General features: G+C 33.3%; 3 protein-coding genes across 4 annotated transcripts; 2 read left to right on the top strand and 1 right to left on the bottom strand.

The window, feature by feature from the left end:
* Positions 1-13488: 13488 nt before the first annotated feature.
* LOC105793893 (DNA repair RAD52-like protein 1, mitochondrial) lies at positions 13489-17656 on the bottom strand. Its single transcript, XM_012622790.2, has 4 exons — positions 17236-17656; positions 16386-16423; positions 16192-16286; positions 13489-13883 (listed from the first exon to the last, which is right to left on the bottom strand). The coding sequence occupies exons 1-4, from the start codon at positions 17484-17486 to the stop codon at positions 13740-13742; spliced, it is 528 nt and encodes a 175-aa protein (XP_012478244.1). The 5' UTR covers positions 17487-17656; the 3' UTR covers positions 13489-13739.
* Positions 17657-24467: 6811 nt separating this feature from the next.
* Positions 24468-27393, top strand: LOC105793892 (GDSL esterase/lipase At1g71250). The gene is made up of 5 exons (XM_012622787.2): positions 24468-24753; positions 25146-25273; positions 25376-25618; positions 26259-26511; positions 26957-27393. The coding sequence occupies exons 1-5, from the start codon at positions 24513-24515 to the stop codon at positions 27178-27180; spliced, it is 1089 nt and encodes a 362-aa protein (XP_012478241.1). The 5' UTR covers positions 24468-24512; the 3' UTR covers positions 27181-27393.
* Positions 27394-30763: 3370 nt separating this feature from the next.
* LOC105793890 (uncharacterized) lies at positions 30764-45629 on the top strand. 2 transcript variants are annotated; one of them, XM_052627782.1, is made up of 4 exons: positions 30764-31510; positions 32251-32332; positions 32420-32496; positions 45483-45629. In XM_052627782.1, the coding sequence occupies exons 1-4, from the start codon at positions 31505-31507 to the stop codon at positions 45579-45581; spliced, it is 264 nt and encodes an 87-aa protein (XP_052483742.1). In that variant the 5' UTR covers positions 30764-31504; the 3' UTR covers positions 45582-45629. The 2 variants fall into 2 exon arrangements, with proteins under 2 accessions (XP_052483742.1, XP_052483741.1); XM_052627781.1 differs by having other exon boundaries at positions 32251-32496.
* The last annotated feature ends 26460 nt before the right edge of the window (positions 45630-72089 follow it).

Genomic DNA, 72089 nt, shown 5'->3' with positions numbered 1-72089 from the left:
TTTTTTTATTCATTCAAAAGATTACAAATGTCAAAGTTATTTCATACAAAAGTTTTCAAGATAATGCGATACTCGGGATTTGGAATCTTCGAGAAGATTGAACCCTAATGTATTGGGTTCCAATTTTCTTCGTCGAGCCTAAATAATCGATAATATTCGCTAATTAAAGCATAAACAAAAAGCTCATTATTGGGAATTCGACACGCTGTGTCCTAACGCATTGGATGTGACACGTTGTTTCCTCGAGACGAGGATTTTTCTAAAAATAAAGGCAATATTCGATATTTAGGAATTTTTGTGAAATCGAACCCTAACTTACTAGGTTTTGATTTTTTTCATTTGACCCAAATAATCGGATATCTTTCTCAAATGCATAGGTTTTAAAAGTCAAACTTAATTTTGAGGATTTGAAATGTTGCACTCTAACTTACTGAGTGTGACAATTTATTTCTTTGGAATAAGTGAACCTTATCATCCAATTCATTTTATTCAAAATAAAAGGATCGAATTTTAAAATCTTTTCAAAATTTCGACATTAAGACATTAAACAATCAATTCGGTACCAATTTTGGGTGTCACGAGGGTGCTAACCCTTCCTCGTACGTAACCGACTCCCGATCCTGTTTTCTCAAAATTCGCAGACCTAAAATTATTTTCAAGGTGATCCGATCACACCACAATAAAAGATCGGTGGCGACTCCCATTTTATTTTCAAAGTCGATCCCCGTTTTTTTCTTCTTTTCAAAAAAGTGGTTTCGACAGCTTGGCGACTCCACTGGGGACCTTTAGAGAGTCAAGCCGTAAAATTAATTGTTTTTTGTCTTATTGTTGAAAATTAAAAATTAGATTTGAAAAATTACGATCTTCCTTTTGCATTTATTTGCATGATTATTGTAAATTGAGCTCTATATTTTGCCATCATATTGCATAAAGACTATTTAGTCTTACCATTTTAAGTGGGAGTGAGAAGCTACTCCTTCGTGAGGTTTTCACCTCCGTGCAGGATAGTGAATCACTTTCGGGATACATCCATACCTATGTCTTCGTGAGATTTTCATCTCCGTGCAGCCATAGGGAAATGTATTCCCCTGAACCGAACTTGGTCTGTATGAGCCTATAATGGGTGAAGATCGAGGAATCTGCTAGTTCGGGTACCTCGACTTTAGAGCCAAACCGCATATTGAAGACCTTAGGAACCCATCCTAGGTAGAGCCACTCCAAATCCTTAGTGGTTACCTGACTAGGTACTTTAGTTTTCCTTACTTGCTTATGTTTTGTACTAACCCCTCTTGTTTTGTTTTGATTAAGATTGCATTGCATTTGCATCTTAGGAAAGAGATATTGATTCAAGTTCGATTACTAAATTAGAAAGCTTGTCTTGGAATACAAATTCCTTGATAAAGTGGAAAACAATACGAATGCCTGAATATATTCTGAGAAACACAATAAGGGCGATGGAAGATTTCGTGACCTTGCTTCGTGGCCCGAGGATTCAGGATGATTGTCTAAGAGCCGTCAATGTTTCAAAGAAGTTGACGACCCTCATGAAGATGGGCAGATGATGGATCGCGACCAAGATCAATAAAAGAGCTAGCAGTGACATCTATTGGAAATTGGCAAGATTATCACAAACATGCGGATGAAGAAAAAGATCGATGTCGTCTCTTAGAATATAAGGGCAAGGTCGTACATGCATTTGCTTTATGTAAAGGAATTTGCTTACTAGAAAAGTTTCCTAAATGTAATTGAATCAGAATCAACGTCTCTTTAGGCATTCATTTCATGCATTTGCATTACATGACATCGCATGCATAAATTCATTGAATGAGTCTAATTGAATAAATTTATTTCAGCTAACCTGGAAACCAAGCAACCCAACACCCTTACAGTATCCAAGAAAAGGTTAGAGAAAAGGAAGAAAGGTTGGAGAAATTAGAGCGAATGCAAATACAGATGCAAGAGAAACAGGCCAAATTTCAACAGGAAATGAGAGACCAAATGCTAGAATTGCAGAGAACTATGATAAGCCAGTTCAACAGATTGCTAGCTGGAAAGTCAAAAGAAGTGAAAGACCCGGTGGTTTACTTTGGGGTTGATAATGAGGATCTTGCCTATTCCTTAGATTGTACTCCGAAAAGTGTCCATGTCCAGCCAGATGGGCACCCACAAGGGGCACTCTTTACTATCGGATCCCAATATTATCAGACTGGTACATCGACACCAGTGAATTGCCTGATAGGCCTAGGATCTAATTTGAGGAACAATTTAGCTAATCCTGTTGCTAATCTAGCAGAAATAAAGCAGATAAGGGTAGAGTACCCAGATACTATAAAGGCCTCAAGGAAGAAAGGGAATAAAAGGGGTAATGCAGGCGGATATAACAAGGGCCACTCAAAACCAATCACTGTGGGTAGGCCAAAGACGGAAACCACCAGCCATCAGAACCCTTTAAAGCAAGAATCTGGAGTGAAACCAGGTACTGAGAAGCTCCAGTTCACACCAATTCTGATGTCATATAAGGAACTGTATCAAAGCTTGTTCGATGCGTATGTTGTTGCTCCTCATTACTTGACCCCTTTACAACCTCCTTATCCTAAACGGTACGATATGAACACACAATGCGACTAAGGAATTACAGGGCATTTGACAGAAAACTGCATTGCCTTCAAAAAGATAGTTGAAAGACTCATTAAAATAGGCATTGTCAAATTCGATGAGGCCTCCAGTGCAGAAAATCTGCTACCCAATTATATTGATGACGAGGTGAATGTGATGCATGAAGAAGAGTGGGAAATGTTCACATCGACGAAAAGTGACTGAAGGAGGGACCTTGTTAGATATCCACCCTTATAAATCTGGGAGTGCTCTAAGCAAGTAGACTACGGAAGAAAGCCCTTTAGTTTTTAGAACTTATTTAGAGTAATGTTCAGAACATTTTTGTTGTTTTTACCCTAAAAATGATAGAAATTTCCTTTGTGAAATAGACTCATATCTGAACATTATTATTTTAATGAAATACATCTTTGCAATCATTACTGAGCCAATATTTTCATTCTTTACAAACAATTCCAGATTCTTTTATTCTTTTGGATTTTCTTATTATTCATTCATTCATAATCATATGGTACAAATAACTATTCATGAATTTATACATTCTTTTGTATATTCTTCGGTACTTATTATGGGTCCCCAGATATCAATTACGTGAATGACTTTGCTACGGACCCAGATTCTCCTTTTGAGCGAGGCATATGTTTAGAGGGATCTCACGAATTTGGAAATGACATAGATCTTAGCTTATCTCCAGACTTTTTGAGGATGGTTGAACAAGAGGATGGACAGATCCTATCCCACAAGGAATCATTATAAATTGTGTGCTTGGTGAAGATTAGAATTGACCTGATTTCAAAAACGAAGCAAGACCTTGTTGAGTTACCTCTAGAGTTCAAGATGTCTTTGTATGATCATACTAGGATATGCTCGGGTTAAACACTGATAAAGAAATCTACGCAACAGCATGATGTCAAAATTTGTAATATGCATAATGCAGTTCTTTGTCGGGGCAATGCCTTTCTCGTTGAGTCAACATAGATTTGCCCATTTGAAGTCAAGTTTCCATCCCTTCAAGATGTTGTGGGATTTTATCCTGATCCAAAGTTTTTTGTCATAGTTGCACCCCCAAGAGGTTCTATGAAAGAAATCTAATATCAAAGGAGATTCTTCGAAAGGGGTAACAAGGACTTGCCTAATCCCAAGAGTTCAGATCCAAAAATAAAAAATAAAAAATAAAAAATAAACAAAAACAAGAAAAATCAAAATCAAAATCAAAATCAAGGTCAAGGTCAAGATGAAAATGAGAGAAAAAGAAAGAAGAATGAAAAAGAAAAATCTAGATCAAAATAAAAAATGACAAAAAATAAAATGAGAGGCCAAAGCGAAAACCCGCAAAGGGCGCTTTGTGACCAAAGGTGTTTTTGAGTTGAAAACCCGAAGAGGGCGACTCAAGTTTTGAACAAAATGGGGCATGGACATCACCATTATCGAAGACTTCTAATGGGCATTGCTTCATTTTTTAGATCATTAGAGGCCGCCTCATACGCCAATGTCATCATATGCTTATGTAGAATTCCAGAGAAGATGGTATTGAACTTGGACAATAGCACGATAGCTGGGGTCTAAAATCAATTCAGAAGCAGACACCACGACTCGTTAGTGAATTGCTTAGAGGTGAACATCAAGAAAATTAAAGAAAAATGACTGAGACTTACAAGGACTGGCATGAGAAATCACCATTTTCCCTCCTTGCTTACCGAACATCTATCAAGATTTCTATCAAAGCAAAGTTGTTCTCTTTGGGTTACGAGATTGAGGTAGTTTTACCTATTGAAATCCCCTCTCTCCGGGTATTAGAGTTGGAAGGATCCAATCGCGATGTGATCAGTTCGACCTAGGAAAAGGGTTAAAAGCTATTCATCAGAGTCGGATGTACCAGAAACAAATTATATGAGCCCATAATGAACAGGGTCATCTCAGAGAATTCCACAAGAGGGCTAGATGTTGAAAAAGATCCTTCGAAGAGATTCTAGAGGGAAGTGAATGCCAAACCGGGAATGTCCCTAGGTTGTAAAGAAGACCTTTTTCGGAGGAGCACTGATCCTGAGTGAGATTGCTAGTCTTACAAACTCAGATCCAGTCAAGAAATACTTCGTTTAAAGAAGAAGAAAGGACCAAGGTGAAAGCCCGCAAAGGGCACTTTGAGTTAAAAAAATTAAAAATGAAAATGAAAAATGAAAAAATGAAAAAGTAAAAATGGAGAGGCTAAGAGGAAAACCCGCAAAGGGCTCCTTAGGCCAAAGGGGATTTGAGTTGAAAACTCGAAAAGGGCAGCTCAAATACTAATCAGAATGGGGCATGAAGCGATCAGAGCAACTCGAATCTTCGGGCATGTGGTAATCTTGCTATACCTGAATCAACAGGAAAGGGTAGGCGACATCTTGGGGCATCGACAAAGCACTGTAGATCTCCTAAACACATGTCAAACTCAAAATGGTCTTCAGAAAGTTTGTACAGAGAAGTTCAAGCTGCGATATCTGGGGCACCCAACTCTCATATTATTTATATTGAATTTTCTGTTCTTGGAATACTTCATTCTCTTCCAGAACACACATTCCCCATCAATTTCTTCATTATTCTTCTTTACTATTTCTGATAATTTGTTTCTTCGAGCTATGCTCAAAACCAACTTTATTCTTATTCATTGTTATGATCCCTTTTGGAAGCATGTTGCATTGGAATAATGATTAATGGACTAATAAAACTTTCACAAATGAGGTTTTGCATATTACTCTAAAAAGTTTCTAAATAATATAGGAACCTAAAGCAGGACCTTTGTTTAGAGCACACCAAATTTAAAGGTTGGAAATTTGAGAAGGAAGAGTCTAAATTTAGTTTTTTCTCTTTGGATTTTGTTGTCAAATGCATTGATTGACAAGATGTCATGTTGGTGACAAAGATTAAATAAACAAGCAAGCAACGATCACCAGGCAAGAGGAAGAGGTTACCTCGGAGAAGAGAGCCTTCATCTGCGCATAAGTCTTTGGTACGACACCTGGGGAATGGTGTAAGGGACCAGACAGACTTAGATCTCATATCCTTGAATTGTGATAGGAAAGGACTGAGGAAAAGTCATATATTTCTACCATTGGGTTGCAGTGGGAGAAAAATGGTACAAGTTGTGTGTCCTAGTGGATTGAACTTTGAAGTTCATGGTGGGGGCAATATGATTAAGTGTTTCTTTGGAGATGTCAGCCGAGCAAGAAGGCGTTGTAGCACCTTAGTGATAAAGCCTTAATAAACTTCGAACAATGATAACTTAAGCGATAAAGAAAGATCGTTGTCAAAAATGACATTCTGCATTCATGCAAACATCATTTATACATACCTAGTTAGGAGCATTTGAATCATTCTGATCATGACGTCCTAATCACTAGGCATAATTAACTTCATAAACGAATTATACAAGTCATGTTCCCCAGAGAATAGATCGGTCAAATCACAAGTCCTATATCCCTGGCCAGCAGTGGAATAGGTTGAGAAACTACAAATCTTGTCTCCCTAGGAAATAGTGAAGCAGATCGAAGATGGCGAATCTTATCTTCCCCAGGAGTAGGGAAACAGATTTAAGCCACAAGTCCTATATCCCTGGCCAGTAGTGGAATAGGTTGGGAAACTACAGATCTTATCTCCCTAGGCAATAGTGGAGTAGATCGAAGACGGCGAATCTTTTCTTCCCCAGGAGTAGGGAAACAGATTTAAGCCACAAGTCCTATGTCCCTGGCCAGCAGTGGAATAGGTTGGAAATTACAGATCTTATCTCCCTAAGCAATAGTGGAGTAGATCGAAGACGGCGAATCTTATCTTCCCCAGGAGTAGGGAAATAGATTTAAGCCACAAGTCCTATGTCCCTGGTCAGTAGTGGGATAGGTTGAAGATTATGGATCTTATCTTCCCCAGGATTAGGGAAACATATCTAAGCGGTAAATCTTATCTTCCCCAGGAGTAGGGAAACAGATTTAAGCCACAAGTCCTATGTCCCTGGTCAGCAGTGGGATAGGTTGAAGATTACGGATCTTATCTTCCCCAGGAGTAGGGAAACAGATTTAAGCCACAAGTCCTATGTCCCTGGTCAGCAGTGGGATAGGTTGAAGATTACGGATCTTATCTTCCCCAGGAGTAGGGAAACAGATCTAAGCGGTGAATCTTATCTTCCCCAAGGGTAGGGAAACAGATTTAAGCCACTAGTCCTATCTCCATGGTCAGCAGTGGGATAGGTTGAAGATTACGGATCTTATCTTCCCCAGGAGTGGGGAAGCAGATCTAAGCGGCGAATATTATCTTCCCCAGGAGTAGGGAAACAGATTGAAGCCGATAATCCTATCTCCTTTAAGTTACAATGGAGCGGATTAAAATAAAGGATCTTATCTCTCTGAAATTACAGTAGAGTAGATCGCATCAGGTCTTATCTCCCTGAGATTACAGTGGAATAGACCAAAGAATTCCTAATCGAAAATGGTGAATCTTATCTCCCTGAGGTTACAATGGAGCAGATTGGAGCCAGAAATCTTATCTCCCTGAGGTTACAGTAGAGCAGATTGAAGCCAGAAATCTTATCTCCTTGAGATTACAGTGGAGTAGATTGAAGCCGATAATCCTATCTCCTTGAAGTTACAATGGAGCGGATTAAAATAAAGGATCTTATCTCTCTGAAATTACAGTAGAGTAGATTGCATCAGGTCTTATCTCTCTGAGATTACAGTGGAATAGACCAAAGAATTCCTAATCGAAAATGGTGAATCTTATCTCTCTGAGGTTACAGTGGAGCAGATTGAAGCCAGAAATCTTATCTCCCTGAGGTTACAGTGGAGCAGATTGAAGCCAGAAATCTTATCTCCCTGAGGTTACAGTGGAGCAGATTGAAGCCGATAATCCTATCTCCTTGAAGTTACAATAGAGCGGATTAAAATAAAGGATCTTATCTCTCTGAAATTACAGTAGAGTAGATCGCATCAGGTCTTATCTCCCTGAGATTACAGTGGAATAGACCGAAGAACTCCTAATCGAAAATGGTGAATCTTATCTCCCTGAGGTTACAGTGGAACAGATTGAAACCAGAAATCTTATCTCCCTGCGGTACAGTGGAGCAGGTCAAAGCCACATCGGTGAATTTTGCTTCCCCGACATTGCAGTTAAAAAGATTAAAGCCACATCGGCGAATCCTACTTCCCTGGCGGTGCAGTAGAGCAGATTAAAGCCACATCGGTGAATCTCGCTTCCCCGACATTGCGGTTAAAAAGATTAAAGCTACAATAGTGAATCTTACTTCCCTGGCGGTGCAGTGGAACAGATTAAAGCCACAATGGCGAATCTTGCTTCTCCGACATCACAGTTAAGTAGATTTACGAGTTACGAATCCTATCTCCCTGACGTCGCGGTGGAGTGGGTCGAAGCACCAATTCCTATACCTCTGAAGATACAGTAGGATGTAATGAGGCAACTCGAAGAAGAGGAGCACCAAGGTCCAGCACGACCGGGCAAAATTGGCCATGTTTTGAGTCTTTGCTCCGTTCCTGTTACACGACAATGAGTAAAGAGGGGCTGCTGTAATACCCAATTTATCCCCGGCCCATATGCATATAAAAAAATAAGTAAATAAAAATAAAAAGCCAAATAAATAAAATTAAAATCAAAAGTCCAATAAAAATAGTCCAATACAAGTTATTAACCCACTAAAATTTAACCCCACTTTACCTAGACCCTGGCCCAAACTAAACACGACCCAACTAAAATCAAACCCGAATACCCCTAGCCCAAAACCCCAAACAAAAAACCTAGGGTTTCTGAGATCCCAGTCGCCGCAACAGTGGCCTCCACACACTACCACGCGCGCCTCCGTACATACAATGTCCGCGCCTCCATACACGCCACGCCCACTTCCTCCGTACACACCACGTCCCCTCCACCTCCACACGCCAGCTAGCCTCCATACCTGCAACAAATAAAAACAAACAATAGCACACAAAGAAGAGAAAAAAAAAAAGAAAAAATGAGAAAACAAAAGAGAAGGACAGATTTTGTATTTTCTTTTTTGATTCTGTATCTTTCCGGTATATAAACCGATTGCAAAGAGAACAGAAAAGACACACACGAATATTGTATTGAAAAACCTCTTGAAAGGAAAGAATAGAAAAACAGTTTCTAAAGGTGATTTGCTTTGGAATTTTCGTTTGATTTCTTTTTTTCTTCTTTTTTTCTCTTTTGTTTTTTTCGCATTGGCTCTCATCTCTTTCAGTGAGAAAAGTGAAAGCGAAAGGAAAAGGGCCTAGAACTCATACCTGGGGTTGGTGTGTCGCCGAATCCCTCCTCCATTCGATCGAAGTTGAATGGATGGGGGACTTTCATTTCTTTTAGGCGGCGCAGAGAGGATGGTTTTAGGGTCACTTAGGTTTAGTTTTTCTTAGTTTAATACGGATTATTGAAACGGCACCGTTTGGGCCCTGTTTCAATGGCTCTAAAACGGTGATGTATTGAGCTTACCCGATGAGCCGACCTAGATGCGGCTAGATCCGCGTGTTCTGGCGTGGGGAGGGATATTTACGCGCTTAGTCCCTCGCTTTTAAAGCGCATCCAAATCAATCTTTTTATTTTTTAAATTCTACCTGACATGTCACTATTGTTTTATTTTGGTCCCATGCATCCTTTCATTATTTATTATTTGCACCCCCTATGTTTTGTGTAGTTTCAATCCGACCCTTAACCTTTATTTAAATCGTTTTAATATTTTCTGCATTTTAAACTATTTTATTTTACAGTACTTTATTTAGTTATTTTAAACTTTTGTATATAGTTCATATTTTAAAATATATATATACATTATTTAGTCTAAATTTTTCTTTATATATGATATTTTAAAATTTAGTTATCTTTAAATTAGTTATTTTAAAATTCCTCTTTTATATATTATATTAAACTTATTGTGTGTGTTTTTTTACTTATTTTGTAAATCATTTATTTTAAATTATTCTATATGTTATTTTATCATTAATTTGTTATATATATTAATCATTCTAAAATTATTTTAAATTCTCTGCTTTAAAGTAATTTATATCGATTATTTAAAACCCGTGTTCATATAATATTCATTTAAGTTTTATCATTTATTTAAATTATTTTACATATCTTATTTTAATTTCTATTCCATTATATTTTTATTCACCGCAACTTGGTATACACATTATACATATATTTTTGTATGAAGTTCTCCATTTTATATATATTACTTTTTCTATATACTTATATAGATTAATATATAGTATTAATATATTAGTTATTTTGATTTTTGGTATATATTTATTTTAAGATCTTTTTGTATATTCTTGATTATTATTATTTTAAAACCCTAGTTTTTATCTATGTCAAACTTCTTATACATGCTATTCTTTTTATATTTTTATACTGAATAATCCATTAATATATAATTTCCTTCTTTCATGTTGCCTTTTTTTGTGTTATTTAAAAACTTGTTACATTTTATTTAATTAAGCTTGTTACTTTTTAATATTAACTTTTAATTCATTTTGCTTGCTAATATGGATGTTAGTATTTGCATAATGTAGGATATAAAATTGTCGCTCTCATGTATATGATATTGTTTATTCGTATATATTAAATTCTTTGCTACTCATTAGTGCATGCTTTAGTTTATGAATTATTACTTCACGTTGTACATTATTATTCAAGAGTTTTTTTATTCATTCAAAAGATTACAAATGTCAAAGTTATTTCATACAAAAGTTTTCAAGATAATGCGATACTCGGGATTTTGAATCTTCGAGAAGATTTTGAACCCTAACGTATTGGGTTCCAATTTTCTTCGTCGAGCCTAAATAATCGAGAATATTCGCTAATTAAAGCATAAATAAAAAAGCTCATTATCAGGAATTCGACACGTTGTGTCCTAACGCATTGGATGTGACATGTTGTTTCCTCGAGACGAGGATTTTTCTAAAAATAAAGGCAATATTCGATATTTAGGAATTTTTGTGAAATCGAACCCTAACTTACTGGGTTTTGATTTTTTCCGTTTGACCCAAATAATCGGATATCCTTCTCAAATGCATAGGTTTTAAAATTCAAACTTAATTTTGAGGATTTGAAATGTTGCACTCTAACTAACTGAGTGTGATAATTTATTTCTTTGGAATAAGTGAACCTTATCATCCAATTCATTTTATTCAAAATAAAAGGATCGAATTTTAAAATCTTTTCAAAATTTCGACATTAAGACATTAAACAATCAATTCGGTACCAATTTTGGGCGTCACGAGGGTGCTAACCCTTCCTCGTACGTAACCGACTCTCGAACCAGTTTTCTCAAAATTCGCAGACTTAAAATTATTTTCAAGGTGATCCGATCACACCATAATAAAATATCAGTGGCGACTCTCATTTTATTTTCAAAGTCGATCCCCGTTTTTTTCTTCTTTTCCAAAAAGTGGTTTCGACACTTGGGTTTAAACAAAGTATGTAAGATTTATAGTGGAAAAACCTAATGAATTTTGATTGAGTTATATGTTCAATTATATAATGCTAAAGGTTGAAAATAGGCATATTAGAATACTATACTGGGTAAATTGGTTGAAATGTGGTAGATGAGCATTGTTTAGGGTGTTAAGAATTGAAGCATAGAAATTTCATGAAAACAGAATGCACGTTGCAATGACAAACTTCTCACATCGCGGCAAGATCAAGTTAGTCAGTAACATCGCGACGTAGAGCTCCTGACATTGCGACATCAATTTGATAGTTTGAAACATTGTAAATTAGTCCTTGATTGACTATAGACTATTAAATGAGCTGTCGTAAGCTCATACAAAATTTAGATATGAATTTAATTTTTTTATAAGTGCAAAATAATTCTAACAACTTAAATTATATGATAAGTTGAATTGTAATTAATTTTCGTTGCTCCGACAACGAATGTGGTATCTCGATGCCTTGACCCGGTGATCAGGTCGGGTATGGAGGTGTTACAAATCACCTCAGTTTAAGTTGCTACATCATGCTACTGCATTCAAGGTCACAACATACATCACTTGGTGTCATGAGAATATTCCTTGTTTTGACTATTTTTACATTTTACTCCCTAGTTCAGCATCAGATTGGTATGAGAGCTTTCGTAAGCCCACTCTTGATGCGGATTTGAATAAATAATGTTCTAAGAAATCTTAACTTTTAATTGTATGTATGATTTTCCCCGTTGAATATTGAAATGAAATCGTAGTTGATTCGGTAACAAATGTGACATCTCACATCTTGGATTCGGCACTCAAGTCGGGAGTGGAGTGTTACAACTACGTCGGCATTCCCTTGGTTAAAATACTATGAGGTTGTTACACTCAGTGATCTTTTGATGGTCCCATCTTTGAAGGTGAGTGTGCACATGCTAAAAGCGGGTGACCAAGAGAATGAGGTGCCTAGGTGATTAGTCACTGAGTGACCAGCCAAGCAATAGAGGGTCATTTGAGCACTTGGGTAGGGAGAATATGCAAGTGTTGTAGGTCGGGAGGTAAACAAAAAATCATCTAAAGAAGTTTTCCTAATGTCTTCTCGTGATGTCACGTGTCGCACCTAGTGGGTGGTATAACATAAATCAATTATATACCAATATAAATATTATGTTGAATTAAAATTTTAATCTGATATCAACCAAGGTTGTAGTGTAATAGAAAAAACCTCTAATGAAATGAAGTACAAAAATTCTGATTTTACGTAGCATAACGAGCAGACATTTTCTAACACAAAATTTCAGATTTGTTCTCTCATAACTACACATATCCATTGGAAGGTTAACTCTCCTAAACATTTACAATTAGATACTCAACTAATTAATCTATTAACTGACTGTTAATCAACATGTTAATATGGTAAAATAGTCAATTAAAAAGTTTACATGTTTTAATGAGGTATTGAGTATCATTTTGCAAAATTTAAGTAATTAATCGAAGTTACTTTATTTAATTTAGTATTTATAATGATTCAACAACTGATAATTAATTATAAGTTAAAAATAGGCAACCTTGCATGTCCTATTAGTTTTGTTTTGGTTTCTAAAATAAATTTAGAAACGAAAGTAAAAAAAAGAACCACTTTTAAAATTAAAGATAAATTAGAAAAGATAATTTTCATAAATTAAGTTTAAAATAAAATAAGAAATTTGAAGAAACAGGCAAAGAGATGCAAGTGATGAAAAGAAAACAAAGCTTAATTGAAAAATTGTACTTTAAACTATATTTTCTCAATTTGATACATAAACCTTTTTTTCGTTAAAACTAATTATAGTAACACATCAGCACTCAATGTTATTTTCTGATTTTATAATTTTAATATTAATATTAATTCAAAATAATTATTATAATATTAAAAAAATTTACCACCCCTAGCCACATCCCTCTCGGCTCCCTCCCCCACCACCGGTCTCCCCTTCCCCCCACCCCGACCTCCTAAGCAACCATTCATCAATAGCTTCACCTCCCACTAGAGCTAACCATGAAGGCCATCCTCTAGAAACTAACCCCCCTTGAATCACAAATTTCTTTGCACTTTTAGCAACTGAAACATCACTCTTGTCGAGGTTGCCGAGAGGGACTAGGGTGGTGGAGATGAGGGAGTGGAAATATATATTTTAATATTACTATAATTATTTTAAATATAAAATTAAAAAATAACACAAGTGCTGATGTGACACGATATAAATGGTCAATGGTTTTTTTTAACGGTCTTAGATTTGAAGGTGATTTGGGTGAGGGATGGTTTAAGTACCATTTCTGATAAAAAAAAAATAGGTACCCAGTTAAGAAAAGAGGTATAATTTAGGGTGCAATTTGTCATTTAAGCCAAAAAAAAAAAAAGAAGAAAAGAAAGAATATTGGATTTAACCACAACCCTCTAATCAATAGGCTTAAATTATATCAAAATTACCTACCAAGCAAAACAATGTTTGTTCATCGCCAAAATATGTTTCACCCTACCTCTCAGACGAGAGACTCACTACTATCCAAACAAAATAATAGCAACATAATGCCATTTGAACCATATCTACCGCCAAAAGACAAATTTACCACAAGAGTCCCTTTACCCTTTCCATTTGATTGGAAAAGAAAAAGCAGCAGCCCCTTAGCTTTCTACAACAAATCCTCATGATAAAGATGAAGCCCGAGCCCAAAGCGAGCACAAGCTCGCCGAAATGCCATCGCTTCAGCCTTTTGTACAGGATCTCCATAACCAGGATCATCAACCGAAGCAGTCCCTGTAGACTCCCGATATATCTTGCACAATGATACAAGAATAAAAACTCGAAGTCATCAGCTACTCTAGTCAGATATAATTATGCTAAAGAAAAGAGAAGAAAATTTCATTATCAAATGCAATACATTTTAACAACTCTTCAATACTAAACGTCAAAGAACTCATGTGCATGAATACGTTCGATACTACACAATACCACATCCAGCAATAATGGAACTAAAAGGAAGTACAATAACAAATTAACAATCACAATGCAGATGTAAGACATTCATATAATCTAGGATAATCTCAAAATAAGTTTACCAAGAGATTCATATTCTTTCTTGTAAAGATGTCCAACTCTGTGAGCTTATTAGAAATACTACAGTCTAAGCATCAAACTTATCAAGTTCATATACTGCTCCCCGATTTTAGGATTTTCAACTCTTAAACAAGCCAGCTGCAAGTTTTTCCCACCTACGACTAGGCAAGCCAACTACAAAATAATGTTCAAGCTAGGAACATAAATAGACTGTTTGCAAAAATAGCATCATACAGATAAAACAATCCAAAGAAACTATTGTTTATGGCTTATGGAATTGAACCTGATCTTGTAAAGCACCAAAGAAAGTAGAATACAGCTATAGAAGTTTCAATGAACATGTCAATATGTCATTTTCAACTTGTACCACAATGAACAGTCACTAAGAGGTTTAACTTCCAGAAATTTATTCCATAACAAACTTGCCTTTGATCTTCTTGTTAAAAAAAGGTTTACAGCTTGTCACCCAAAAAAAACGATAATCCTCTCAATGTGTGAATGAGAACCAACTGTTTCTACCAATTGCATATTAAACCTGTAGTGTAGACCACACTTACCAACTTGGAAACAGGCAACCATGGAGTGATCAATCCACTCTTTTAACTTTTAAACCTATATTGTCTATCGATTGTGAACTTGTATTTTCGAATAAATTAAGAAGAAGAAAATCAAACCTATATCACAAGAGAGAAAAGTTCAGTAAGACTGTGTAGCTCACTCTTGCAATCACAATTCCATCCTTTTTCCACTCATTGAAGAGCAAAAATCTCATCCCTCCTTTATTTATATACTGGTAAGGAAGCCCCATCAATAATATTGTTGATTATTATATCCTCTAACAGGATGCTTTTTTTTTCAATTGTTTTTCTCTATGGCTCAATTTAGAGCTTGGCCGTTGTTAAACTAAAGTATGATATTAGGGCTTAAGTAAAATAATTGAAGAAATGAATGAATGACAGTCTTAAAGCATATTGGAGTGCTTGTGGTTGGTATGGTATTTTGAAGAACTATAAGAGTCAAGCTAAGAACCAGTTTTTTCTTTTCCAGATATCTAGGCATTGTCTCACTGATGGAAGGTATAGTAGAAATTGACTAATAATAATAATAATAATAATAATAATAATAATAATAATAATAATAATAGCAGTCTACAGAATAGTAGAATTATGCATTTTATTGTTTAGAAAAGAATCCCGTTTAGAATTCTTCAAAGGCTTTTTTTCTTTTTTTGCCTCGAAAAACATTTCCCTTTCCTTTTGCTTTTGCTTCTGAAAGCAAAAATGCAAGTGGAAAAGCAACAATCAAATGCAATGCATGCAATGATTGTGTTAGTCTTACCCATAAAAATGATACTGTTCTCGTTTAATTTTAAAATTCCCGTTTTTAACCCTTAACAACTTTCCATTGTAAGCTAATAGAATTCATTAGTTGAAAAGTAACTACTAAGTTTATTGCTGAAAGATCCTAGGTTAGAATTTAAAGGATAATTATTCAAATAATCTATAAATGAGCATTTTTTATTTTCTTTATGGTCAAGATGATACAGTGGTCTTAAAGCAATTAATTAGTAAGCATCCTGTCATTCATTTTTCAATTATTTTACTTCAGTCCAAATGTCAAACTTTAGTTTAACTACAATAACCTACCTCTAAATGGTGATAGAAAAAGAGAAATAAGGCCAAAACTCTATCATAGAGGAAAAGAATAGAAAAAAAAAATAGTAAGCACCCTGTTAGAGGATAAAATAATCAACAATATTATTGATGAGGCTCCATTACTATTGGTCATAAACCAACTTAAAATTAAACGAGTGATCTTTCCATCTTTATCTACCACAAAACCAGGTAAACCATGTTCACTGAATTCAGGCAAAATGAAAAAAAAAACTTAAATAAGAAGATGACAACGTAAGAAGCATTTGGAAAGCAACTTAGTAGCAAGATTAACGAAGAAGCATGCATGTGAACTAACAAACATAAGTTCACAGGATGCATGTCATAGCGTGAATCATAAAATAGATCAGATACCTCAGCATCCGTCCCATAGAGTGTTACACGATAGACAACTGATACAGACTTCCCGTCAGCAGAATAAGTAATATTGCGAACCTCACCAGACCATTCTGCACAATAGGTGGTACACTAAGGAATTTTAGTCAAAATCTCAGTAAGCCATAAGAAATGAAATTCCTCCAGCCAGAATAATTCCATCTTAACCATACCTGGAGCATGCAGGTTCATAATCCGATTTACAATATGCCTGAAAAGAACAAAAAGAAATGATAAGAAACCAAGTAAACAAAAACCATTGTCACTAGAATGCCAAAGGAGACCAAAAATTGACAAGAGAAAACCGATGAAAATGCCGACTTGTGAAGACCTACAATGGTAAGAAAAAAGAAAGAAAAGCTCTTTTCTCAGAGTAGTGCTAGCAGATTCCATGTATCAAATACGAGGCATGGTACAGAAGCAAAAATCATAGCCAGCAGCGGTTCTATGCTTCCAAAATCAAGTGCGTAAAAAGTTAAATCCCACAGCATATGTATGCACTAAACATCTGCATTAAATTAAGCTTACTGATTACAGTTTGTATTATAATGTTCAAGGTTTGCCACTAATTACATCTCGTCTCTAAAATAACAGAGCATATATGGAACAATAATTTTGTTGGTCTCGTTTGAACTCAGCAGTTTGCTCAGTCAACAAGCGAACAAACAATTGCTTCATTTTTGCTGCAAAGTTCTTTATCATTCCTTCTGAAGTACACGCTCCAAGCACTAAACCCTAAACCTAAAACTACCGTAGATAAATTGCAGTAATCGTTTTTATACTCCTCGTCTAGTAGCTAAATTGCAAGTAAAACTTCTCATTTTCATAGGCTTTTTGTTACAAGCACCCATTGGATTTTATTTGTTAATCATAGCCTTTCAATTATGTCTTTCAAACAACATTTAAATCAAAAGCAGGTTTAGTAGCACTCGGTGATTTACAGGCATAAAACTACTAGATACTTAATACACGTGAAAAAAAACACACAAATTTTAGTAAATAAAAGAGAGAAGATGATAGGACCAGGGGATATATTTGATATTGAAGCCATCTTCGGTACGGAGCCTGACGAGGGAATCTGGGACTTTTTTATTGAGTTCTTTGAGAATGTCGGCGAGCGGCCTGCTGATTCCTGCAGTGGGGATGGCGTCGTCGTCGTCGTCCGACTTTGTTGAGAAGGATACTAGTCGCACAAGTGAGGACAAAGATTTTGTCAAAGGAGGACGCGTCAAGGGTGATGCGGCAAGGGTTTTAATCGCCATTGAAGAAGCCATTTGCCTTTCCTTTCCTTCAAACTCCACAAACTCAGAGACAGCGCGGCAAAGTCTGAAGTCTAAAGCCGTTTCCAAATTTTGATTTTCTACTAATTCTGTCTGCAAGAGACAGAAAAAGAAGAATAGGTATGGGTCTTGAATTTTGGCTCAGTGTAATTTACTTGTAGAAACTCTTCGGCTTTTAACGTAAAATTGGAAAGATGAAAATTTAAAGGTAAAAATAAGGACAGATAAAAATTATAATTTTTTCATAATTGTGCTTAATAGGAAAAAAATCATTTCATTATTTGGTAGAATTAAAACACAAAAGGAAATAAAATAAAACATCTAAAAAAATACATACTTTTGAATTAACATACATATATTTTTTATGTCTCTCCTCTTATTATTCCATTTTATGCACTATAATGAAAATAATTATTTCTCTTATTTCATTTTCTCTCACTTTTCTTGATAACCAAATACTATCAAAATTTAGGGTAAGTTTAAATGGACAATATTTTTACGTTCTTTCCACTTTTCTATTCTCACCTTTCTTTTTTTGCTTTTCAATTTTCACTCAATTAAGCACAACCTTAATGTATTCTTATTTTTTGCTAAAATAAAAAATCTCAATTTCATCACTATCATTATAGAAATTGATTATTTTTATTCACTACTCTTTTAGGTATGTAAATAAATGATAATATTGATTGATTTTTTTGTTTGACTTGTAACACCCTCTATACGACTTGATCATCATATCCAAGTACCAAATATCACAATTAACCCAAATAACCTAATAAAATTTCTAACTTTGATTTACTTACGATTTAGACAATACTAATTTATATATATATATCATTGTTATCATTCAACCCTTACGCAAACCCATGGATATTAGATTTTCAATTAGATTATATACCTTATAGGACCAAACTTTTACAATCATTTGTCCTTTTTAAACACAAATGATTATTTACAAATTTCAACTTAGGACTTTACTACGACTAAACTAAATTAATCCCCGAGGCGTGATCTCTAAGAGTACCCCTCTATATGCACGATACAATTATGGCACCGTTCGTGTAAGTATGACAGTGTCTAACTTGGTCTCTCCACACAAACCTTGAGTCAATCTTTAATCCTGCAATACAAGCAACAAAATCGTAAGTAAAATGAACTTAGTGAAATTCTGCACAACGTTAGTCATAAAAGACTTAATTTTTTATTTGATATCAAGAGTAAATGTTCAAAATTAAGACTCCCTGGTTGTCCTAGAGGATTCCGCTGTTTGACTAGCAAGGTTGATACCTATACATCCTTTGTACCGAACGTTGGCGAGCATATCAGCTGACTTCAACATCGGTGTACTCTTTCGAGAAATCCTACGCTGGGACTTAACCTCGTCCGGTTCTATCTCTAACTTCCATTTTACCTTTCCTGGATTTCCCTTTAAGATAACCATATATGCGTGTATACGGTTCAATGACTACTTTCACTAATGGAAGACTTACAATCGTCTTTGCCATATTGGATGATCCCGTGCAACACCTCAAACACGGCCCAATCGTTATGGCTAAATTCGGAAAGTTACATTGACCATTGGAATGACCCAGAGAAATTTTTCTTGATTTCAAATGTACTTTTTTTAAAACCATTTGCGCAATTCGTTCAAAACTAGTAAAATCGAATGTTCAACTTTATTTTCAATCTCATTTCAAAAACCATTTTGTCCATGAAAATAACCGAAATAAACTTTCAAAATTTAAAAAAATATTTTTTTTTAAACTATTGGCTTATCAATTCAAAACAAATTAAATAAAGCGTTTGTTTTAATTTCATAAAACTGTGAAAATTTTAAGAATCAAAATAAATAATATCTCAATTGTAAACATTCAATTATTTATTTAAAACTATTTGATTTTCAATCATACTTCTAAATCATTTGTCTTTTATTCAAAATTGGAGAACTTGGTTATTTGTCATTATTTGGAAATAAAAACATATTAACTGCATAAATCAAATGTCTTTAGAAAACTCATTTGTAAATATTAATAATTTTGAAAACTAAGTCTAATTTTATTAAAACTCATTTTTCGAAATGCAGAGAAAAATGTGTTATTGATAGATTCTATTTTAAAAACTGAGTTTCAAGCAAAATCTTATCAAATACTAATTTATGCAGTTTTTTTTTTTAAAACTTAATGTCATGAAAGCAATTTATGCAAATCAGAATGAAAAATCCCTGAAATAAAGTCCCATGCCATAGTCCATACTCAAACTTATTACAAACCCAAAATATCAAAATAAAATTTAATTACTTTAATTTAAAAAGACTTTCAAGAAACTCCTCAAAATGCCGTCATCGAATCCTAACTTCAGGGTTATATGTAAAATCAAAAAACTAAATGAGATGAGCTATAAAGCTCTGTGTGAGATTAACATAAACACAATTGTATACATATAAACATATACATTATACAATCATAATAATCATATCAATTTCATATAACTCAATATTTCACACTTATACTATGCATGATCATGTCAATGCACATTTTGTAAAACGATGCAGATTTTATGTGAACGATCCTACCTATCTCCGCTACACACCAAAATAGAGTTCTCCAGAACTTGTCCATCCAACACACCAAATTGTGAACTGTGCCACCAAAATCGCAGATAAACTGCCAATAATCAATATCGTAGACAAACCACCAAAATCACAGATATACTGCCACATAATCAAAATCGTTAACAATGTCACATTAATGCAGATAAACTACCACATACTTCCACCTTTCACGTATCCCACCCTATGTATATGATATGGCCAAAATCACTCAAATCATATAGGCATGTTTAACATGCAAATCTCATATGTACACATGGTACCAAAATTTCATAACTTATTTTCATGTAAATATTGCGTATGTCATATAATCACATAACATGAGAATCATATGTACATATTTTTTAAATCAATAATAAGCACCAATACCACACAACATGTTTTTCAGAACATATATGATTTGGGGAAATACTTACTTGAAAAAATCCATATCGATGGTTTATCTCTCTTTATGTATACATCTTTATCAATAATATTATTTAAAGAACAACATTTTTATCTATATAAAACAAAGACTTAATTTAGTTTAGTGTTGAAACTCACACCTAATCATAGATCCAACCTGCAATAAATCTTTAAGAACACCCACACTTGGATCTAACAATTAGATTACCTATTCAATCAACAATAGTGATCTTACGTTAATAACGATCGTCAATAAGGTTGATACAATAGTGGTGTTGATTTTTCCATTATCACTTACCCTTAAAATAATCTCTCAGATAAATGATTTTTCCATTATCTTTGGGCTAGATGGTTGCTTACTAAAAGTCCCATTTAAGAGTGAATTTCTCGCAACTGTTGGAAAGGACACAAATAACCAGATGCTCCCTATTGCATGGGCTATGGTTGAAGTAGAGTGCACTGATTCATGGGTCTAGTTTCTCAATCTTCTATTGGCTGATTTGAGATTGGAAGATGTGTATGAGTACACGATTATTAGTGACTAACAAAAGGTTAGTGAATTAACTAATTTGGGCTTGGTCTTGTCTTTTTATTCTGTTAAGTATAATTAACTGTATTTTTCTAACAATCTATATGGTTTATTATGACACAATTAGGGCCTTAAGATTGTAATTTCTGACATACTACCAAGGGTGGAGCATAGGAATTGTGCAAGGTATGTGTTTGCAAATTGGTCAGTGAGGAAGCTAGGGAAATCTTATGAGTATGATTTCTGGTAGATTGTGAAGTCTATGACTGAGAGGGAGTAGGAGGAACTATGTACAGTATTGGAGAAGAAAGATAAGGATGCTTATGATAATTTGAAGAGAAAGTCTTTAGAAATGTGGAGTATGGATTTTTTTGGGGTTTACTTGTAAATCAAATATAGTTGACAAAAATCTATGTGAAGCTTTTAATTCAAGCATTGTTGAAGCTAGGTTCAAAAGCATTATTAGAATATTTGAAGATATTAGGACCAAGATGATGAGTAGGATAGTACAAAAAAAGAAGTTATGTAATGGACAAAAGCAAAAGTATGGTCCATTGGTGAAAGTTAGGTTTGATGCCAACAAGAAAGACTATGTAGAGTGGCAATTTATATGAAATGGTGAAAAATGGATGTGAGATGAGAAAAGGAAGTTATCAATATACAGTGGACCTAAGTCAAAGGATATGTAGTTGTAGAAATTGGCAGAGTAGTGGGATTCTATGTGCCCATGCATGTGCTGCCATGTATCACCTAGGGCTTCAACCAGATGACTATCTGCATGAATGTTATCACATAAAAACCTACAAGAAAGCTTACTCATTTCCAATGCAGCCCATAAATGGGCCACATGATTGAGAAAAAACTGGTATTGAACCAATGTTACCTCCTATTGAAAGGAAGATTCCTGGGAGTCCCAAAAAGAATAGGAAGATGGCCAAAGATGAATCAAAGAAAATGAAGCCCGACCACTTGAGTAGGAAGGGTCTAATCATGACATGTACTCAATGTGGCCAACATGGCCATAATAAGAGGTCTTGCACACAAGGAAACAAACATGCTAAATAGGTACAATCTTGTTCTTCACTTATTTATATTGAGTAAATTTATTTTGTCTAACCACTTTCATTATGGTCCATGTTTTGCAGCAAGATGCACAACCACCCAAACAAAAAGGGAAATCTCCTATTAAAAAACCAACTACCTAAGATAAATCTAAGGGCAAGCAACCCAAGAATGGAAAAATACATGGAATAGGTTGTATACATACTTGAATACTGGGAATCAAACATTTTATGTGAGTTTTCTTCCTTTTACTATTGATCAAACATTGTATATTGTTTTGATCAACTTGAAACACTCTTGCAGTCTGCTAGAACCACAATGAGCATGGTGGCAAGTTCATGTAATGATTGTAGTGGACAATCTTTTTTGACACCCAAGTCGCCAAAGAACAAGAGAATGGCTCCTCTCGACCATCTAGGAACACAAGATTCAGTTGCAAGAAACATGAGTAAATCATTGAAGAAATAGTTGCCAAGGGTGAATGTTATTTTGTCACATTTTGAGCCTACAACCTTCTAGTTTTGGAATACACCAAGGGTGAATGTTATTTTATTGTATTAATAACCAATATATTGATTTTTTTGGTGATTGATGTAGCTAGGTATAGCTCACTTACAGTAGTATGTTATATCTGGTACATCAAACTTGTTTTTGGTTGGTATAGCATGAATGATGTATAGGCTAAATCATTACCTATGGAAAGATTTTGTAAAGTACATTTATCCTAATTGCAATGGGAAATCATATGATTAAATGAGGGATATATTTCAATCTTATGTTTCTTTTTACTGCATTATTTACTAAGCTAAATTAAATTACATAAACAACAACCAAAATTAGTCATTAGTTCCAAATATAATGTATATCAAGGTTCCAAATTACATAAACAACATAAGATGAAGGTATGTTGGAAAATTTTACATTCAATCAACATTTTCAACTGCTAGCTACATATGCCTCTTACCACTACTGCCAACAAAGAAACCTATGGTGATGCATACAATACATAACATCGAGTAAGAAAATAATATCTTATATATTGACATCTCCTTCTTGATAACTTTCATTTTTTCTTCATGGTCATCATTTTGTTCCTTAATACTAGTTCTCTTTAACACCACAAACTACTCTATCTCCTTCAACCTCAATGTCAACAATACTACTGCCACCATTATGGCTACCATCAAATGCAACCAAATCTATAACCTTCTTTTTAAGTGATGAATTCTCCTTTGAAAGATTTCGTTCACTGTCACGCAATTGACGCAGTAATTCAGTCGCACGGTCACACATTTGCCTATTGTACCATTTGAAGAAATCACAACCACTATCCTACAAACAAACCCTAAATGAGTGACAACAAAAAAATTTAAATCATAAACCCTCAACCTAGGGAAATTTTTGAAATCATCCAAATTGAGCTAAAGTAGCAAATAAAATTCTTCTTCACTTGCCCAAAAATCTGAACAACCATAAAACCTTCTCCTCGGATTTAAATTGCTCCATGAAGTGTTTCTTGGAGCTAACTTTTTGCAGTGACATTTTACTACTTCCGCATCGTACACATACTTCCTCCGCGGTGGAGCAACAATATTTGCATACCTTGATTTCTTCCTCGAATCATTCGAACAATGCAATTACCATTCTCTAAGTTGGCTATTCGAGCTATGTGATTTAGATTTGAGAAAATTTCCTAAATCCATGATTTCAAATGACAAGGAAGAAAAACAACACTTTCCTAGAGTTTATGAGATTTCACGATTTGAGAATAAGGGATTAGAGATTTCATGATTTGGGAATAAGGGATTAAGGATGTAGAAAATTTCCTCAATCCATGATTCAAATTGGAGATTGCTAAAGTTTTTAGGGATTTCGTGATTTGGGGATTTCACGATTTGGGGTTATTTTTTCAGATTATTTTTTTAATTTTATATTTTTTTTCACTTCATCTTGAACCTAGCACGCCACATTGACAACTTTGTTGACCGGCGCTTGACTAACGGTCAACTGACATTTCCCGTTAAAATTGAGTTGAATCGTGAAAAAATTGTTAAGTTGAGGGCCACAATAAAAAAAAGGTCAATGTACAAAACTAAAAATCCTTAAATGTTGAGGGTATTTTTTTACAATTATGCTTAAAAAAGGGAAAAGAAGAAGAAGAAGAAGAAGACAGCAATTAGTAAGACGAAACACGTAAGCATGAAACGGACCTTGAAAGGAGCACCCGAAAACAAGGAAAAATGTAGGAAAAAAAAGGGTATATTTCATGGAGTCTCACACTTTAATTACATTCCATACTTGTCAGTTTCAAAACGGATATATAATCATCTTTCACCGCTACATTCACATGGAAAGCTAAAGCTAGCAAAAGAATAAAACTTCCATTATTCTCTTCCTACATTCATATTTTCAAGTTATGGATATTCTTATCAAACCAACGCTAAAGTTGTTTATTTCATTTGCTATTTTGATGGTTCAGTATGGCAATGCAGAACGAGTTCCTGCGCTTTTTGTGTTTGGAGACTCGCTGGTTGATGTGGGCAACAACAATTTCCTTAACTCAATTGCCAAGTCTAATTATTTCCCTTATGGTATTGATTTCAATATGCAGCCTACTGGAAGATTTTGTAATGGAAAAACCTTTGTTGACATTATCGGTATGTTATTAATCTACTCACGTATTTTCTCCTTTTTTTTAACTGGTGCATATTTCTTGTTTGAAGTTCAGCGGCATGTCTAGGGGTATGGTAGTGCCCGCCCCTAAAATGAAAAATTGTTCATTTAGTTCTTTTAAAAATTTAAAATTTTAAATTAATAAAAGTAAAATTATACTTTAACCTCCCTAAAAATGATAAAGTTTTGATTAATCCTTTAAAAATTATAAATATTTAGGCTATTAAAAATTACAATGTACTTTCGGCCCAAAAAAAAACTTTTTATAATTAAAAGAAACAGTGAAAATTATATTTTGACTTGAATTTTTATCCCAAGTTTCTTAACATAAAAGTTCTAACTTTGCTCCTAAATTATTATACATACGTGGATGTAGGAGAGATGCTGGGCGTCCCTTATCCTTCGCCCTTTGCTGATCCCTACACTGCAGGAGTTAAACTACTAGGAGGAGTGAACTATGCTTCAGCGGCCGCTGGAATCCTTGACGAGAGTGGCCAACATTATGTATGTATTTTGCTAAAAAGAAGAAAAATTTACATTTGCTCTATCATTGTTCCACAAATTTGTTGTTTGCATGGGATGAAAATCAGAAATGTATGGATGCAGGGTGAACGGTATAGCCTAAGACAACAAGTATTGAATTTCGAAACCACGTTGGATCAACTACGAACAATGATGGGGCGTGATAATTTGACGAGTTTCCTTGCCAAATCCATAGCAATTTTGGTGTTTGGGAGCAATGATTACATCAACAATTACCTCATGCCTTCTATCTACGCTTCAAGCTTCAATTACAATCCTACACAATTTAGCAACTTGCTTCTCAACCGCTATGCCCCCCAACTTCTGGTAATACATTTTCTGTACATCAATTTATATACTAACACATTAATTATGTAATGTCATGTGTTACAAGTTTTTTCATGATTTTCTTAATGAGATGTCATTAGGTAAAAGTATCATGGAGGTCCATGCATTAAGAGTCAGATTACATTTTATTCTCTCTACTAAAAAAAAACAAGCAAATTAGTCCATGTATGTCAAATCAAAGAGCAAATTGATCATTTCTATGAAAAAATTATCCATTTGTATTGTTAAAATTGGTATGGCTAACGAAATAATTAGAAAGTGACATGTGACTTATTACATATACTTCATGTTGATGTACAATGACCAATTTTTAATAATAAAATGAATGAAAGTTTTAACAAAATGATCAATTTGCTCTTTAATCTAACAACAGACTAATTTGTCCTATTTTAAAGTAGAAGTCATAAAATTCAATCGACTCTTAATATAAGAGTTTCCATAATACTTTTATCAATGTTGTCATTACATAGTTAATTATTAGTATATTTATACATTGAAAATATATTAAATGTTTGATTGTGAGCCAAAATTAAATTGTAGTGTACACAAAAAGTGATGGTCGCTTTTTCTTTTTCATTTAATTATATTTTTTATATATTAATTTTGGGTATTGGTGTAGACCTTATACAATTTAGGAATAAGGAAAATGTTTATAGCTGGAATTGGACCGCTTGGTTGCATCCCTAACCAAAGAGCCACAGGACAGGCAGCGCCGGGAAGATGCGTAGATTACGTTAATGATATATTGGGCACTTTCAACCAAGGCTTAAAATCATTGGTAGATCAACTAAATAAGCGTCCTGGAGCAATCGTTACATATGGCAATACTTATGGTGCCGTGGGTGACATCCTAAATAATCCTTCCACTTACGGTAACAAACCCCAAAACCTAATCATATATCAAACTTATTTTATATTAGCGAAGATTTAGACTTTTTAAGGAGTTAAAAATAGAATAGTAGGTGTTACAATTATACTAAAAATTAAATTATTTTTAAAATGATTATAAACTTTGGATTTATTAATAAGAATGAGATTCTTAATATTTTGAAGTTTTACAATCAAGTTATAAGTGTGGATTTAATTCAAACTTGTAACTCCACAATTAGGATTAAGAAATTGACACATGTCCTACTTTTTATTTTTATTTTTTAAAATATAACTTAAGGACAAGTGTCAATTTTTCGATCCTGCTCATAAAGTTAAAAAAGTTCACTGTGAACTTACCAAATAATTACGAAATAATTACCCTATTATAAATATATTAAGTATTGAAATTTGAAAGTATAAAAATAAAAACATAAAAAAGCTTTGCAGGATTCAACGTGGTTGACAAGGGATGCTGTGGAATAGGGAGGAACCAAGGGCAAATAACATGTCTACCATTTGCATATCCTTGTACAAACAGAGACCAATACGTGTTTTGGGATGCTTTCCATCCTACACAAGCTGCTAATGTTATTCTAGCTCGTCGTGCTTTCTATGGGCCACCTCTGGATACGTATCCCCTAAACATCCAACAAATGACTCTTATCCATTGATCTTTCTCTATTTTTTTTTCTTTAATAAAACTATTATATATATACTAGAAGAAGATTCTGGCTTTGTCGCGGGTAAACAAATTCTTTCATTGCGACCCGGGTTTAAGGTGATCATGGCATGAATGCTATATAAGATTCTGTAAACAACAATATTTTCTTGATTTTTAGTAGCATGAAGCAATGATAGATTCCCCCAATGATATGTTGAATACATGCAACAGACTATTTGCATATGTTTATGGGTGGTGGCACAAGTATCCTTGTTGAATTAAGATTGTCGCCCACCTTGTTTATTTGGAGCTATATTTTTTAATTTATTAGAAATTTCAAATATATTGGACATTCACTAAGTTCTTTACAAATGTCCAACATTGATGGAAGAGATAAGATAGATGAAAATTGATGAATCAATGAAAACTAAAATACTTTAATGTCAATTCACACATTCATTGAAAAAGAGGCTTCGTTTGGAACCATTTTCTTTATTTTCTTTATGGATTTTCATTTAAGTAATTATGTTTTTCTTTGTTTTCAATGGACTATAGAACTCTTCATGGCCCGACCGAAATGTGGGAGGATTTAGGCAAAAATATAGGCCCGAAAAATGGACTTGGACAAAAAATAAAGCTCTTTTAAAAAATGGGCCGGGCCTCGGGTAAGACATTTTTTGCCCCAAGCCTAGCTCGGCCTGACCCGAATTCACTAAAGAACAAAAAAATCTATTTTTTTATTTTTTAATATTATTTTCTTATTGTTTTCTACCTATTTTGCTACCATTTTACTATTATGGTGCTACTATTTTGTTGTTATTGTTTGGATATTGTATAAAACTTATTTTATTGTTAATTTTGTTATTATTTTAAAGACATCTGTTAATTTTGTTATTATTTTAGAGGCATTTTATTGTTAAGTTGCATCTATCTTAGTGTTATTTAAGTATGCATATATTTTAAAATTTATTTTCAATTTGTTGGGAAATATTTATTTTGGTGTTTTTAGTATTTTTGATGTATTATATATTTTTTAAAATTATATAAAAATTAATATGGGCAGGCCGGCCTAGGCCTAGCAAATAGGCCTAATTTTTTAGTTGAGCCCTGCCCAAACCCGGCCCGGCCCATGCACACCTCTAATGGACTATTAGTCATGCAATTCATGAGTTTGAAAATACTAGAAAAGATCTGACTTGTAGAAAGCAAGGAATAAAATTTTATGGGAATCCAAAACAAATCTAGCAGGATTCCACATGGCTAATTTTGAGTAGGCTTTCATGGACCCTCCAGTAAAATTGTTGGAATTTTGACATTAAGAAAGGAAGAATTTGCAGGGAAGAAACAAGAAATTTAACAACAAATTGTCTGCTAAATTTTGATATATTACACTATTTTTGAACAATGAAATAGGGGTATTTATAATAAAAAAATCTAATTATGGAAAGAAATAACAAAGATTTTATGCTAATAAACATCAAATATATTTTGCTAATAAATACTAAATCTCCTAAAAATCTGGAAAGCATAATCTGAAAACATAACTTGCACACAAGTTCTTCAAATCCAGTTGCTTTGCAGCTGTATGGTTTAGCTTTAGACAGCTCGCATCTTTTCTCAGTTTGCATTTTTCTCGTGACCTCCGCTCCACTACACTAAAATAGGCTTTTAGTGGCATTTTTAGTGGCATTTGGATAAAAAACGCCGCTAAAGATCGAGCATTAGCGGCGAATTAAGGAAAGCGCCGCTAAAAATGAGCATTAACGACGTTTTTTGGATAAACGCTGTAAAAAACCTAAGCACAACGGCATCGTTTTCTGACCTTTCGAGGCTTTAGCGGCGTTTTTGAGAAAGCGCCGCTAATGCTCGGGGCTTTCGCGGCGTTTTTGAAAATGCGCCACTAATGCTTAGGGATTTAGCGGCGTTTTTGAGAAAGCGCCACTAATGCTCGGGGCTTTAGCGGCTTTTTTAAAAAAGTGCCGCTAATGCTTGAGGCTCTAGCAGCGTTTTTTCAAAAGCGCCGCTAATGCTCAGAGCTTTAGCGACGTTTTCCAGGAAGCGCCGCTAATGCTTTGGCTTTAGCGGCGTTTTTAAAAAAGCGCCTCAAAAACATTTTATTTGTCTATTTACTATTTAATTTGTTTATTTATATTAATTAAAATTTAATTTATTTTTAATTGGATAAATTTAAAATAATGACACGTAGAAATAATTTGAAATAAAAAATAGAAAATATTTGTTAAAAATGGAAAAATTAAAATACTATTATTTAAAATAATTTTAAAATTTTTGAGGTACATGACTGATTGATTTTTAATTTATATATTAAATAATTTCATATATAATTGTAAAAGATACGATAGTATTAATTTTAAAATATTTAATTAATTATCATTATAGTTTAGGGTTTAATATATATGGTTTAGGTATATGGTTTAGGGTATATGATTAATTTAGGATTTAAGGCTGATTTAGGAGTTACAATTTTAAGGTTTATAGATTATGGAATTAGGAATTATGGATTAGGGATTCTGGTTTAAGGGTTGTGATTTAGGGGTAGGGGTTAGGGGTTAGGGATTAAGAGTTAAGGATTTAGGGTTTATAGATTCAGTGTCAAGTTAGGGTTTAGGGTTTAGATTAATTAATGTGTTTTAATTTATATTAAATAATGTTTAGGGGTTAGGGGTTAGGGATTCGGGTTAGGGTTTAGATTAATTAATGTTTTTTAATTTATTTATTAAATAAGGTTTATGGGTTAGTAGTTAGGGGTTAAGGGTTTGGGGTTAAGGGTTAGAGGTTAAAGGTTAAGAGTTAGTGATTTAGGGTTTAGAGATTCGAGGTCGAATTAGGGTTTAAGGTTTGGATTAATTAGTATTTTTTTAATTTATATATTAATTAAGTTCTTCTATAATTGTAAATGAGGGGTTAGGGGTTAGGGGTTAGAGGTTAGGGGTTAGGGGTTTAAGGTTTATGTTTTATGATTTACGGTTTATGAGATAGGGGTTAAGGGTTAAGGGTTTAGATTAATTGGTGTTTTTTAATTTATATATTAAATAATTTCTTATATAATTGTAAAAGAGATAATATTAATTTTAATATATTAAAATTATGATTATAGTTTAAATTATTTAAGAGATAATAGATCAATTATATATATATTAAATGGTTTAGGATTTAAGGTTTAATTTAGATTTGTTAAATGATGAAATTTTATACAATTAATTAATGTTTTTATATTTAAAAATATTTAATCTAAATTTGGATTAAATGGTTTAAACCATTTGATATATTTAAATATTATATTTTTGAGTACTTAGTTTTTTTATAAAATTTAATTTATAAAAATAATAAATATTTTATAAAATCACTTAACTAATAATTTTTAAGACAAAATAAAAGATTTTTAGTAGAGCAAAACAACATCGTTTTGTTCAAAATGAAATGATTTTTTATGGCGTTTTTATAAAAAACGCCGCAAAAAGTAAGCAATAGTGGCGTTTTTTATTTTTTTTTATAAAAAAACGCCGCAAAAATCATTTTACTTCACAAATCGCGCCATTTTACCCAAAATTTCCCCTGTGAAATCCCTAATCTTCCCATGGCCGACAATGTTTTGAACTTTGTTTTGATACCCGTTCCCTTCCCATTCACCAAGTCCTTTCTCCTATTACCCTTTCCCCTCTCCCTCTCTCTCTTTCCTCTTCACCTGACCCTATCAAAGGAACCCAGCTTTCCATCTCACTACTAGATGACATCCCTTTTCTTTCTCAGTCTCTTTGTTGTTGGAAAACCCCAAAATCCCATCCCTTGTTCTTCTATTTTAGCTGCTCCTTACATTGAATAAAATATCAGTCTTTTCTCAGTCTTAATTGACATTGTGTTTTTTTTTAATTTTCTCATTGGCTATTTATTTTTGTGTTTTTCTTTAATTTCTAGATCTGCTGTAATTTATTTTCTCTTTTCTTCTGAATTCTAGGTTATGTTGGTTTGGTGTTTAGAAAATTGGGGTTTTCATTGATGTTTTTAGTTCTTCTGAAATTTTTTAATTTTTTTAATTGATACCTTAAGCAATCTTCGGTTTGAAAAAACCAAATAATAATATGTTAATCCACTCTAATCTCCTTCTTTTTTCTTTAATTTCCTTTCATTTTTTGTATTGTCAGTTAATTTCTTTTGCTGTTCAAAGATGTCGTTTATCCGAAGATCTTTGCCAATTATCAGTTGTTCACAAGAGCTCTCCTCCAATCATTCGAGTTTCAAGTGAATACTTTTCATTCTTCCTTTAATTTTTGCCTAACAATAAGCTCATCACTCCCTCAATTTTGTTTGATCGTATGAGGGTAACTTTTCAAATTTACCTCTTCTTTTATGTTTATAATTTGTTTTTTTTTTGTTATGGGCTTTCCCTGTTTGTGTGTAGATTTTTTTTGCTGTATATATGATTTTTGTTTGACCATTGTTTGTGTTTTTGCGTTTTTTCTAGAGATAGGGATATTTGGTAGTATTTTTTAGCTTTGAATTTGAATTTGTGGTATATAGTTACCATATATAATTTACTTGTTGCATGGATGGATGAAATCTGGGTCCCTTGTTTGAGGCTGAATGGTAGGGTCAGTGTTGTCAAGGCATATACCTAGGTACGTCTGTGCCTTTGCAAGATTCAACAAAATGCCTCGACCTTTCAGCGAGGCCCATTTAATGAGGCATAGACGTCTTATCCGCCTTGGTGCTTTTTTTGTAAGGCGAGAGACTTAGATAAACTCGGATGATTGAACTTTTACTAAAAGAAAGGGATAATGTCAAACTTGACTGGCCAATATATTATATATAAGCTTTATACTTCTAAATACTGTTTAGTTGCTGAACTTGGAATGTTAGATCAAATGTTTGCTGTTGATTTCATGTTATGGTAGTTTTAAAATGGTTTGGGTTTCTTTGATAATTGGTTTATAATTGAGTTTTTTGAATGTGTTAACTCTCCTTTATTTTAAATTTGGGTCTATATATTGTTTTTAATGTGAAAATTCTTGTGCTTTAAATAATATAAATTTTGGCTTTATTTAAAGTTTTCTTCTTTCAGGCTAGAGAGTTGAAGAAACACTTGAAGAGGCTCAATGCCCTCAAGCATTGGATGCTCGAAAAGCTTGGTAGTGCATTCATATGTTGTTTTCCCGAGCTTTCTTTTGGCTTCCTTACCAGTTTGATGCTGCTTCATTTTAATTTTGTATTCATTGTATTTGTTAATGCAGGCGCCAAAGCCATCATCTGGACCCCACAGGTCGAGGGAATGTTTGCCACCTATTCTCATTCTGCGAAACAAACTAAAGTATGCTTTGACATACAGAGAAGTGATTTCTATTCATATGCAAAGGCATGTTCACCACACCAAAACAGGCTTTTAGCGGCGCTTTTTTAAGCCTTTAGCGGCGCTTTTTAGCACCGCAAATACTTTTGGCGGCGCTTTTAGAAGCGCCAGGAAAAACACCGCTAAAGAAGGCGTCGCTAACTTTAGCGGCGTTTTTTATTAAAAACGCCGCTAAACACGAGGACTTTTAGCGGCGCTTTTCTCACAAACGCCGCTAAAGAGCAGGACCTTTAGCGGCTCTTTTCCCACAAACGCCGCTAAAGAACCTGATCTTTAGCGGTGCTTTCTCCACAAATGCCGCTAAAGAACCTGATCTTTAGTGACGCTTTCTCCACAAACGCCGCTAAAGAACCTGATCTTTAGCGGCGCTTTTTCCACAAATGCCGCTAAAGAACCTGTGCTTTAGCGGCGCTTTCTCCACAAACGCCGCTAAAGAATCTGGTCTTTAGCGGCGCTTTCTCTACAAACACCGCAAAAGACCCCTATCTTTAGCGGCGCTTTCTCCACAAACGCCGCAAAAGATCCTTATCTTTAGCGGCGTTTTCTACACAAACGCCGCTAAAGACCCTTCTCTTTAGTGGCATTTTTGTCGAAAATGCCGCTAAAGGCCAAGACCTTTAGTGGCGTTGATTTGTAAAATAATTTTTTTATATTTTCAACCCTCCTGTAAAAACAAATCAGAAGAAATCATATCTAAACCAGCCAAAAGTAATAAATCTATATATTAAACAAATAATATAATAAATAACATTAAATAAAGAATAATTCGCATTATTCTTACAAAAATGTTAAAAGTTAAAATGATAATTAAAAGTCAAAATTGAAATATATTTACACGATAGTCTAATACTGGCTATTGCATTGCTGAAACATCTTCAACATACTCGAAGTTGTCTTTGGAGTTCATCGAACTTTTACGCTGCTCGCTTCCCTCATTGCAGCCTCTACTTCCTCGCTTTAGCCTCTGCTTCCCTCGTTGCAGCCTCTCCGCTTCTCTCCGCCAGATCCGCTTTAAGTCTTCTGAGTTCTTCATACTTCGTTGAACCTCGGCTTCTCTCATTCTTGATCCGCTTTAAGTTGTAGCTGGAGTTCTTCATATCTTTTTTGAACCTCAGCTTCTCTCGATGTTGCCTTCGCTTTAAGTTGTGTAATTTGCTCAGTTGTTGTCACTTGCATCTGAGCATCTGGTCTCTTAACCTCTCGAACTTGACTTAATTTCGACTCCCCAAAGGCATATATTGTTGCGAGCTAGATCCAAAATATTGGGATGGGTTAACAAAAGATCCTTGAAATCGAACCCGACCATACCTTTCAGGACCCAAAAATTCAGTGATAATCCGGTTATCAATGTTGTCAATATGAACAGAACTATCATTGGAAGCAATCGCTTCGTACTCCACCTTTTTATCCTTTAATTTTTCCTAAAAAATAAATCACATAGTTAGGGCAATATATATTAAAAAACCCAATGCAACATAACTTAACAATATTTGCATTACAATAAATGAAATAAACCATTAGAAAATAAACACTATAAATAATTAAAACAAGTGAAATTGTATTAAGCAAACGTACCATAATTTCTGCAGCTTTAGGAGTCATAGGGTTTCCATCTTTCTTCCTATGTGTAATGTCAAAAAGTTGAAGGTGTCCAACTTTTTGACTGGACGACAGTTCCTACAATACAATAGTAAAAATATTAATTGATAGAAAGCAATAAATATTTGCCAATATTAAAAAATTCAAAATACCTCTGCATGAGCTACACACGCAAAACTTTTCGACCCAGCTGTGTGAGTGAATTTTTGTTTCTGCCTACTATTTTTTCCAACTCGTTCACGATCCTACATTATGAAATTATTAGTACGTTAATTAGTAAATACTATATACACTAAAATAATTACAAAATTTTATAAGTTACACATACCTCTCCTTTCTTCGAAGTCCAAAATCTAACGACCTCTTCCCACTGGTACCTCAGCATTCCCGGCTGGACATTTTGTAATCTCTCGTCGAGTGTTGTTTTTGTCTTAAAATAGTCTTTCTTTAAAGTTCTCTTATGGTCTCTCCATCTTTTTCCCAATGCCTTCTTTACATAAGCATCGGAGACCTCTAGAGCAAATCTCGCCTACAAAAAACACAACTTAAGAAAGTAAATGTAAACGAAACTTAAACCCAAGTATTATAAATGACATACACGTTTTGTTACCTTAATGTTATCGAGAGCTTGGTTCTTGTTACTCTCAGGCACTTTATGCCATGACTCGAAGTTAATTGGCAACATATTTGCATTTCGTGCTAGAATGCCCATGTATCCTGCTAAAAGGCGAGCTTCTGATCCAACAGGCTGACCAAAGCTATTACTGGATACTTGGACACGCTCGACTGGATCTAGCTCGTAAAAATCGCTCAGTACCGTACGTCTGCGAACTCTTCGCGTCCCATCAGTTTCAGCTGAAAAATAAAAGTATTGTAATATACGAAATTGAAAAAAAATAAACAAGAAGTCAACACATATGTAAATTAAATGTTAAATTACTTTGAACTTCTATAGGTTCCTCAGGTGTAATCGGAACATTCGAAGATCCAATAGTAGTCTGTTGTCCAGTGCTGTTTGTTTCCGCCGAGTTTGGAGTACCTTGAACAATGCAGTGCTCTCGCACTTTTCTTCTAGGCATTTTGTCTGCAATACAAATAAATTAGTTGAAAACTTAGTATACAATTACAAAAATTGGGTCACATATAAAATAGTTGAAATATCTTCATCCGTAAATATAATTAGATAATCGTAAAAGCTTACTACATTTTATAATTCATAAATATCTTCATCCGTATCCTGGCGGACCCATTGAAATTGTGTACTAGTACTAGGGATGTTTTCGTTTAAGTTCTGTTCTGGAAATGGCAAAGTTTGTGTTCTGTCGTCAATGCCATCTCTACTTCCACTGCCCATGTCAAACAAGTCTCTAGGGATGTTACGGAGTACAACGTACCAACCCTCATCAGTTGGATCTTTTGAGTAAAAAACTTGTTTGACTTGAGAAGAAAATACATACGGCTCATCAATCAATTGTTGTCCTGTGTGAATCAATCGAGCGAAGTTTACCATTAGGAAACCAAATTAATCTTGCTTAATTCCACGTGCAGTATTAACATCGGCCCAATCACCTCGAAATAAGACAACTTTCCATTTGCCGTAGTAATCCAACTCAATTTATGTCGGTAAGAAGTCCAAAATATTCCACATTTCCCTCCACAGGATTATTGTCCCTAGCACTAGCATAACTTGTAATTGAGGAATTAACAACTATTCCACAATTTTGCGTTCTCATCAATCTCTCACGATATTTTGTATGAAATCTGAATCCGTGATGAGGAACGCACTAGATCTTTTAACCACCCGATTTGGACATTGGGAAAGCCATTTAACTTCATCGGTGATCCCACTCCAAACCTATTGAATGGAAAGTAAACTGAGTAATTAAAAATGTTTTGAGTAAATATTATTATTTGTCAGTGAAAGCTCCAATTACATATCGTTTGGCTTAACCATTCATGAAAAGATTCTGTAAACAACTTATTGATATCTCGATGTTGTGTTCTTCGGGAGCGCGAACGAGATCTCAATATTTGTTTGTACTCACTATGTGTAAAATATGTTCAGTTTGTTAGACTCTAAACAATTTTAAGTTGATAGAAAACGGGTCAAATTTCTAGAACTTACTTGCGTAAAGGTTCCATTGATTCGTGGTGAAACAGAACATATCGATGTGCTTGTACCCACGATAAATCATCTAATTCTGCAATTTCAACTTTACCGATTGGTTCTCCAAAACTTTGGAACAAATAATTATCGGCCAAGTTATGATCCGTGAGTCCAGCATTTCTATTTGGTCTGTTCAACCTAATTTCAACATCTTCCAAATATCTTGAACAGAAGGTCATACATTCCTCTGCCAAGTAGCCTTCAGCAATCGATCCTTCTGGATAACGCTTGTTGCGACAATAAGACTTTAATTTGGATAGGAACCTAAACACGATATACAACATTATCAAAAGTTGTAAGTAAAGGCATATAGGTGAATGAAGGAAAATTTTAAAAATTGTAATTAACACCTTTCTATGGGATACATCCATCGATAGAAAACGGGTCCGCCAAGAATTGCTTCATGCGGGAGATGGATTATCAAGTGAACCATAATAGTGAAGAAGGAAGGTGGGAAGATTTTCTCCATGTTGCATAAAGTTAAAGTCGCCGATCCTGCATTTTCGAAGTTCTTGAACATCCAAAACTTTGCCACAAATGGCTTTCATTATATTGGATAGTTCAATTATACAAGACGTCATCTTCTTCGAAATACAACATCGTAGAGCAACTGGCAGTAAATCTTGCATCAAGATGTGATAGTCATGTGATTTTAGCGAGTATAGTCTTCGATCTTTAACACTAACACATCGAGATATATTTGATGCATACGCATCTGGAACCTTTATATCCTTCAACACCATGCAGAACACTTCTTTCTCTGTCTTCGACATTGAGAAAATAGAAGGCGGCAACCGATATTTACCATTCGGAAGTGGATTATGATGAAGATCATGTCGAATTCCCATCTGAACTAAATCAAGTCGACTCTGAAGATTGTCCTTTGATTTTCTGTCTACATTCAAAATTGTACAGACAATGTTCTCGCAGACATTTTTCTCAATATGCATAACATCAAGATTGTGTCATAAAAGGTGGTGCTCCCAATAAGGCAACTAAAAAAAAATACTTCTTTTTTTCCACAAGTCCGCCTCTTTAGGATCATCCTCTTCATTGGAGTTATCATCAGCTTCATCATTTGATATTCTATTTCTTTGCGTGTTTGCCGGTTGATTCATCTTTCCATAACTGAAATTCATATCTTCCAACATTAACAAGATTTCAGATCCACTTGTCTGCGAAGGAGCTTCTCTGAACTCTTCAGTACCGTCAAATGTCGAACTTTGAAATCTAAATCTATGATTTTCCGATAACCACCGGCGATGCCCCATGTAAGAGAACTTCTTCCCATTGTATAACCATTGCGAACATGTTTAGTGCAGACAACAAGGGCACGATAGCGACCCTTGGTACTCCAACCGGATAAATTGGCATAAGCGGGGAAGTCATTAATGGTCCACATCAAAGCTGCACGTAAATTAAAGTTCTCTTTTCTCAGCACATCGTATGTCTCGACACCAACCCATAATTGTTTTAACTCTTCAATAAGTGGCTGTAAATAAATGTTGATATCATTCCCGGGCCCTTTCTCTCCAGGGATAATCATAGATAAGATAAGGAAGATTGCTTCATGCAAATCCACGGAGGCGATTGTAAGGAACAAGCACTCATCGCCAAGCAATCGTATGCAGTACTCATGATCTTGTAAGGATTAAATCCATCAGATGCTAGGCCAAGCCTCACACTCCTGGGATCGCTTGCAAAGCTTGGAAATTTATTGTCAAATGATTTCCAAGCTAAAGAATCTACCTGATGCCTTAATAATCCATCATCGGTTCTTCCTTCATGGTGCCACGTCATTGACTCCGCTGTCTTCGATGACATGAAAAGCCTTTGAAGCCTTGGTATCAGCGAAAAATACCGCAAAATCTTGATCGGCTTCTTTCTTGGCTGTGCATCATTTTTATCGTCGTTCCCATCTTCTGTGTTTCTATTTATCCAACGGGATTCGCCGCATACATGACAGCACTGTTGGTTTCTCCGATCGCCCCAATACAACATGCAATCATTCGGGCAACTATGGATTTTGTTGTACCCAAGACCTAAGTCTTTTATCATTTTCTTCATATCTTTGCATGACTGAGGGATTTTTGCAAACGGAAACATTTCTCTCAAAAACTCTAACAGCATTGTCAATGAGTTCCCGGTCCACCCTCCCAAACATTTTAACTGGAAAAGACGAATGCAGAAAGACATTTTTGAAAATTTCGATCCCTCATATAGTTCTTCATTCATCTCATTAATTAGCGCGTAGAACTTCGCCGCTTCTACATTCGGCTCTTCATGAGGTACACTTGTTCCCGGTTCGGTAAAAGCATTTGCACCAACATTGCAATCATCAGATGCCATAAAGTCAGCTGGGAATGACGGCTGAAAACCATGATTGTGCATATTAAATGCATCTCGCAACATACCTTTCATATCATCCCCTCCAACAAACTGATTGTAAGCAGTACCAGGATAAGATACATCCATCGTTGAAGAGGAGGTACTAGGCGGGCATTCTCCATGAAAATGCCATTTTTTATAACGCCGAACAAACCCATCAACAATTAGATGCTCGTATACAACTTCGCGATAATGCCAGTTTATGTTGACACACTTCTTACACAGGCAAAGAATCATGTTCTCTTGGCTTGCATATTGAAATGCAAAATTGAGAAAAGTCTCAACTTCGTTTCGATAACCGTTGCTTACCCTTGACAAATTCATCCAAGATCGGTCCATATCTTAATTCTTGAAGTCTAACGTTGACAATAAATTGCACGGGTAAGTTATGTAAGTTGTGTATTATGTAAGTTATTATTATGTAAGTTATGTAAGTAATGTATTATGTAAGTTGTGTATAATGTTAGTTATCAAAGTTATATTATGTAAGTTATTTAAGTTATGTAAGTTGTGTATTATGTAAGTTATGTAGGTTATGTATAATGTAAGTTATTATGTTATTATGTAAGTTATGCAAGTTTATATATAAGTTTATATTATGTAAGTATTACACTTTTATGTATCTTATTTATAATTATTTTTAAAATTATAAAATTTATTGACAATAAAATTGACATATAGGTTATATATCCATACCATATATGGGGTGATATATTAAAATATAGGTTTTAATATTTAAAAATAACATTTACAATTATTTTTAAAATTATAAAATTTATTGACAATAAAATTGAAATATAGGTTATATATCCATACCATATATATAAATAAAATTGAAATATAGGTTATATATCCATACCATATATATAAATTTTAAAATATATATATATATATATATAAATTTTAAGTAATGTAATATATTTAAGTAATGTAAGTTATAAATTTTTGTAAGTAATGTAATAATTTTAAGTAATGTAATATATTTAAGTAATATATTTTAGTAAGTAATGTAAGTAATGTAATATATACTTTAATTTTAGTAAGGAATGTATTTAAGTAATATATTTAAGTAAATTTTAGTAATTAATATATTTACGTAATGTAAGTTATAAATTTTAAATATATATATATTAATAATTCATTGACAATTCAACGACAATCAATCAATTAATCGATCAACTTATTGAATAATCATAGATTATTAAACATTAACATTCAATCAATTAATCACATCTAACGTCGATAATTTATTCATTGACATAAAATCGAAAATCGATAATTTATTCACATTAAACCGAATAAACTAATCGGCCATAATTTATTCAATTACTCAAATATAAAAAGTGATTTAAGAATCATAATCTGAATTTTAATAATTTGCGAAATTTTTTTTTCTTGGGTAAATGATACGTACAAAAATAACAAGCATAATTTAAAACTAGCATAACTTGTAATAAGCTGTAAAGTTACACGCAAATTGAGCTAGCAACATATAAAGCAAAAATGATCATTAAAACCGATACCCACAACTTTAAAACCAAAAATCTTAATTAAAACTCCGTTTTAAAACTAAAAAAAATAACTAAACGATAAAGCTAAAATATAACCAAATCCAAAATTTAAACATTTGGAGGTGTTTTTAAAGAAAACTATCTAGGAAACATAGAAATAAATACCTCAAATTTCCTCAACTTCAAGCAAACTTCGCAAAAAAAACACACACACACAAGTAAATTAGTACCAACAAAATGAAAAAAATAATGTAAGAAACAAAAGAATATTTAACTAAATTAAGATTCAAATCTAAATTTGAATTTTAATTATCACAACAATCGAACAATACATAAAGACCAATGCAGAACATGACTCTATATTTCTTCAGAATTACCGTATGAAATATTTCCATATCAAATTCACTTCATTATTCATACCAAATATTAATATCAAATATTTAACAACTTTGATTCAGATGAAATATCTAAAATCAAATTCACATCAAAGAACATTTGACAGTAGCCTAAATTTAGGATCTAACCAACCATTCTTTTACAAATTATGAACAGTTGATGAGCTAAGTCATTGCTCACTAATCTCTGATCACAATTTCTAAAAGCAAAGATTGAGTCTCATAACCCACAAGATAAAATTTGTTACATTTAACTAAATATAAACAAGATCTATTATTAAATAATGTATTTTGCTATCGCAAAACTAGACAAATAAATGTAATGTATTTGCAAAATGTAAAAGTAAAATATCGCTAAATGACTAGAAAACAAACTAGAAAACAAAACCCAAGAATTAATACAAGATATTATTCTTCAAATATATGATTTTTTTTAAAAAGGCATACACATTCCATTATCTCCACAATCGTGGATCACTCAAAATCCAAGTAAAATAAACATAGAAATTTAATCTGCAGCAGCATTCTGACACTTGTTGAGTTGAATACATAGAAATTTGAGTTTCAATAAACATAATAATAACTTCATTATTATTTTGAGATTCAATTTAGCTAGATTTTCCCTTTTCTGTCCTACACTTAAAAAAGCCACTAACAAACCCATCATTTTGCAACATATGCTAAGAAACAGTTCTCAATAAACATGAAATGATGATATTTTCTGCTGCAGATTAGATAGAGGAATGGTTTATTTTGAGATTCAATTTAGCTAGATTTTCCTTTTCTCGTCTCCGCACTTAAAAAGCCACTAACAAACCCATCATTTTGCAACATATGCTAAGAAACAGTTCTCAATAAACATGAAATGATGATATTTTCTGCTGCAGATTAGCTAGAGGAATGGTCAAAGACATTCAAACGAATAAAAATAATGGAAACCAAATTGGAAATTTGAGTATACCAAAATAATTAGATACCAAAATAAGAATTATACCAAAATAATTAGATACCAAAATAAGAAAATAGGTATACTTTAGAAGTTAAACCCTGAATTAAACTAATAAACCGTGAAATAGAATCCCCACAAATGGAGTACAAACCCTAACATGCATAACTTTTTCTACAAAATTATCGACCCTAACATGCAAAAAGAAAAAAAAGAAGATTAACCATAGATTAAAAAAATCCCCAAATTGACTGAAAGAAAACCCTAAATGTAGATCTATTATTGAGGGAAAAAGGGTTACCTTTAAAACAAAAATTCCGCAGCTTTGATAACAGAGTGTAGATCGATTCAACTATTACTTTGTTTCTTTTGATTTCTGAGTTCTCCTCTGATTTTTTTCTTTGTATTTTGGTATTTCTATTTTTTTCTTTTCCTTTCGATTCTCTACTCGCCTTACTCGTGTTTTTTCTTTTCCTTCTTTCTCGATACTAAATCGATAGATCAAACCGATGTTTAACAACGTAAAGAAAGCACTGCTTTTAGACAAAGTATACAGATTTGCGGCGTTTTAAGGAAACAACGCTATTGCTTCCATAATTTCCAAAATTAAATTCAAACAAAGACCGCTTTAAGAACCTTAAATATATATTTATGCGTTTTTAGCAAAACGCCACTAAAAATTACCTTCATCAATAGAAACGGTGCCGCTTTAAGAAACTTTAATCCATAGTTCGCATTTTCCAAAAACGCCACTAAAATTTCAAGTCTCAAGAGAAACGGTGACGTTTTGAAAACATTAATACATAATTGCGGCTTTTTAGCATAAACGCCACTAATAGATTACACTCCTCTTCCAAACGGTGCTGCTCGAGAAATTATAATACATATTTACGGCGTTTTCCCAAAAAACGCCACAAATTAAATTAAATTTCTAAATGGGAATGACGTCGTTTTGAAAAAAATGGGTACATAGTTGCGGCGTTTCTATGAAAACGCCACTAATGTTTTTTTTTCCTTATAATGTGGTCCTGCGTAATTGCCCCGTTTTAAGAACCTTAAATGTATATTTGCGGCGTTTTTAGCAAAAACGCCACTAAAAATTACCTTACTGAATAGAAACGGTGCCGTTTTAAGAAACTTTAATCTATAGTTCTGGCGTTTTCCCGAAAAACGCCACTAAAATTTCAAGTCCTAAAGAGAAACGGTAACGTTTTGAAAAACATTAAAACATAATTGCGGCGTTTTTAGCATAAACGCCACTAATAGGTTACACTCTTCTTCTGAAATGGTGCCGTTCTGAGAAATTATAATACATATTTACGGCGTTTTCCCGAAAAATGCCACAAATTAAATTAAATTTCTAAATGCGAACGACGTCGTTTTGAAAAAAATGGGTACATAGTTGCGGCGTTTCTATGCAAACGCCACTAATGTTTTTTTTTTCCTTATAATGTGGTCCTGCGTAATTGCCAAAATTAAATTCAAACAAAGACCGCTTTTAAGAACCTTCAATGTATAGTTCGCGCGTTTTATTAAAACGCCACTAAAAATTAACTTACTGAAAAGAAACGGTGCCGTTTTAAGAAACTTTAATTCATATTTCCGGCGTTTTCCGGAAAAACGCCACTAAAATGTCAAGTCCTGAAGTGAAACGGTGATGTTTTGAAAAATCCTTGCGGCGTTTTTCGCATAAACGCCACTGATAGATTACAGTACTCTTCTGAAACGGGGCCGTTTTGATAAATTATAATACATATTTATGGCGTTTTCCCATAAAATGCCACAAATTAAATTAAATTTCTAAATGGATACGACACCGTTTTGAAAAAAATGGGTACATAGTTGCGGCGTTTCTACCCAAACGCTGCTAATGTTTTTTTATTTCTTATAATGTGGTCCTATATATCCAAAATAAATAATTATACCTAAATATTCGTATATATATCAATCTATTACTTTTATAACTTATTTATTAATTCTATTTAAACTAATATTTAAATATATCAAATGGTTTAGATTAAATTTTTTAAATATAAAAGCATTAATTAATTGTATAAAATTTTATCATTTAATAAATCTTAAGTCCCCAATCAATAATTAACCTTAAATCCTAATTTAACCATTCAATACATGTAAATTACAAAAACTAATTAATCTAAACCTAAAACCCTAAATTGACCCTGAATCTCTAAACCCTAAATCATATAATTCTTAACCCCTAACGTCTAACCCCTAACCCCTAAACCTTAAATCCCAATCCTTAAACCATAATCCCTAGTCCTTAATCCCTAAATCTATACTTCATAAACCTTAAAATATTAACTCCTAAACTGGCCTTAAATATTAAATTAATACCCTAAACCCTAAACCCTAAACAAAGTCGTAAATATCTCTTTTATAATTATATAAGAAAATATTTAAAATATAAATTAAAAAACTAATTAATCTAAACCTAAAACCCTAACCCAACCCCTGAATTCGACCTAAAACCTAAATCATATTCTTAACCCGTAACGTCTATCCCTAAACCCCAAACCTTTAAATCCCAACCCTTAAACCATAATCCCTAAATCCATACCCCCTAAACCTTAAAATAATAACTCCTAACCCGGTCTTAAATCTTAAATTAATCATATACCCTAAACCAAAAACCTTAAACAATTTTATTATTATCCCTTTTACAATTATATAAAAACATATTTAAAATATAAATTAAAAAACTAATTAATCTAAACCTAAAACTCTAACTTGACCCCTGAATCCCTAAACCCTAAATCCTTAACTATTAACGCTTTACGTCTAACTCCTAACCCCTAAACATTAACCTTAAAATAATAACTCCTAAACCGGCCTTAAATCTTAAATTAATAATCATATATATACCCTAAATTAAACCAAAAACCTTAAACTACAGTGATAATTAATTAAATATTTTAATATTAATACTATCTCTTTTATGATTATATAAGAAATTATTTAATATATAAATTAAAAACAATTAGTAATCATGTACCCAAAAACTTTAAAATTATTTTAAATAATAGTATTTTAATTTTTCATTTATTTTATTTCAAATTATTTCCACATGTTATTATTTTTTTGAAGATTTTAAATATTCAATTACAAATAAATTGAATTTTATTTAATTAATATAAATAAACTAGTTAAGATAAAATGTCCTTAGCGGCGCTTTTCCATAAAACGCTGCTAAATACCCCAAAGATTAGCGGCTTTTCGAAACGCCGCTAAAGACCCAAAGATTAGCGCTTTTTCACAAAACGCCGTTAAAGGCCAAAGCATTAGCGGCGCTTTTACAAAAACGCCGCTAAAGCCCATAGAATTAGCGGCGCTTATTCAAAAACGCCGCTAAAGCCTACAGCATTAGCGGCGCTTCTTAATAAAACGCCGCTAAAGACCCGAAAGGTAGGAAACGTCGTCGTTTTGCTTTGGTTTTTTGCGGCGTTTTTCTTAAAACCGCCGCTAATGGTTCTTTTTAGCGGCGTTTTATTTAAAACGCCGCTAATGCTCCTATAACAAAACGCCGCGAATGCTCGATTTTTTTCGACGTTTTTATTAAAACGCCACTAAAAGTGCCGCTAAAAGCCTGTTTTGGTGTAGTGGTTATGGTAGATGCGGGAAGGTTAGGACTGATAAGGAATATACTAATTCTTTGTCTCAAAGTAGGGCATTATTTCAATTGAGATTGCTGCAATTAAAAAAAGGTTGTCATGAGTGATAGATTATGAAACTTTAAATTCATATATTGGGACATGTCAAAGAAGAAACTTGGTTCATTCTTTTGGAAGAATGGGAAATGTAAATCAAGCTGACAAAATCAAACTGCATGCTAATAGTATTTTGTTAATTTTGCTGATAGATCCAGATCTTGTTGAATATCCTACATATAGACTTATGAAACGTTGTTGATTTTGATATTTTAGGGTGCACATGGTTTCATGAGGACACATAAATGGCGTGATTCCATAGGAGCTTTTATAAATGTGGAAGCATCTAGAACAGAAGGTCTTGGTAGGATATAAATCAATGCTATTGTTTTTTGTTTCCTTGGGACGTGAGAACATTATCATATCATTTCTTAAAATGACCTTGATCAGATAAATATTGAAAATTTCGATATAGACATTTGTGAAATTCCATTTTATTTTCCATGCATAAATTACGTATTTGTTGACACTCTGATCTAGTCTGCAAATCTGGACTGGTTCTTGGCCTTCTTCCGTCTATGCTCAATTAGCAATTTATCCCATGGCATATAGTGCAGCCTGTGTTTTACTTCGTTCTTTTATATATTTTACATTCATACAAGAGTAATTTTTGTCTTTTACATTTCAAATAAAACCATTTCTATTTTATTTTATACATGTTGATATTTGAACTCATGACATTAGCATATATAAAATCTCAACTTTACCACTACAAAGAAATGTTTCACCTCACCGAATTAGTGCCAATTGTACATTGAGTCGGTTAGAGAAATAACTTATATTCTTACAAGAATTCTTTTGTCTTTTTCATTTTAAAATATAAATGTTGAGATTTGAAACCATACCATTAACATATATAAAATCTCAATTACTAATATTATTACACAATCAATGCTTCATTTTAAATTTTTGTACATATTAATATTATTAAACAAAAGTTTTCACCTACACATATTACATATTTTATTTTGTTCATATTGCATATGTTATTTTTAAATAAAAATTTATGTTATTTTTGTATGCGTTTTAAAATGCAAATCTAAGTTTTAAAATCGTAATTTTGACATGTAAAAATTTTAATAGTCTTTTAAAACGTAATAAAATAGTTGTCGTGACATCACTATTGAACTATTCTAGATGGCAAAATGAGAGTTTAGTAGAGCCAAGTGGTAAAAGAATTGAATTATTAGTTTCTCTTAAGGGGTTAGAATTAAAAAGAAAATAAACATCAAATTACAAGTAATTGAAGTGTTTAAATGTTGTAAATTGATATGTTAAAGTGCTGCAAATTGAAGTGTTTAAATGTTGTAAATTGATATGTTAAAGTGCTGCAAATTGAAGTGTTTAAATGTTGTAACTTGAAGTGTTAAAGTACTCCACAAATTGAAGTGTTTAAATGCTGTAAATTGAAGTGTTTAAGTGCTGCAAATTGAAGTGTTTAGTTGCTGCAAATTGAGATGTTTTATCGCTGTTATTGAGGTTTATAAATGTTGTTAATTGATATGTTAAAGTGCTGCAAATTGAAGTGTTTAAATGCTGTAAATTGAAGTGTTAAAGTGCTACTTTCCATTGTCACCTCCCCCATTACTTTATGCATCAATAACTATATTAATGAAATCAGGTACTACAATTGTATATTATTACAGATGGGGGTTGGAGAATACGATCAAAGGGCAAACATCAGATATGGTGATTCCCAGCCAAGCAGTGGCTTCTTAGACACCCAACATTTTGCACAACCAAACATGACCAGAACTTCTAAACCTATATGTTGAGGTTGCTACACACAAGTCCCTTCCTTTTTTTAGTTTACGTGTCATGCGATGATTATGTTTTAAAATTTAACTTGTTTTAGTTCCTTATATTCTTATAGGATTCACATTCAAGGAGCAAGAAACATCTCAGCAACTCATTGGGATCGAGTAGTCAAAATTCAAAATCAAGTGACACACAAGAGCTAGATTTGGAGCTTAAACTGTCACTGTAATCAGTATTTTTTTTGCTACTTTAAATGAATGCTCATGGAACTACAATTTATGCTTTCCTAGAATTGTAAGTTCAAATAAGATGTTGATCTGCAATTCATACATACAACTTGAGCAAGTTGATATGAACTAGTTTGAATTTTTTTTTAAAAAAAAATTTAAAAAGAATCTTATGTAATCAAAGGCAATTTGACTTGCTGCATGAGATATAGTGAAAAACATTGATCTTCTTGTTCATGAATTTCCATTTTAATACATCTTCAAATTAAATTATACATTTCTAAATTGGTGGAATCCCACTTTTGCTGCAATCTCTAACCAAACAATGGAGTGATGTATGTACTGATAACATTTCTAAAGGATTTCCTTAAGCAGGTAAAAGGATAGGAATGGATTTGTGGCATTTTTATAATTTTTTATTTTTTTTATTTTTATGACCTTTAGCGGTGTTTATGGGGAAAGCGCCGCTAAAGGTCATGTTCTTTAGCGACGTTTGTGGGGAAAGCGCCGCTAAAGGTCATGTTCTTTAGAGGCGTTTGTGGGAAAAGCGCCGCTAAAGGTCATGTCCTTTAGCGGTGTTTGTGAAAGAAGTGCCGCTAAAAGTCATGATCTATAGCGGCATGTTAGGTAAAAGCGCTGCTAAAAGTCATGATCTATAGCGGCGTTTCTGGGAAAAACATCGCTAAAGGTATTGATCTATAGAAACATTTGTGGTAAAAGCGCCGCTAAAGGTCGTGATCTATAGCGACGTTTGTGGGAGAAGCGCTGCTAAAGGTCATGACCTTTAGCGGCGTTTATTTCTAAAAACGCCGCAAAAGTTAGCGACGTTGTCAATAGTGGCATTTTTTGCGGCACTAGTGAAAGCACCGCAAATACTTTTAGCCGCACTAAAAAGCGCCACGAAAGGCCTAAAAGAACGCCGCTAAAAGCCTGTTTTGGTGTAGTGCTCCCATTCTAGTTTGCCAAAGTAATGAGCTCGCCACTTATTGTTCATTTGAGGTAGCTCGCCATTTACTGTGAGTTCACCAATCTTGAAGGGTTCGCCTAATGTGCATGTTGTATGATTGGTCATCTTGCAAAACTTCTCATTGGCCATCATGTTGCGAACACCAATTTTATTTTTTAGCTTCTCAAACCTCATCTTTCTAAGTGGTTTGGTCAGAATGTCTGCAAGTTGAGTTTCAGTACTACAATGAACTAGAGTCACTTCTTTTCTTTGTTCGACTTCTCTCACAAAATAGTACTTAATCTTGAAATGTTGTCTTTTTATGGAAGATTGAGCTCTTCGTAATTGCTATGGCGAACAGGTTGTCGTATAAAACTTAGGTTGCTTTAACATGCATAAGATTTACGTCAAACAAAAGTTTTCTCAACCAAATTACTTGGTTGATTGCTGCTGCTGCAGCTACGTACTTTGCCTCAGTTGTAGATTAAGCAACTATCGATTACTTCTTCGAACTCCAATAGAGCACCTCAAATCCAAGCAAAAAGAAATATCTCGAGGTATTTTGCATATCATCCACTAATCCAGCCCAATCACTGCGAGTGTACCTAACAAGCTTCAACGTGTTTGCCTTTACATACTAAACACCAAAATTGGTTGTTCCTCTAACGTATCTCAACACCTTCTTCGCAGCTTTGAAATGAGAAGTATCGCAGTAGTGCATAAATTTTGACAATAAGTGAACTGCGAACATAATATCAAGTTGTGTTGCTATTAAGTATGACAAACAACCCAGGAGACTTCGATACTTCTTTTCTTCAACCTTCTGGAAATCTTCATTGCTATTGAGTTTTTCTCCAAGTGCAACAGGCGTTCCGATTGGTTTACATTTCTCCATGCAGAACCTCTTTAAAATCTTCAATGCGAAGCTTTGTTTATTTATGAAAATTCCTTCATGAACTTGTCATTCAGCCCCACTGTCCTTTACTTCCACAAAGAATCTCATAAGCTTAAGCATATGTTCTTTTACCGGAGTGTCGGGTTTTTGTTGAGAGTTCATCAAATTTGTAATAGTAGTTGTCGAGCCAATGCGACTTGGCCTTCGAGCAAATCCTCCAAATGTGTCATGATCTCTAAGTACAAAATTATTATGTTGCTTTTGCAACACACTACTCATGCTCGCTAACATATAACATTAAGCAATCGAGTCAGAATCTCTCCAACGATCTCTCGCTTTGGGCTAAGCTTCAGGAGGGCACATTTTGTCAAGAATGAATTTGTGTTTCTCACAGTCAAGAACAACCAACAAGTTTCGTTTCCATTCTCAAAAGTTATCCCCATTTAATTTATTCTCATTAAGAATGCTAATAAGAGGATTATGAGACATATTTGAACTGAAAAAAATAAAGATTCACTAATTACTATCTTTGCATAAAGCAAATATTTTTCATTTCAGCAACATATCTAGAGTGCAATATGATGCATGTGTCTTGTGCTAAAACCTTGAAAAACTATTTTTTCATTGCTACGATCATTCTCACACCTATCAACCATGTCGCCTTGGGGTCCCATGATTACCTAGCAAAAATATGGATTACATCTAATCAATTCGTGAATCTTAATTCTCAAGACTCCCCACGAACTAACGATTGTTTAACATTTGGTCATCATCTCTAGCTTAAATATCGTTTCTTAGGAAACTATTTAATAAGAGGTGATCTTGAGTGTGTAACCACTGACTCAACACCCATCATGAACATGCTCTATTTGTGAGTTATCTTGAGACAATTTTCTGAAAGTCTTGCATGACTAGTTGTCCTTAAAAGGAAATCTCATCTAGTGAGCCCACATGACAAATTTTAACTTTGGGTGCGGCCAGGGTAGGAACTGGCTCAAAAATTTAACATGCTATCACTTAGGGACGATCAATGGAGGCTGTAGGTCTTGTTCAAGGACCTTCTCTGTAACACCCCTAACCCGTATCCATCGTCAGAACAGGGTTATAGAGTATTACCAAAATAAATAGATTAAATACAGACATTTCATATTATTATTCAACATTCATGTCGGTTATTATTCATAAAGTCCCTTATGAGAGCCCTCGAGGCTCAAATTTCACTTTAGAATAGAATCGAGACTAAATCAGAAACTCAGAGAATTTTTCATGAAATTTCAAAATTTTCCAAAGTGCAGGGGACACACGCCCGTGTCGTCAGGCCGTGTGGCTTACACTGCCAAGTGACACACCTATGTCTTAGGCCGTGTGGTATTTGAAATAGGATATTCGGTCGTGTCCCCAGCCCGTGTAACTCTCTAACTTACAATACATTTAAGTGCAGGGGTTACACGGCCAAGCCACACACCCATGTGCCAGGCCGTGTGATCAATTCTGAGCATTCTGGTTTAAAATTTTAAGATGCAGGAGACACACGGCCAGAACACATGCTCATGTGCTTGGCCGTGTGTCACACACGGCTGAGACACACGCCTATGTCTCTGCCCGTGTGGACAAAATAAGGTCATTCCCAAGCCTTATTCTTCACCCAAGTTCACCTTCCACCTATATAAACATTTAAACACATTCAAGAGTCAATTGAAGACATTTAAACCTAGCCAAATTCAAGTATTATGCATGACGTATTAATACCTATGATCAAATGTCTAACTTACCAAGATAGCCTAATACTTATAAACATGTTTTACCAAATACACTATCATAAACTAATATCCAATATACTTATATGATTTTCCTCCTTCACCCCTTTAAACATACTCATCAAGAATATTAAGGCTATTTACATGTCAAAACATATCACTTAATAGCCATTCCAATGGCTAATTTCAACCAACATTACATTGCCATCAATGGTAACATTTAACCTATACACGCCATTATTACCAAAATTAGTTTACTATTTATATATACATCAAAAAGTCCGAGGGATAGTGTGATCTAGCTCCGACCAGCTTCCAACCTTTACGAGCCTCTGAGTACTATAAAATAGAGGAAATAAAACAAAGTAAGCACTTAATCCTTTGTAAGTTAGTATAACGAGAAATTAACTTACCATTCATTTACTTATATAATAAACATGCATAATACATCCAAAGAAATTTGGCAATTAGCTAACACATATAACCTTAACAAACATGTTAGTCATGTATTTCATGTGAATAACAAGAACAAGGATGAGCTCATCAGGTATCGAGTTTACAAGTATTTCATGCATATATAGATAATAGATTTATTTTGATTTCACATGTTTTCATATCAGAATTTCACTCGTTGAATCATTTGAATCTCGATGGATACTTGGGTAGTACACCTGAAGTGTACAATACTATAAATTCGTCAATTCATATCCGGGAGTGCTTTTATAAGCACTTAAACAAAAAGCTCTCTCTCAAGCACTATAACAGGAAGCTCATTGAGTCTTGTAACGGGAAGCTTATCCAGGCAATATAATGGGAAGCTCACAAAGAGCCTATAACTGGTAGCTCCAAAGGGCAATTAACGGGTAGCACCGAATAGCCATATAACGGGAAGTTCAAGTGAGCACTAACAGGAAGCTCACAAAGTGCCTTTAATCGGGAAGCTCATGAAGAGCCATATAATGGGGCGCTCATAAGAGCTGCGGTGTGCCCACAACACATGTAGGGTCACAACATATCGAGATGCTCCGAAGAGCATTTAACGAAAAGCTCGCAAGAACACTATAACAGGAAGCTTAAGAGGGCTTGTAACAGGATGCTCTTTCGAGCTGTGCTACATCCGCAACATATACAGGAACACTACCATTTCGGGAAACAGAACCCTGTATCCATTGAATCTTATTATCCAAATGAGAATTATTTATTTATCAGGGATTTTCAGTTATGAGATCAATTACATACACATGTATGACATTTACACAATTTACATATTCAACACTCAATATAAACTTATAAATATACACAATTAAGTTACACGAACTTACCTCGACAATTGTTCGTGACTTGTAAACTACTAATCCGATACTTTTTTCTTTTCCACGATCTAACTCCGTTTTTGATCTATCCGAATATGAAACAAATATTGAAAAACCAGCTTAAACCCACTTCAATGGCTATTTTAGAACTGAAAAATGATGATGAAAATGTCTAAAATTTCAATTTCCCATTTATTTCACTTAAATTTGGCAAATTTTATAATTTTGCCCTTATTTCACATCAATTCCTTTATTTTTCTATGCTTATGCCGCCTCAGCCATCCCATGTGGGTCCAATTGTCCTTTTAGTACTCCTTTATTTACTATTTAGGCTATTTAATCACTATTTCTTTAATTAGCAAGTTTTGCACATTTTTCAATTTAGTCCTTTTTAATTAATTAACTACCAAAACATTAAAATTTTCTAACGAAACTTTAATACTACCTTAATGACACTCTGTAAATATTCTCATTATATAGGACTGAGATCTCGATACCTCTTTTCTAAATCACTTGACCGAATAAAGCCTTATAAAACACAAATTACTAATTCAAAAATATTTTAAAAACCACATTTGGCTCGTAAATATTAAATAATAAAAATTTACAAGCTTATTTGCCAAATTTGGTGGTTTCGAACCACTATTTCTGATATCACTGAAAATTGGGTTGTTACATTCTCCCACTCAATATTTTAAAAACATGTAAGGTTTTTTATCCCAAATTTCAAGAATGAACATACAATAGTCCTAGTGGCATTCTTACCTAATGTAAATGATATGCTTCCAATATATGCATGGCATGCTATGAAAATTTTGTAATATTCACATTCATTCACAAGAATCAATAAATCATAAAACAAACAATTTTGATTCTCCACAATTTTTCTTTTAAGGGAAAAAATGAAGAAGTGAATGTGAACCGTGCACCGTGCACCAAGTAGGGTCTCAGGAAAAGGAGGTGAATCAAATTTGACTGCTTAAAAACCAAACCTTTCCTAGCCAGAGCCAATCCGAGACATGCACCTTCTCATTACCCCACTTCTCATAGTTATCGAATAACCTAAAGAAGTGAATGGAACAATACAACACATATATTTTCACGTTACCACACTTCTTATTTTTTAAAATGATCAACTGTGGATCATCTCATATATATATCACAATTATAGCATTGCATAATATAAATATTATAAACAATTATAAAACAAATATATAATGAGAAAGGTAATTAAAATAAAATTGTCAGACAAGGTTTCTATGGTTCTATTATAGAAAATAAAATTACATAAATTTTCACCACAAGGCATTCCTTAGGTCTTCAACCACCATCGCATTTTTTTCTCATCATGGACTCCTTTTGAAAAAAATTACATTTAAGTCCTATGTCTGTTTCCAGCTCACAAGAATTTTATGAATTAAAAAAAAGTCTTACGTGGAGATGATAGTCCACGGTCTATTTCCTAAGAACCACAACCTTGGCAATAAAAAAAAATTATATAAAAAATATATAATATCGCAACCATTCTCATATATAACTCAAAACATGCATAAGATCTAAAAAATGTCACTTTCTATGTAATCAAATCATTCAAAAAGAAGAGAATTTTATTTTGATTATCTATTTATACTTACAAATAGAACATAACCTAGCTCTGATACCAATTGTTGGATGATAAAAGGTGAACTGTTAAGGTTGATAAAAGGTTGATAGTATATTTTAACTTAGTGAGATCTTTGTATGAATAATAATCTCGGTTCAATTGTGATGCCCACACCCGGATCCGACGAACAGGTCGAGTGAGGGTGTTACAAATTTGGTGGATGAAAGTTATCACCCACCACCATTTGGTGGTTTAAAAAAGGTTCAATTTCTCAATTGGTCTTCCAAATAATTAAAAATTTATAACGATAAACTTTTACCACTTTTAAAATTTGATCCGAGTACATTAATTAGTCACTAATTCAGTAAAATTACTTATTCAAAATTCAATTTACCTATATAATAACTCCGTAAACATTTTATTAAATATTTACAGGCTCGATTTACGGAAATAAAGTCCCGATACTTCATTTTCTGACACCATTGGCTTTAGAGTCACTACACTTATACCTTAGTTAACTATCCATTTAACAAAATTAAATGATCAAACTCTAATTAAACTTCATAATAACTTTTTAAATATTAAATAATAATATTTACAGGCTCAATCATCAAAAATGGGGTTCTGAAATCACCGTTCTTGATGCCATTAAAAAATGGGTTGTTACAGGTTTTCCCATTTCTGATTAGACTAAGGATATGTTTAGGTTCGTCTACTAATATAAGTTGTCTTTCTGTATTATGATTCAACCACGTAATACCGCTTAGTATTAGCTAAATATTAGACAACCAATGAGCTAATATTTGCTTCTATTTTACTTTACATAAAAAAACCATGTGAGGACAATATACAAAGGGTATTGATGTAATTCATGAATAATTTTATAAGTCAATCTATTCGAAAAATTACAAGTGTATATAGACAAAAATACTACACTCAAGGCACTGGATCTAACATTAAATACATACAATGGTAAACCATAAGTTTACGTTTGTATTGTTGAATCGCATGAGATAGTAAACCTGACACTTACTAGTCCAAATGTATTAATTAATTTGGCATGATCGATTAGACCATCCCTATCAATAATTATGCGAAAAAATCAGAATTTACATGAAAGTTTATTGAAGAACCTGAAGATTCTTCATTTTTCAAGTGTTGCTTGTTCGCAAAGAAATTTCATTAAACCTCACTAGCAAAAGTTGATATTGAATCTCTTATATTTCTTAAAGAAATATAGGCTCATTTATCTAGCAAGTGGGTATTTTGATATAATGTTGGTGAGTTTATTTTTTAGGCTTTTAATGATCATTGTATGTTAGATTATCGGTGCGAGTAAATATCGCAAAGCCTGATGTTTATGTCTATAAATTGGTTTAGTAGAATTAATGATTCAATGCATCCAATTAGCAGCTAAACCATAACTTTTGAGAACAAAAATTTTTGTATATATGTATAAAGAATGATATTTTCCAACACTTGTACGAATCATGTCAATAAGTTACGATAAAATACTCCCCATTAGAATTAACTTTTGGTTAGGAGCCAAATCCTACCCGTTTTAGAATCTTTGAATGTGCAATGTATGTTCAAGTTGCTCCACCACGATACTATAAAAATGGGTATTCAATAATGTTGTGAATATATATTAGTTATGAGTAGAGGTGTGCATGGGTTAGCCCGGGTTTGGGTCGGGCTCAACTAAAAATTTAGGCCCGTCTACTAGGCCCGGGCCCAGCTCGGCCCGAAAAATGGGCCTAAAATTTTGCCTAAGCCCGACCCGAATAAAAATGCTAAAACTTGGGGTCGTGTTCGGCCCGCCCATATTAATTTTTATATAATTTTTAAATATATATAATACATCAAAAATACTAAAAAATCAAAATAAATATTTCCCAACAAATTGAAAATAAATTTTAAAAAATATGTATACTTAAATAACACTAAGATAGATGCAACTTATCTAGAAAATACCTTTAAAATAATAACGAAATTAACAAATGTCTTTAAAATAATAACAAAATTAACAATAAAATAAGTTTGATACAATATCCAAACAATAACAAGAAAATAGTAGCAACATAATAGTAAAATGATAGCAAAATAGGGAGAAAACAAGAAAAAATAATATTAAAAAACAAAAAAAGCATATTTTTTGTCCTTTAGTGAATTCGGGCCGGGCCAAGCCCGGGACAAAAATGCCTTACCCGGGGCCCAGCCCGTTTTTTAAACGGGCCTTATTTTTTTGTGCAAGCCCATTTTTCAGACCTATATTTTTGCCCAAACCCTCCCACATTTTGGGCCGACCTTCGGCCGGGCCGGGTGGCCCTACCCATGGACAGGTCTAGTTATGAGTCTCCTTGTATTATTAAATGTGTTCAATAAATTGGAGCTTCAATTATAACATGATTTGTTAATTACAATTTTAATTTAATAAGTATTCTCCACATTAAGAGGGAGAAAAATTATAAAAGCTAGATAAAATAAATTACTTGGAATGAATTATTATTATCTAGATCCTTATAGAAAGTAATTTGAACCAGAAGTTCAATAAGATAATTCACTTCATTACAATTTAACTGCTAGATGCATTTACTACTTGATGAACCAATTGTTATATACCAGCTAATTTTTTTATTTAAATTGAAGTCCTAGTAGGAAAACTTTTTAAACTAATTGAAGGTAATGCATGGATGAAGCTTGATAGTTCGATTGGCTCCTAAGATGAAAATTCTTGTAAAATAAAAGAATAAATCTAGATGGTCATATAGTGGAGGTGGAGCTCCTGAAGAGACCTAAGGCATAACTAATTGTTCTAGAAGAGATTCAGGTTCCTGAAATTGAAGATGGAAATAATGAAAATAAATAGAGCTCGATAAGTTATATCAAAATGAGAAAATATGGAACCAAAATGAAAAGTTGTCGATAAAGGTTTTTCATACAATATTATTGTTGAGATAATGAAAGAAAATGAGGATCTTGAATAAATTTTTCGAGAATATAGACATGAAATAAGTTGACCAAAATGAAAAGATGCAATTTAAGTAAAATTAAATTAGTAAATTTTTTGGACCAGTAGTCCAAATATCCAAAGGTCTAAAGCCAGTGAGGTACGAATGTGTCGTTTTGTGAAAATGAAATAAGAAAATAAAGTTTTCCGCTAAGTCCTGACATTGATTATGATTATAGTGAATGCAATAACCTTTAGATATTTTATTAGTTTGACAATTGATGAAATTTGATATGTGTCTAATGGTTGTTGTTACAACCTTTTATATGAATCACTATATAGTCAAAGTTTATACTAAAACCCTTGAAGGATTTAGAATCATATAGAAATTCCCCGAAAATTGTTCAATATGTTTCGTAAACATTCATATGAATTGAAATGATTTGAACATATGTAGTATATTTGATTCAGTGAATGGTAGTTGAAGGAAGATTATAAAATGATCAAAAATACGTATTTGCATTTTATAAAAGGATCATGATCAACATTTATTATGATTATTGTTGAAACTCTTAACGAGGTCAAAATATATTTCCCCAAAATGTTTCATCACTCATTACTTAAAAAAACAGTGATATAAATGCTTAGCAAATACATTCAAATGATCATTTGAAAAGCTAGCATTCAAGATTCAATACCTAGAATTTGAAATATCATGTGATGTTTTCATAAGAGGGAGTAAATATGCGTTGTACTATACCGCATTGGGTTTTCCCTTAACCAAGAATTTATCCCAGTGGGTTTTCCTACTAAGGTTTTTAATAAGACATTATGTTATGCGTATTATTAATAAGTGTACTATTTTTCCTTCAATAAGATTTCCAAGAGAGTTTTTATCTTAGTAAGATTTTAACGAGATACATTATATACTAATGAACATCTAAAGGGAGTGTTATGAATATGTTATTATTAAGTGAATGCCCATCAAGATAAGTTTGATGTACTTTAGGACTCTAATAGTTATTAGTAGTACAGTTTTATTTCATTTATACTTCTTATGTCTAAAAATATAAACTTTAAAGAAGTATTGTAAACATCCCTATTGATAAAAAAAATAGTTCTCTTTTGTCCTTCTATTTTCTTATTCTTTACTCCTCTTCATTATTTATTTCATAACAAAAATTTAATATTGTCAATAGTCTCAAAATAAAAAGTAAAAATAAGATTGTTACAAATTAAAAAAATATTAATTTAAAATATAAACTCTAAAGATAGAGTTAAAAATAAAGATTAATAATTTTTTAAATTTCAAACATAAATATTTAACAATTTAAAGCAATAAAGAGTTAATAATATTTTTCTGAAAAAAATTATAAAATAAAAAATTAATGGTAAAATACTTTTACTTATAAAAATGATATTTTAAAAATGCTTCTCATTTTCTCGGGAATTTTAAAAAAAAAACCCTTTTTTAAAATATTTACTAGATTAGGCCGATTTTTTTTTTGTAAAAATAGGGATTGGGCTGAAATAACTCAGCTAGAAGCTTTTTCAAGTAATTTGTAGGAAAATGGTTCCGGTTGGAAGTGATTTCCATCACGTCTGCTGAAAACGCTTCCACCTGGAAGCATTTTCCTTTTGATCCATTTTTTTAGGGTTAGAGTTTTGTTTTATTTAAAGTAAGGTTAGGGTTTTGTGGATTTTAGGGTTTATGGTTGTGTAAGGTTTTGAGTTTTTTTTTATATTTATTAAGTTTTTTATAATTTTTTGAGATGTAAAGTTAATAATTATTTAATTCAATATTTAGAAGCATCGTATTTACACCAATCGTATATTTGAATTATTTGAATTGTAAAATTTAATTTGATTCATAATTGAAACTCGAACTACTCAATTTAATTAAGTCTTACTTTGTAATATTTTTTTTGAATTTTTTTGAACGCAACTGATTTTTAATCTCTTTTTTTTCATGGAAGGTTGAGGTTGACCAGATTTTTCGATGCATTATTTTTTTCCAGTGCATTGTTTTTGAATTGCAATCTATTTGTTGATTTTTTTCATCATACTCAAATTTTGTTGTAATTTGTAAACACGCGTTTTTATTATACCATACAAATCAATAAAATATACATCTTTGTTCCATTGTTCCCATGCAGAATGGATTTAATAATATGAAATGAAAATGACAACAAATTTTTATACAAAAACGATATTTATTTAAAAACATAAGGATGTACAACATCAATACAATAAAAAACATTTCATATTTATTTAAAAATTTACATGAGATGTACAAAATAAATAAATAAATCAAATACTCGGTTAGAATGTGTGCCACATTAGGGTGATCGACGGTTGCAAGCTGAATTCCTTCTTGGTTCAACCTCCGGTACAAGTTATGGTCTTGGCCTCTCATCTTATTCGCTTTTGTCTGTAGTAGATTATAATCAGTTGCTCCTCGATTCTCATCCTGTATCCTCAATTCTAGGAATAGGTGGTTGCAAAGGTAGTCCACCTTGGTAGAATAATGATGTCGAAGGTGTTTATGACACCATCAACGTAAGGATATAACTATATTCTGTCCCACACAATGATGGCATAACGATCAGTCTTCTTGTCAATCCCCCAAACATAGATGGCCTATACATCGTCATTTGAAATGTCGATGGCATTGACGTGTAATATGTTTGGGGAAAAGGTCCAAAAATGAAACCTGGCATCGAAGTAGAAGCAGAAAAATGTGGTGCAATATATGGTGATTGTGTAAAAATGAAAGGGGTTAGTATAAGCACCAAAATAAGTCAAGTCATACTGACCGGGGGTGGTGCAGTTATTGTTGTCAGTTCTTGCGTAGGTAGCCAATGGACCCGCCTCGGCAGCTCTGCCAGACCTGGGATGCCTAAGTGTCTTTCGTGGCCTCCTAGTTTGCAGTTGTCTACCCCTCGCCTCTTCTGCTAACATATATAGCTTGCCATGGACCCTAAACCATGGCATGTACTCTAGATTGCAGGCTAACTCCAAAGTGACAATGCCTTATGAGTAGGTAAAAACTCATACCTATTGTTCCAAATGTTGATATATTGCGCATGGAATGTAGGCCAATGCTTATTCGTTCTCCCTCACAAGTCGATATGATGCAGATCTTCAATATCTTTGGGAATCGGTGGAATCGATTGCCTAAACTCGAATTGTCACAACACTCTATCTGACTCGTGCATCTCTAGAGTAGCGTAAACTACCACTGACACCTTCATGTGCCAAATGTTGGGATTCAGCAAGAAATTGATAGGATGCATTCTTGAATTGTCGAATTGGAGTATGACGTCCATTCAAACTATATTAAAATAATAAAAAATTTATTTATATATATACTACTAATTTTTAAATCAAATATGTTAATATTATATAATTCAAAAATAAAAAATACATACCTCCACTTCCGATTGTTGGTCTAATAGAAGCTGTATATCTCGAAGCTCATCCGATAGTTCTACGTAACCAGATTCATGGTTCCACCTATTGAAATAATATGTTAACACAATAATTTAAAATTTAAATAATTTTAGTATGGTAAATATATTATCTAATGAATTTTACCTTGTTACGAGTAGAAATGTATAAGGGTAGTCCACTTAAGGACGTAAAAATGATAGCTGGTACAACACCCATGATTGCAATAGAATCATGCAACCATCGATTTTAATTTTTTATGGTTCTGTCGTCCGACACATCTCCAAGTACAACGTCACCAACACGACTGGCCCCCAACTAAGTTCACTCGCTTCTCTAAAGTCGAAGAGCTCTAGCAGCTACCTTAAATGGATAAGATTTTGTGACTTATCAGGAACTAGGAGACCCTCGATAATCATAAAGATGTACGTCCAAGCATGTTGTTCTCTTTATATTTCACTCGAATCCTCAGCGAGCCTACTGAAATTTCTTCTTAACCAATTCATATATATCTGAGCTCCATAAATTGTTTTCGGAACCCTCCCCAAAAGTTTCTTGCATACAACTCTTCAATCGACTGCGTAAATTCACCCTATCACTACCGGCCTATTCATCGGTAACCCGAACTGTAACTGCACGTCTTTCAGAGTGATAATACACTCGCCACATGAAAGATGGAATGTGTGCATCTCAGGTCTCCACCTTTCCTGTCATATCCTGAAAATCGGGTCAGTAAACTAGGGGTTGAGTCAAGTACCAGAAATTAGGTTCGTAAGTGGGTAATTAAAGAATTAAAGTTACATATTTGGGTTTTTATTTTATTAACTAGATAAAAACAAAATTCAATTTTGAGGTCTAATTTTAAAAAAAAAATTTAATCGATTTAGGACCTATTTGGAAAAGGGAAGATTTAGGAGTGGCCTAAAGGGAAAATTATCTAATTTTTGAAAATTAGTCTCCTACATAGAGCCATTCACGTCTTCCCCTTCTTCTCAAAAACCCTAAATCATTCAAAAAATTTTCAAAACTTAAAATTAGAGAGTTCTTGCAAAATCAATTCATTCCTTCAGATTTATTAACTTCTCAATCACCAAAACAACCTTCAATTTTAAAGGAAAATCACATTTTCTTCCCTAATTTCGTCATTTTTCTTCTTGAGTTCAAATTCTGAATTAGAGTTGTAAATCATCATTTTCAACGAATTAAGGTAATATTTAGACTTTTTAGGATTAAACAAATAGTGTTGTTAATTCAATTTAAGTTTTAAACGATTGTATTAAGATTTATTTAGATTTGGTGTTTTACAAGAAACTTGGATTCAAATAATGGAAAATCTCAAAATCTTGATTAAACTTGTGTTTTCAAAGTCATTTTTATTCATTATAGCCTAATTAAAAGGCATTTCACTTCAATTTGATAGTTCATAACTGAATTTTTAAGAAGCAAACATTTTCCCCTTTTACATGTTCTTAAAGGCTTGAATTTTCCAGAAATTTTAGAACCACAAATTTAGATGAAATTAATGGTTTAGATATGAAATTAAATGATATTTAGTAGGTTTGAAATCAAAATTGAGGATTAAAAATGAGATTAGAAGGTCGAAATTTCAATTTCGGCAAAACTAGCTAGTTTTCGGTAGTGAGAAATGTGAGCCTTAAATTGTGTTTTCCTTATTGTTTGGTTGTGTTCAAAGCTATTTTTGATGAGTTTGGAATGTTTTTTTTATGTGTTTAAAGTGTCAGATCAATCAAGAGCCACTATGAGAAAATCTAAAGGTAAGGAAAAGCTTGTTTGAGCTTTCGGCTAGTAAGCAGAAGCATGAATAGTGAGTGCCTGGAGTTGTTGTTGGTATACGCGATTCGTAGCATTAATCAGGAGCTTAGAAATAACTTAAAACCCTATCCTAAGGTCCAAGTGTAGGCCTTCTTTATACTTTTTGCCTTGTTATGATATTATGCCTAATGCATGTCAAGTTGTGGAATGTAAAGCTATTATGACAGGTAATGTGGGTGAAAACTTGTATGTGACATGTGATAAACTGATTTTAATGCACACATATGTGGTCTGATATATGATGGCCCAATGAGCATTGTTGTGGCACTTAAAGTGAAATTAAATGTGAATCTGATAAGCATGCATTGTGTATGAGCTTGTGATGTTAATTAATGAATATGAACAAATATTATGTGCAGTAAAGCAGTAACTAAATATGTTTAATTGTGGATATTTTGGTCTTGTGATCTCTTGAAACCGTTAGATATAGTTGGTATGCCATAGGATTGTGAGTACTCACCTTTGTGTTTTGTGATTTGGGGGTTGAGGCCTCGGGACAGGTTGGAGAGATAAGGGAATGTCGAGTTAAGCTCCATTCATTAGGACATGTTGGTGTGTTGGAGAGTGTTTAGCTTTGTATTTCACTTGTGGGACATGTTAGACTCTTTGAGTAATTAGTGTGATGGAGACTCGTTTATCCAATGTGTGGTAATAGAGTCTACTTTTTTACGTTTCATAATCTTAAACTGCCAAATTATCATTATTTTGAATTATATATATGAGATATGGTGTGTGTAAATGCATGTGAGTATATAAGCTAGACTTGTGAGATAATGATGTAACACCTTACACCCGACCCAATCATCAGGTCCGAGCTACAGGATGTCACATTCATAGCCAGAGCGACTATGATTAATTTTATTCAACTCTAAACCATTGAAAGATTTAATTCAATCAAATGAACATTAATCACAATAACCAACCATTTACGAGATTTATACAAGCTTACAAAAGCTCCAAGAACAAATCTGAGGTTGAATAGGGATAAAAAATCCATCATATAATATCAAATTCAACAGAAGCATTCACTTAAGAACAAACCAAACAAGACTCAACTAGGTACATGCCAACTTAAAATAAAAATGGAATATAAACACATTGATGAGTTCGGGATTGTTGACTGGATGCTGAAGTCGTAGTTCAAATATCTTAAATTATACTTAACTTAAGCACGAAAAACATACCATATGTTGAGCAATGGAACTCAGTAGTATTTCTATGATTCAAATAACAAAATTTCAAGTTAAGAAAATTGTAACATCCAACTAGTATGTCATTCATATCAAATGGAAAACCAATTCATATAGCATTGCAATAGAAGTGATCGATTCCAGTTATATGCCAACACCCATCGTAAAGCCTTTTTAAAATTCAATACTAATCATGAATAAAACATTTATATCCTTAACATTATAGTAATCAATTAGATGTTCATTCCACAATAATAAACCATTAAAGTCTCTTTCTGAAGTCGGCCGACTTATTCATATTCATTTTAGCCTCCCCAAGGCTAGTTTCCAATTTATTCACGTAGAAGTTCACGTATTTCCTTTATCATGATCCACATATATATATGCACAATTGATGCCATAACATTATACTATTTCATTTCGATACATTTTATCAAGTCGTAAACTCATACTAATTTCACATAACTCATTTCATTACATTCACTACACCAAAACAGGTTTTTAGCGGCGTTTTTTTAGGCCTTTAACGGCGCTTTTGGAAGCGCCGCAAAAAATGCCGCTATTGACAACGCCGCTAAAGGTCATGTTCTTTAGCGGCGCCACCATAAAAACGCCGCTAAAGGTCAAGTTCATTAGCGGCGCTTTCCCACAAATCCCGCTAAAAGTCATGTTCTTTAGATGCGCTTTTCCCAAAATCGCCCCTAAAGGTCATGTTCTTTAGCGGCACTTTTCCCACAAACGCCGCTAAAGGTCATAACTTTTAGCGGTGCTTTTTCCAAAAATGCCGCTATTGTTTGGCGGCTTTTAGCAGAGTTTTTTCTAAAAATGTCACTAATTTTGGGATTTTGTAAAATAAAATTTTTCATTTTTTCAACCCTCCTATAGCAACAAATCAAAAGCAACCAAATCTAAACCAGCCAAAAGTAATAAATTTATATAATATTTCAAATTAAACGAATAAAATCATATTAATATCAATAAATAAAATATAATTCATATTATTTTCACAAAAATGTTAAAAGTTAAAATGATAAAAATATTTATACAATACACTATGACGACGGAAGTTGGGACTGTTGGAACATCTTCATCATATTCTGAAGCTGCTGCTGGAGTTCGTCGTACTTTCTGCTTTGCTCTAATTCCCTCGCTGCCGCCTCTACTTTAAGTTGTAGCTGGAGTTCTTCATATTTCCTTTGAGCTTAACTGTGGTCATTTGCATCTCAGCCATCTGGTCTTTTAACCTCTGAACTTCAGCTTGAGCCTGACTCCCCGAAGGCATGTATTGGTGCAAGCTGGATCCAAAATATTGGGTTGGGTTAACAAAAGATCCTTGAAATCGAACCCAACCATACCTTTCAGGACCCAAATCTTCAGTAATAATCCGGTTATCAATGTCTTCAAGATGAACAGAACTATCACTGGAAGCAATCGCTTCGTACTCTGCCTTTTTATCCTTTAGTTTTTCATAATAAATAAATCACATAGTCAGGAACGCAATATATATTAAAAAAACAAATGCAAATAAGTTACAAGCAATGAATTAAACCTTTAGAAAATAAACACTATAAATAACTAAAAGAAGTTAAATCGTATTAAGTAAACGTACCATGATTTCTGCAGCTTCAGGAGTCATAGGAGATCCATCTTTCTTCCTATGTGTAATCTCAAAAAGTTGAAGGCGTCCAACTTTTTGACCGGACGACAGTTCCTACAATATAATAGTAAAAATATTATTTAATGGAAAGTAATACATATTTGACAGTATTAAAAAATTAAAAATACCTCGGCCTCAGCTACACAAGCAAAACTTTTCTACCCGGCTGTGTAAGTGAATTTTTGTTTCTCCCTATTGCCTTTTCCAACTCATTCACGATCCTATGTTATGAAATTATTAGTACGTAAATAGTAAATACTATAAACCAAAATAATTACAAGAGTTTGGAAGTACATCATACCTCGCTTTTCTTCGAATGCCAAAATCTAACCGCATCTTCCCATTGGTACCTCAGCATACCCGGCGGGACATTTTGCAATTTCTCATCGAGGGTTGTTTTTGTCTTATAATAATCTTTCTTTAAAGTACTTTTATTGTCTCTCCATGTTTTTCCCAATGCCTTCTTTACATAAGTATCTGAGACCTCTAAAGCAAACCTCGCCTACAAAAAACACAAGTTAAGAAAGTAAATATAAATGAAACTAATTCCCAAGTATTATAGATCACATTAACATTTTGTTACCTTAATATTATCGAGGGCTTGGTTTTTGTTACTATCGGGCATTTGATGCCATAACTCGTAGTTGATAGGCAACATATTCGAATTTCGTGCTAAAATGCCCAAGTATCCTGCTAAAAGTCGAGCTTCTGTTCCAACAGGCTGACCAAAATTGTTTCTGCATACTTTTACACGCTCGACTGGATCTAACTTGTATAAATCTCTAAGTAGCGTACGTCCTCGACCTCTGCGCGTCCCACCATTTTCAGCTGAAAAATGGTATATTATAATATAAGAATTTCAAAAATAAATCAATTAGAAGTCAACACGCATGTAAATTAAATATAAAATTACTTTGAACTTCTGTAGGATCCTCAGGTGCAATCGGAACATTCGAAGATCCAATAGTTGTCTGTTGTTCACTATTTGTTTATGTCGAGTTTGGAGCATTTTGAACAATGCTTACATTTCGCATTTTTCTTCTAGGCATTTTATCTACAATACACATAAAATAGTTGAAAACTTAGTAACTAATTACAACAATAACAGCACATATAAAATAGTTGAAATATATAATAAGACCAAGATTTAAATTATGATATTACATATAATTAAACAATCGTAAAATCTTACTAAATCATAATTCATAAATATCTTCATCCGTATCATGGCAAACCCATTGAAATTGTGTACTAGTACTAGGGATATTTTCGTTAAGTTTTGTTCTGGAAAGGGCAAAGTTTCTGATCTGTCGTCGATGTTATCTCTACTTCCACTGCCCATGTCAAACAAGTCTCTAGAGATGTTACAGAGTACAATGTACCAACTCTCATCAGTTATATCTTTTGAGTAAAAAACTTGTTTGACTTGAGATGAGAATACATACAGCTCATCTATCAGTTGTTGTCCTGTGTGAATCAATCGAGCGAAGTTCACCATTGTAAAACCAAATTGATCTTGCTTAATTCCACGAGCAATATTAACATCGGCCCAATCACCTCGAAATAAGACAACTTTTCATTTGCCGTAGTAATCCAACTCAATTATGTCAGTAAGAAGTCTGAAATATTCCACATTTCCCTCGACAGGATTATTGTCCTTAGCACTAGCATAACTTGTAATGGAGGAATTAACAACTATTCCACAATTTTGCGTTCTCCTCAATCTCTCGTGATATTTTGTATGAAATCTGAATCCATTGATGAGGAACGCACTATATCTTTTAACCACTCGATTTGGACCTTGGGAAAGCCATTTAACTTCGTCATTGACATTCTTCCCACTCCAAGCCTATTGAATGGAAAGTAAACTGAGTAATTAAAAATGTTATGAGAAAACATTATTATTTTGTCAATGAAAGCTCCAATTGCATACCGTTTGGCTTAACCATTCATGAAAAGATTCTGTGAACAACTTATTGATATCTCGATGTTGTGTTTTTCGGGAGCGTGAACGAGATCTCAATATTTGTTTGTACTCACTATGTTAAAAATGTTCACTTTGTTAGAAGATAAACAATTTTGGATTGATGAATATTTATCAAATTTCTACAACTTACTTCCGTAATGGTTCCATTGATTCGTGGTGAAACAGAACATATCGATGTGCTTGTACCCACGATAAATCATCTAATTCTGCAATATCAACTTTTCCAATTGGTTCTCCAAAACTTTGGAACAAATAAGTATCGGCAAAGTTATGATCCGTGAGTCCAGCATTTCTACTTGTTCTGTTCAACTTTGTTTCAACATCCTCCAAATATCTTGAACAGAAGGCCATACATTCCTCTGCCAAGTAGCCTTCAGCAATCAATCCTTCTGGATAACGCTTGTTGCGGCAATAAGACTTTAATTTGGATAGGAACCTAAACACAATATATAAATTATCAAAAGTTGTAACTAAAACAACAATAGGTGAATGAAGAAAAATTTAAAAATAAATTAACACCTTTTTATGGGATACATCCATCGATAGAAAACGGGTCCGCCGAAAATTGCTTCATGTGGGAGATGGATTATCAAGTGAACCATAATAGTGAAGAAGGAAGGTGGGAAGATTTTCTCCAAGTTGTATAAAGTCAAAGCAGCTCGATCCTGTACCTTCTGAAGTTCTTGAACATCCAAAACTTTGCCACAAATGGCTTTCATTATATTGGATAGTTCAATTATACAAGAGGTTACCTTCTTCGACATACAACATTGTAGAGCAACTGCCAGTAAATCTTGCATCAAGATGTGATAGTCATGTGATTTTAGCGAATATAGTATTCGATCTTTAACACCAACACATCGAGATATATTTGATGCATGCGCATCTGGAACCTTTATATCCTTCAACACCATGCAGAACACTTCTTTCTCCGTCTTCGACGTTGAAAAAATAGAAGGCGGTAACCGATATTTCCCATTCAGAAGTGGATTGGGAAGAAGATCAGCCGAATTCTCATATGGACTAAATCAAGTCGACTCTGAAGATTTTCTTTTGATTTTCCGTCGACATTCAAAATTGTACCGACAATGTTCTCACAGACATTTTTCTCAATGTACATAACATCGAGATTGTGTCGTAAAAGGTGATGCTCCCAATAAGGCAACTCAAAAAAATACTTCTTTTTTTCCACAAGTCCGCCTCATTAGGATCATCCTCTTCATCAGAGTCATCTTCAGCTTCATCATTTGATCTTCTATTTCTTTGCGTGTTTGGTGATTGGTTCATCTTCCCATAACTAAAATTCATATCTTCCAACATGAACAAGATTTCAGATCCACTAGTCTGCGAAGGAGCTTCTCTGAACTCTTCAGTACCGTCAAATACAGAACTCTGAAATCTAAATCTATGATTTTCCAGTAACCACCGACGACGCCCCATGTAAGAGAACTTCTTCCCATTGTATAACCATTGCGAACATGTTTGTGCAGCACAAAAAGGACATGCATAACGACCCTTGGTACTCCAACCGGATAAAATGGCATAAGCGGGGAAGTCATTAATAGTCCACATCAAAGCTGCACGTAAATTAAAATTCTCCTTTTTGAGCACATCATATGTCTCAACACAAGCCCATAATTATTTTAACTCTTCAATAAGTGGCTGTAAATAAATGTCGATATCATTCCCGGGCCCTTTCTCTCCAGGGATAATCATAGATAAGATAAGGGAAGATTGCTTCATTCAAATCCACGGAGGCAGATTGTAAGGAACAAGCACTACTGGCCAAGTACTGTACGCAGTGCTCATGATCTTGTAAGGATTAAATCCATTAGATGCTAACCCAAGCCTCACACTCCTAGGATTGCTTGCAAAGCTTGGAAATTTATTGTCAAATGATTTCCAAGCTAAAGAATATGTCGGATGCCTTAGTAATCCATCATCGGTTCGTCCATCATGGTGCCACGTCATAGACTCTGCTATCTTCGATGACATGAAAAGCCTTTGAAGCCTTGGTATCAGCGGAAAATACCGCAAAATCTTGACTGGCTTCTTTCTTGATTGTGCATCATTTTCATCATCATTCCCATCTTCTGTATTTCTATTTATCCAACGAGATTGGCCGCATACATGACAGCACTGTTGGTTTCTACGATCGCCCCAATACAACATGTAATCATTCGGGCAACTATGGAATTTGGTGTACCCAAGAGCTAAATCTTTTATCATTTTCTTCATATATTTACATGATTGAGGGATTTTTGCAAACGGAAACATCTCTCTCAAAAACTCTTACAGCATTGTCAAAGAGTTCTCGGTCCACCCTCCCAAACATTTTAACTGAAAAAGACGAATACAGAAAGACAATTTTGAGAATTTTGATCCCTCATACAGTTCTTCATTCATGTCATTAAGTAGCACATAGAACTTCGCCGCTTCTCCATTCGGCTCTTCATGATGTACACTTCTTCCCAGTTCGGTAAAAGCATCTCCACCGAGATTACAATCATCAGATGCCACAAAGTTGGCTGGGAACGACTGCAAACCATGATTGTGCATATTAAATGCATCCCGCAACATCCCTTCCATGTCATCCCCTCTAACAGACTGATGGTAAGCAGTACTATCATAAGATACATCCATCCTTGAAGAGGAAGTACTAGGCGAGCATTCTCCATGAAAAAGTCATTGTTTATAACCCCGAACAAACCCATCAACAATTAGATGCTTGTATACAACCTCACGATAATGCCAGTTAATGTTGACACACTTCTTACACGGGCAAAGAATCATGTTCTCTTGGCTTGCATATTGAAATGCAAAATTTAGAAAAGTTTGTACTCCATTTCGATAATCGTCACTTACCCTTGACAAATTCATCCAAGATCGGTCCATTTCTTATTTCTTGAAGTCTGATTTTCACCAGAAATTACAAGGGTAAGTTGTTCAGTGATAAGTATAAATGAGTTATGTAAGTATATCATATTATATATATTTATGTATTAAGTAAATTATGTAAGTTATGTACGTGTATAAGTTATGTAAGTTATGTATTAAGTAAGCTATGTAAGTTATGTATTATGTAAGTTATGTAAGTTATCAAAGTAATGTATGTTATGTAAGTTGTGTAGAATGTAAGCTATGTAAGTTATGTAAGTTATGTAAAGGGTGCAAAATGTAATTAAGTTATGTAAGTTATGAGTTATGTAAGTTATGTATAATGTACGTTATGTATAATATTAAAAAATTATGTAAGTTGTGTATAATGTAAGTTTTGTAAGTAATGTCTTATGTAAGTTGTGTATAATGTTAGTTATCGAGTTATGTATTATGTAAGTTATGTAAGTTGTGTAGTTGTGTAAGTTATTTAAGTTATGTAAGTAATGTAATATATACTTAAATTTTAGTAAGTAATGTATTTAAGTAATAAATTTAACCAAATTTTAGTAAGTAATGTATTTAAGTAATTTATTTAAGTAATATATTCAAGTAATATATTAAAGTAAATTTTAGTAAAAATATGTTTTAGTAAGTAATGTAAAATATACTTAAAATATATATTTAAGTAATGTAAGATATAAATTTTAAAAATTATATATTAACAATATATATATTAGTAATAAGTTAAATTAAATTGTAAAAATATAATAAATATTGAAAATATATATTAACTTTAAAATATATATTAATAAGTTATTTATATTAAACATGCAATCAATTAATAATTCATTGACAATTCATTATATAATCAATTTATTAAACATTCAATCAATTAACTTACAAAATTGATAATTCATTGACATTCAATCAATTAATCGATCAATTTATTGAATAGTCATAGATTATGAAACATTAACATTCAATCAATTACATGAGAACTAACGTCGATAATTTATTAATTGACATAAAATTGAAAATCGATAATTTGTTCACTTTAAACCGAATCAACTATTAGCCTATAATTTATTCAATTACTCAAATATATAAAGTGATTTAAGAATTTTAATCATTTATGTAATTGTTTTTGCTTGGGTAAAAATATGTACAAAATTACAATCATAATTTATACCTTGCAATTATGGAAAATTTTGCAAAGTAACATGCAAATTGAGCTAGCAACATATAAATCAAAAATAATAATTATTTATACTTTACCCACGACTTAAAAAAATCTTAATTGAAACTCCTTTTAAAACTAAAAATAGTAATTAAAGTATAAAGCTAAAATATAACAAAATCCAAAATTTAAACATTTGGAGGTGTTTTTTAAGAAAACTAAGGTGGGAAACATAGGAATAAATACCTCAATTTCCTCGACTTCGAAGCAAACTACTGCAAAAAAGAAAAGAAAAAGGAAAACATAAGTAAATTAGTACCAAATAAACAGGAAAAAAATAAAACAAGGAAATAGAAGAGTATTTAACTAAATTACAATTTCTTAAAACAACTCTAAATCCATCTCCCTCAACTTAATTATTCACTATGGATTCATTTCATTCAACCCCAACACCTTCAACCCTTGGGATAATTGCTTCTCCATTACTGCTAGTCTTTCTTTTCTTTTTCCTATGGATATCAAAATCTAACCCGCTAAATATAAACAATGGGAATCTAGCAGCAGAAGCGGGTGGAGCATGGCCTATTATTGGCCATCTCCACCTCCTAAGAGGGCCACAACCATCTCACATAATGTTCGGGTATTGACAAAAAAAAGAGCAAATAAGCCAAAAAAATGTAGAGAAGATAAGCAAAGAAATGCAAGTAAAAAAAATGAACAAGATGAAACTGAAAAAATGAATCTGATCATCATTTCAAATTTTCATTAACTTAAAAACATATAGGTTACAAAGCTCTGCCTAATATATTTTCCCACAATTACTGCAGTAAAGGAAAGCTAAAAATGCAAAACAAATATGTTGACAGAACAAATGCAACATCACATTCAAAATCTGTCAAATCCTAAACTAATCTTACTAACTTTAAATACAAATTAGAAAACAGAAGTTCATATTCATAAACAGTGGCAACCAAACAAAGTAGAAAACATAACAGCATTTACTATATTCATTAAGAAAATTCATTCAAAAAATTCATTTAGAAAATCTCGCAAAATCCCTCATACAGAAATTCATTCACAAAATTCATTCGGGCAACTGCTAAATAAACAATTTATACCTAAATCCCTCATACACTGTAACCAAAATTCAGGGCAACAGCTAAATAAACAACTTATACCTAAATCCCTCACACACTGTAA

The sequence above is a fragment of the Gossypium raimondii genome, chromosome 3 (genome assembly GCF_025698545.1).
Source record: "Gossypium raimondii isolate GPD5lz chromosome 3, ASM2569854v1, whole genome shotgun sequence".
Lineage (NCBI taxonomy): Eukaryota > Viridiplantae > Streptophyta > Magnoliopsida > Malvales > Malvaceae > Gossypium > Gossypium raimondii.
Note: the sequence above shows the minus strand (reverse complement) of the source record. Positions and strands in the feature narration are given on the sequence as shown.

Bases quoted from the DNA above. Each gene is read 5' to 3' on its own strand.
- LOC105793893 (XM_012622790.2), bottom strand. From the start codon at position 17,486: ATGGCTTCTTCAATGGCGATTAAAACCCTTGCCGCATCACCCTTGACG. The intron at 16,287-16,385 runs GTATGGTTAAGA...CCTATTGTGCAG, and splicing joins TATGAACCTGCATGCTCCAG to AATGGTCTGGTGAGGTTCGC. The intron at 13,884-16,191 runs GTATCTGATCTA...TCATTGTGCAAG, and splicing joins TCTATGGGACGGATGCTGAG to ATATATCGGGAGTCTACAGG.
- LOC105793892 (XM_012622787.2), top strand. From the start codon at position 24,513: ATGGATATTCTTATCAAACCAACGCTAAAGTTGTTTATTTCATTTGCT. The intron at 25,619-26,258 runs GTAATACATTTT...GTATTGGTGTAG, and splicing joins GCTATGCCCCCCAACTTCTG to ACCTTATACAATTTAGGAAT. The intron at 26,512-26,956 runs GTAACAAACCCC...AAAGCTTTGCAG, and splicing joins AAATAATCCTTCCACTTACG to GATTCAACGTGGTTGACAAG.
- LOC105793890 (XM_052627781.1), top strand. The intron at 32,497-45,482 runs GTATGCTTTGAC...TTGATATTTTAG, and splicing joins ATTCTGCGAAACAAACTAAA to GGTGCACATGGTTTCATGAG.